Source organism: Lepisma saccharinum, chromosome 16 (assembly GCF_977018435.1).
Source record: "Lepisma saccharinum chromosome 16, izLepSacc3.1, whole genome shotgun sequence".
Classification (NCBI taxonomy): Eukaryota; Metazoa; Arthropoda; class Insecta; order Zygentoma; family Lepismatidae; genus Lepisma; species Lepisma saccharinum.
In genome coordinates, this window is record NC_139244.1 from 75157760 (window position 1) to 75229848 (window position 72089).

The following is a 72089-nucleotide window of genomic DNA, read 5'->3' on the forward strand; positions in this document are numbered from 1 at the left end:
CGAAAGAATTTTACCCACGTGTAATATTCATGCTTAGTTACCATGGAAACTATCATAACAATAAAGTAAACAATCTACTTGCGCATTATTGTAGTCGTTGTCGTGGAGATTTGAAATAACCACTTTCATTGTTGAATCAATGTAATACATCCTTGGTATCACGTTTTACAAAAACATTATATAAAATTTCAAACTCGCATATCTCCGTTGCTATAGAAGATACAGATGTGATTTTACACTCAATGTAATCAGGTCGAAGCTCTCTATTGGCTCATCCGAAAGAATTTTAACCATGTGTAATATTCATGCTTAGTTACCATGGAAACTATCATTACAATAAAGTAAACAATCTATTTGTGCATGATTGTAGTCGTTGTCGTGGAGATTTGAAATAACCACTTTCATTCTTGAAACAATGTAATACATCCTTGGTATCACGTTTTACAAAAACATTATATAAAATTTCAAACTCGCATATCTCCGTTGCTATAGAAGATACAGATGTGATCTTACACTCAATGTAATCAGGTCGAAGCTCTCTATTGGCTCATCCGAAAGAATTTTACACATGTGTAATATTCATGCTTAGTTACCATGGAAACTATCATTACAATAAAGTAAACAATCTATTTGTGCATGATTGTAGTCGTTGTCGTGGAGATTTGAAATAACCACTTTCATTGTTGAAACAATGTAATACATCCTTGGAATCACGTTTGACAAGAACATTATATAAAATTTCAAACTCGCATATCTCCGTTACTATAGAAGATACAGAAGTGATTATACACTCAATGTAATCATGTCGAAGCTCTCTATTGGCTCATCCGAAAGAATTTTAACCATGTGTAATATTCATGCTTAGTTACCATGGAAACTATCATTACAATAAAGTAAACAATCTATTTGTGCATGATTGTAGTCGTTGTCGTGGAGAGATGAAATAACCACTTTCATTGTTGAAACAATGTAATACATCCTTGGTATCACGTTTTACAAAAACATTATATAAAATTTCAAACTCGCATATCTCCGTTGCTCTAGAAGATACAGATGTGATCTTACACTCAATGTAATCAGGTCGAAGCTCTCTATTGGCTCATCCGAAAGAATTTTACACATGTGTAATATTCATGCTTAGTTACCATGGAAACTATCATTACAATAAAGTAAACAATCTATTTGTGCATGACAGTAGTCGTTGTCGTGGAGATTTGAAATAACCACTTTCATTGTTGAAACAATGTAATACATCCTTGGAATCACGTTTGACAAGAACATTATATAAAATTTCAAACTCGCATATCTCCGTTACTATAGAAGATACAGAAGTGATTATACACTCAATGTAATCATGTCGAAGCTCTCTATTGGCTCATCCGGAAAAAAATTATCCATTTGTAATATTCATGCTTAGTTACCATGGAAACTATCATAACAATAAAGTAAACAATCTATTTGTGCATGATTGTAGTCGTTGTCGTGGAGATTTGAAATAACCACTTTCATTCTTGAAGCAATGTAATACATCCTTGGTATCACGTTTTACAAAAACATTATATAAAATTTCAAACTCGCATATCTCCGTTGCTATAGAAGATACAGATGTGATTTTACACTCAATGTAATCAGGTCGAAGCTCTCTATTGGCTCATCCGAAAGAATTTTACCCATGTGTAATATTCATGCTTAGTTACCATGGAAACTATCATAACAATAAAGTAAACAATCTATTTGTGCATGATTGTAGTCGTTGTCGTGGAGATTTGAAATAACCACTTTCATTGTTGAAACAATGTAATACATCCTTGGTATCACGTTTAACAAAAACATTATATAAAATTTCAAACTCGCATATCTCCGTTACTATAGAACATACAGATGTGATTTTACACTCAATGTAATCAGGTCGAAGCTCTCAATTGGCTCATCCGGAAAAATTTTACCCATGTGTAATATTCATGCTTAGTTACCATGGAAACTATCATAACAATAAAGTAAACAATCTATTTGTGCATGATTTTAGTCGTTGTCGTGGAGATTTGAAATAACCACTTTCATTGTTGAAACAATGTAATACATCCATGGTATCACGTTTTACAAAAACATTATATAAAATTTCAAACTCGCATATCTCCGTTGCTATAGAAGATACAGATGTGATTTTACACTCAGTGTAATCAGGTCGAAGTTCTCTATTGGCTCATCCGAAAGATTTTTACCCATGTGTATTATTCATGCATAGTTACAATGGAAACTATCATTACAATAAAGTAAACAATCTATTTGTGCATGATTGTAGTCGTTGTCGTGGAGCTTTGAAATAACCACTTTCATTGTTGAAACAATGTAATACATCCTTGGTATCACGTTTAACAAAAATATTATATAAAAATTCAAACTCGCATATCTCCGTTACTATAGAACATACAGATGTGATTTTACACTCAATGTAATCAGGTCGAAGCTCTCTATTGGCTCATCCGAAAGAATTTTACCCATGTGTAATATTCATGCTTAGTTACCATGGAAACTATCATAACAATAAAGTAAACAATCTATTTGTGCATGATTGTAGTCGTTGTCGTGGAGATTTGAAATAACCACTTTCATTCTTGAAACAATGTAATACATCCTTGGTATCACGTTTTACAAAAACATTATATAAAATTTCAAACTCGCATATCTCCGTTACTATAGAACATACAGATGTGATTTTACACTCAATGTAATCAGGTCGAAGCTCTCTATTGGCTCATCCGAAAGAATTTTACCCATGTGTAATATTCATGCTTAGTTACAATGGAAACTATCATTACAATAAAGTAAACAATCTATTTGTGCATTATTGTAGTCGTTGTCGTGGAGATTTGAAATAACCACTTTCATTGTTGAAACAATGTAATACATCCTTGGTATCACGTTTAACAAAAACATTATATAAAATTTCAAACTCGCATATCTCCGTTACTATAGAACATACAGATGTGATTTTACACTCAATGTAATCAGGTCGAAGCTCTCTATTGGCTCATCCGGAAAAATTTTACCCATGTGTAATATTCATGCTTAGTTACCATGGAAACTATCATAACAATAAAGTAAACAATCTATTTGTGCATGATTGTAGTCGTTGTCGTGGAGATTTGAAATAACCACTTTCATTCTTGAAACAATGTAATACATCCTTGGTATCACGTTTTACAAAAACATTATATAAAATTTCAAACTCGCATATCTCCGTTGCTATAGAAGATACAGATGTGATTTTACACTCAATGTAATCAGGTCGAAGCTCTCTATTGGCTCATCCGAAAGAATTTTACCCACGTGTAATATTCATGCTTAGTTACCATGGAAACTATCATAACAATAAAGTAAACAATCTACTTGCGCATTATTGTAGTCGTTGTCGTGGAGATTTGAAATAACCACTTTCATTGTTGAATCAATGTAATACATCCTTGGTATCACGTTTTACAAAAACATTATATAAAATTTCAAACTCGCATATCTCCGTTGCTATAGAAGATACAGATGTGATTTTACACTCAATGTAATCAGGTCGAAGCTCTCTATTGGCTCATCCGAAAGAATTTTAACCATGTGTAATATTCATGCTTAGTTACCATGGAAACTATCATTACAATAAAGTAAACAATCTATTTGTGCATGATTGTAGTCGTTGTCGTGGAGATTTGAAATAACCACTTTCATTCTTGAAACAATGTAATACATCCTTGGTATCACGTTTTACAAAAACATTATATAAAATTTCAAACTCGCATATCTCCGTTGCTATAGAAGATACAGATGTGATCTTACACTCAATGTAATCAGGTCGAAGCTCTCTATTGGCTCATCCGAAAGAATTTTACACATGTGTAATATTCATGCTTAGTTACCATGGAAACTATCATTACAATAAAGTAAACAATCTATTTGTGCATGATTGTAGTCGTTGTCGTGGAGATTTGAAATAACCACTTTCATTGTTGAAACAATGTAATACATCCTTGGAATCACGTTTGACAAGAACATTATATAAAATTTCAAACTCGCATATCTCCGTTACTATAGAAGATACAGAAGTGATTATACACTCAATGTAATCATGTCGAAGCTCTCTATTGGCTCATCCGAAAGAATTTTAACCATGTGTAATATTCATGCTTAGTTACCATGGAAACTATCATTACAATAAAGTAAACAATCTATTTGTGCATGATTGTAGTCGTTGTCGTGGAGAGATGAAATAACCACTTTCATTGTTGAAACAATGTAATACATCCTTGGTATCACGTTTTACAAAAACATTATATAAAATTTCAAACTCGCATATCTCCGTTGCTCTAGAAGATACAGATGTGATCTTACACTCAATGTAATCAGGTCGAAGCTCTCTATTGGCTCATCCGAAAGAATTTTACACATGTGTAATATTCATGCTTAGTTACCATGGAAACTATCATTACAATAAAGTAAACAATCTATTTGTGCATGACAGTAGTCGTTGTCGTGGAGATTTGAAATAACCACTTTCATTGTTGAAACAATGTAATACATCCTTGGAATCACGTTTGACAAGAACATTATATAAAATTTCAAACTCGCATATCTCCGTTACTATAGAAGATACAGAAGTGATTATACACTCAATGTAATCATGTCGAAGCTCTCTATTGGCTCATCCGGAAAAAAATTATCCATTTGTAATATTCATGCTTAGTTACCATGGAAACTATCATAACAATAAAGTAAACAATCTATTTGTGCATGATTGTAGTCGTTGTCGTGGAGATTTGAAATAACCACTTTCATTCTTGAAGCAATGTAATACATCCTTGGTATCACGTTTTACAAAAACATTATATAAAATTTCAAACTCGCATATCTCCGTTGCTATAGAAGATACAGATGTGATTTTACACTCAATGTAATCAGGTCGAAGCTCTCTATTGGCTCATCCGAAAGAATTTTACCCATGTGTAATATTCATGCTTAGTTACCATGGAAACTATCATAACAATAAAGTAAACAATCTATTTGTGCATGATTGTAGTCGTTGTCGTGGAGATTTGAAATAACCACTTTCATTGTTGAAACAATGTAATACATCCTTGGTATCACGTTTAACAAAAACATTATATAAAATTTCAAACTCGCATATCTCCGTTACTATAGAACATACAGATGTGATTTTACACTCAATGTAATCAGGTCGAAGCTCTCAATTGGCTCATCCGGAAAAATTTTACCCATGTGTAATATTCATGCTTAGTTACCATGGAAACTATCATAACAATAAAGTAAACAATCTATTTGTGCATGATTTTAGTCGTTGTCGTGGAGATTTGAAATAACCACTTTCATTGTTGAAACAATGTAATACATCCATGGTATCACGTTTTACAAAAACATTATATAAAATTTCAAACTCGCATATCTCCGTTGCTATAGAAGATACAGATGTGATTTTACACTCAGTGTAATCAGGTCGAAGTTCTCTATTGGCTCATCCGAAAGATTTTTACCCATGTGTATTATTCATGCATAGTTACAATGGAAACTATCATTACAATAAAGTAAACAATCTATTTGTGCATGATTGTAGTCGTTGTCGTGGAGCTTTGAAATAACCACTTTCATTCTTGAAACAATGTAATACATCCTTGGTATCACGTTTTACAAAAACATTATATAAAATTTCAAACTCGCATATCTCCGTTGCTATATAAGATACAGATGTGATTTTACACTCAATGTAATCAGGTCGAAGCTCTCTATTGGCTCATCCGAAAGAATTTTACCCATGTGTAATATTCATGCTTAGTTACCATGGAAACTATCATTACAATAAAGTAAACAATCTATTTGTGCATGATTGTAGTCGTTGTCGTGGAGATTTGAAATAACCACTTTCATTGTTGATACAATGTAATACATCCTTGGTATCACGTTTTACAAAAACATTATATAAAATTTCAAACTCGCATATCTCCGTTGCTATATAAGATACAGATGTGATTTTACACTCAATGTAATCAGGTCGAAGCTCTCTATTGGCTCATCCGAAAGAATTTTACCCATGTGTAATATTCATGCTTAGTTACCATGGAAACTATCATTACAATAAAGTAAACAATCTATTTGTGCATGATTGTAGTCGTTGTCGTGGAGATTTGAAATAACCACTTTCATTGTTGATACAATGTAATACATCCTTGGTATCACGTTTTACAAAAACATTATATAAAATTTCAAACTCGCATATCTCCGTTGCTATAGAAGATACAGATGTGATTTTACACTCAATGTAATCAGGTCGAAGCTCTCTATTGGCTCATCCGAAAGAATTTTACCCATGTGTAATATTCATGCTTAGTTACCATGGAAACTATCATTACAATAAAGTAAACAATCTATTTGTGCATGATTGTAGTCGTTGTCGTGGAGATTTGAAATAACCACTTTCATTGTTGAAACAATGTAATACATCCTTGGAATCACGTTTGACAAGAACATTATATAAAATTTCAAACTCGCATATCTCCGTTACTATAGAAGATACAGAAGTGATTATACACTCAATGTAATCATGTCGAAGCTCTCTATTGGCTCATCCGAAAGAATTTTAACCATGTGTAATATTCATGCTTAGTTACCATGGAAACTATCATTACAATAAAGTAAACAATCTATTTGTGCATGATTGTAGTCGTTGTCGTGGAGAGATGAAATAACCACTTTCATTGTTGAAACAATGTAATACATCCTTGGTATCACGTTTTACAAAAACATTATATAAAATTTCAAACTCGCATATCTCCGTTGCTCTAGAAGATACAGATGTGATCTTACACTCAATGTAATCAGGTCGAAGCTCTCTATTGGCTCATCCGAAAGAATTTTACACATGTGTAATATTCATGCTTAGTTACCATGGAAACTATCATTACAATAAAGTAAACAATCTATTTGTGCATGACAGTAGTCGTTGTCGTGGAGATTTGAAATAACCACTTTCATTGTTGAAACAATGTAATACATCCTTGGAATCACGTTTGACAAGAACATTATATAAAATTTCAAACTCGCATATCTCCGTTACTATAGAAGATACAGAAGTGATTATACACTCAATGTAATCATGTCGAAGCTCTCTATTGGCTCATCCGGAAAAAAATTATCCATTTGTAATATTCATGCTTAGTTACCATGGAAACTATCATAACAATAAAGTAAACAATCTATTTGTGCATGATTGTAGTCGTTGTCGTGGAGATTTGAAATAACCACTTTCATTCTTGAAGCAATGTAATACATCCTTGGTATCACGTTTTACAAAAACATTATATAAAATTTCAAACTCGCATATCTCCGTTGCTATAGAAGATACAGATGTGATTTTACACTCAATGTAATCAGGTCGAAGCTCTCTATTGGCTCATCCGAAAGAATTTTACCCATGTGTAATATTCATGCTTAGTTACCATGGAAACTATCATAACAATAAAGTAAACAATCTATTTGTGCATGATTGTAGTCGTTGTCGTGGAGATTTGAAATAACCACTTTCATTGTTGAAACAATGTAATACATCCTTGGTATCACGTTTAACAAAAACATTATATAAAATTTCAAACTCGCATATCTCCGTTACTATAGAACATACAGATGTGATTTTACACTCAATGTAATCAGGTCGAAGCTCTCAATTGGCTCATCCGGAAAAATTTTACCCATGTGTAATATTCATGCTTAGTTACCATGGAAACTATCATAACAATAAAGTAAACAATCTATTTGTGCATGATTTTAGTCGTTGTCGTGGAGATTTGAAATAACCACTTTCATTGTTGAAACAATGTAATACATCCATGGTATCACGTTTTACAAAAACATTATATAAAATTTCAAACTCGCATATCTCCGTTGCTATAGAAGATACAGATGTGATTTTACACTCAGTGTAATCAGGTCGAAGTTCTCTATTGGCTCATCCGAAAGATTTTTACCCATGTGTATTATTCATGCATAGTTACAATGGAAACTATCATTACAATAAAGTAAACAATCTATTTGTGCATGATTGTAGTCGTTGTCGTGGAGCTTTGAAATAACCACTTTCATTCTTGAAACAATGTAATACATCCTTGGTATCACGTTTTACAAAAACATTATATAAAATTTCAAACTCGCATATCTCCGTTGCTATATAAGATACAGATGTGATTTTACACTCAATGTAATCAGGTCGAAGCTCTCTATTGGCTCATCCGAAAGAATTTTACCCATGTGTAATATTCATGCTTAGTTACCATGGAAACTATCATTACAATAAAGTAAACAATCTATTTGTGCATGATTGTAGTCGTTGTCGTGGAGATTTGAAATAACCACTTTCATTGTTGATACAATGTAATACATCCTTGGTATCACGTTTTACAAAAACATTATATAAAATTTCAAACTCGCATATCTCCGTTGCTATATAAGATACAGATGTGATTTTACACTCAATGTAATCAGGTCGAAGCTCTCTATTGGCTCATCCGAAAGAATTTTACCCATGTGTAATATTCATGCTTAGTTACCATGGAAACTATCATTACAATAAAGTAAACAATCTATTTGTGCATGATTGTAGTCGTTGTCGTGGAGATTTGAAATAACCACTTTCATTGTTGATACAATGTAATACATCCTTGGTATCACGTTTTACAAAAACATTATATAAAATTTCAAACTCGCATATCTCCGTTGCTATAGAAGATACAGATGTGATTTTACACTCAATGTAATCAGGTCGAAGCTCTCTATTGGCTCATCCGAAAGAATTTTACCCATGTGTAATATTCATGCTTAGTTACAATGGAAACTATCATTACAATAAAGTAAACAATCTATTTGTGCATGATTGTAGTCGTTGTCGTGGAGATTTGAAATAACCACTTTCATTGTTGAAACAATGTAATACATCCTTGGTATCACGTTTAACAAAAACATTATATAAAATTTCAAACTCGCATATCTCCGTTACTATAGAACATACAGATGTGATTTTACACTCAATGTAATCAGGTCGAAGCTCTCTATTGGCTCATCCGGAAAAATTTTACCCATGTGTAATATTCATGCTTAGTTACCATGGAAACTATCATAACAATAAAGTAAACAATCTATTTGTGCATGATTGTAGTCGTTGTCGTGGAGATTTGAAATAACCAATTTCATTGTTGAAACAATGTAATACATCCTTGGTATCACGTTTTACAAAAACATTATATAAAATTTCAAACTCGCATATCTCCGTTGCTATAGAAGATACAGATGTGATTTTACACTCAATGTAATCAGGTCGAAGCTCTCTATTGGCTCATCCGAAAGAATTTTACCCATGTGTAATATTCATGCTTAGTTACCATGGAAACTATCATAACAATAAAGTAAACAATCTATTTGTGCATGATTGTAGTCGTTGTCGTGGAGATTTGAAATAACCACTTTCATTGTTGAAACAATGTAATACATCCTTGGTATCACGTTTAACAAAAACATTATATAAAATTTCAAACTCGCATATCTCCGTTACTATAGAACATACAGATGTGATTTTACACTCAATGTAATCAGGTCGAAGCTCTCTATTGGCTCATCCGAAAGAATTTTACCCATGTGTAATATTCATGCTTAGTTACCATGGAAACTATCATAACAATATAGTAAACAATCTGCTTGTGCATTATTGTAGTCGTTGTCGTGGAGATTTGAAATAACCACTTTCATTGTTGAAACAATGTAATACATCCTTGGTATCACGTTTAACAAAAACATTATATAAAATTTCAAACTCGCATATCTCCATTACTATAGAACATATAGATGTGATTTTACACTCAATGTAATCAGGGCAAAATTCTCTATTGGCTCATCCGGAAAAATTTTACCCATGTGTAATATTCATGCTAAGTTACCATGGAAACTATCATAACAATAAAGTAAACAATCTATTTGTGCATGATTGTAGTCGTTGTCGTGGAGATTTGAAATAACCACTTTCATTGTTGAAACAATGTAATACATCCTTGGAATCACGTTTGACAAAAACATTATATAAAATTTCAAACTCGCATATCTCCGTTACTATAGAAGATACAGATGTGATTTTACACTCAATGTAATCAGGTCGAAGCTCTCTATTGGCTCATCCGAAATAATTTTACCCATGTGTAATATTCATGCTTAGTTACCATGGAAACTATCATTACAATAAAGTAAACAATCTATTTGTGCATGATTTTAGTCGTTATCGTGGAGATTTGAAATAACCACTTTCATTGTTGAAACAATGTAATACATCCTTGGTATCACGTTTTACAAAAACATTATATAAAATTTCAAACTCGCATATCTCCGTTGCTATAGAAGATACAGATGTGATTTTACACTCAATGTAATCAGGTCGAAGTTCTCTATTGGCTCATCCGAAAGATTTTTACCCATGTGTAATATTCATGCTTAGTTACCATGGAAACTATCATAACAATAAAGTAAACAATCTATTTGTGCATGATTGTAGTCGTTGTCGTGGAGATTTGAAATAACCACTTTCATTCTTGAAACAATGTAATACATCCTTGGTATCACGTTTTACAAAAACATTATATAAAATTTCAAACTCGCATATCTCCGTTGCTATATAAGATACAGATGTGATTTTACACTCAATGTAATCAGGTCGAAGCTCTCTATTGGCTCATCCGAAAGAATTTTACCCATGTGTAATATTCATGCTTAGTTACCATGGAAACTATCATTACAATAAAGTAAACAATCTATTTGTGCATGATTGTAGTCGTTGTCGTGGAGATTTGAAATAACCACTTTCATTGTTGATACAATGTAATACATCCTTGGTATCACGTTTTACAAAAACATTATATAAAATTTCAAACTCGCATATCTCCGTTGCTATATAAGATACAGATGTGATTTTACACTCAATGTAATCAGGGCAAAATTCTCTATTGGCTCATCCGAAAGAATTTTACCCATGTGTAATATTCATGCTTAGTTACCATGGAAACTATCATTACAATAAAGTAAACAATCTATTTGTGCATGATTGTAGTCGTTGTCGTGGAGATTTGAAATAACCACTTTCATTGTTGATACAATGTAATACATCCTTGGTATCACGTTTTACAAAAACATTATATAAAATTTCAAACTCGCATATCTCCGTTGCTATAGAAGATACAGATGTGATTTTACACTCAATGTAATCAGGTCGAAGCTCTCTATTGGCTCATCCGAAAGAATTTTACCCATGTGTAATATTCATGCTTAGTTACAATGGAAACTATCATTACAATAAAGTAAACAATCTATTTGTGCATTATTGTAGTCGTTGTCGTGGAGATTTGAAATAACCACTTTCATTGTTGAAACAATGTAATACATCCTTGGTATCACGTTTAACAAAAACATTATATAAAATTTCAAACTCGCATATCTCCGTTACTATAGAACATACAGATGTGATTTTACACTCAATGTAATCAGGTCGAAGCTCTCTATTGGCTCATCCGGAAAAATTTTACCCATGTGTAATATTCATGCTTAGTTACCATGGAAACTATCATAACAATAAAGTAAACAATCTATTTGTGCATGATTGTAGTCGTTGTCGTGGAGATTTGAAATAACCACTTTCATTCTTGAAACAATGTAATACATCCTTGGTATCACGTTTTACAAAAACATTATATAAAATTTCAAACTCGCATATCTCCGTTGCTATAGAAGATACAGATGTGATTTTACACTCAATGTAATCAGGTCGAAGCTCTCTATTGGCTCATCCGAAAGAATTTTACCCACGTGTAATATTCATGCTTAGTTACCATGGAAACTATCATAACAATAAAGTAAACAATCTACTTGCGCATTATTGTAGTCGTTGTCGTGGAGATTTGAAATAACCACTTTCATTGTTGAATCAATGTAATACATCCTTGGTATCACGTTTTACAAAAACATTATATAAAATTTCAAACTCGCATATCTCCGTTGCTATAGAAGATACAGATGTGATTTTACACTCAATGTAATCAGGTCGAAGCTCTCTATTGGCTCATCCGAAAGAATTTTAACCATGTGTAATATTCATGCTTAGTTACCATGGAAACTATCATTACAATAAAGTAAACAATCTATTTGTGCATGATTGTAGTCGTTGTCGTGGAGATTTGAAATAACCACTTTCATTCTTGAAACAATGTAATACATCCTTGGTATCACGTTTTACAAAAACATTATATAAAATTTCAAACTCGCATATCTCCGTTGCTATAGAAGATACAGATGTGATCTTACACTCAATGTAATCAGGTCGAAGCTCTCTATTGGCTCATCCGAAAGAATTTTACCCATGTGTAATATTCATGCTTAGTTACCATGGAAACTATCATTACAATAAAGTAAACAATCTATTTGTGCATGATTGTAGTCGTTGTCGTGGAGATTTGAAATAACCACTTTCATTGTTGAAACAATGTAATACATCCTTGGAATCACGTTTGACAAGAACATTATATAAAATTTCAAACTCGCATATCTCCGTTACTATAGAAGATACAGAAGTGATTATACACTCAATGTAATCATGTCGAAGCTCTCTATTGGCTCATCCGAAAGAATTTTAACCATGTGTAATATTCATGCTTAGTTACCATGGAAACTATCATTACAATAAAGTAAACAATCTATTTGTGCATGATTGTAGTCGTTGTCGTGGAGAGATGAAATAACCACTTTCATTGTTGAAACAATGTAATACATCCTTGGTATCACGTTTTACAAAAACATTATATAAAATTTCAAACTCGCATATCTCCGTTGCTCTAGAAGATACAGATGTGATCTTACACTCAATGTAATCAGGTCGAAGCTCTCTATTGGCTCATCCGAAAGAATTTTACACATGTGTAATATTCATGCTTAGTTACCATGGAAACTATCATTACAATAAAGTAAACAATCTATTTGTGCATGATTGTAGTCGTTGTCGTGGAGATTTGAAATAACCACTTTCATTGTTGAAACAATGTAATACATCCTTGGAATCACGTTTGACAAGAACATTATATAAAATTTCAAACTCGCATATCTCCGTTACTATAGAAGATACAGAAGTGATTATACACTCAATGTAATCATGTAGAAGCTCTCTATTGGCTCATCCGGAAAAAAATTATCCATTTGTAATATTCATTCTTAGTTACCATGGAAACTATCATAACAATAAAGTAAACAATCTATTTGTGCATGATTGTAGTCGTTGTCGTGGAGATTTGAAATAACCAATTTCATTGTTGAAACAATGTAATACATCCTTGGTATCACGTTTTACAAAAACATTATATAAAATTTCAAACTCGCATATCTCCGTTGCTATAGAAGATACAGATGTGATTTTACACTCAATGTAATCAGGTCGAAGCTCTCTATTGGCTCATCCGAAAGAATTTTACCCATGTGTAATATTCATGCTTAGTTACCATGGAAACTATCATAACAATAAAGTAAACAATCTATTTGTGCATGATTTTAGTCGTTGTCGTGGAGATTTGAAATAACCACTTTCATTGTTGAAACAATGTAATACATCCATGGTATCACGTTTTACAAAAACATTATATAAAATTTCAAACTCGCATATCTCCGTTGCTATAGAAGATACAGATGTGATTTTACACTCAATGTAATCAGGTCGATGCTCTCTATTGGCTCATCCGAAAGAATTTTACCCATGTGTAATATTCATGCTTAGTTACCATGGAAACTATCATAACAATAAAGTAAACAATCTATTTGTGCATGATTGTAGTCGTTGTCGTGGAGATTTGAAATAACCACTTTCATTCTTGAAACAATGTAATACATCCTTGGTATCACGTTTTACAAAAACATTATATAAAATTTCAAACTCGCATATCTCCGTTGCTATAGAAGATACAGATGTGATTTTACACTCAATGTAATCAGGTCGAAGCTCTCTATTGGCTCATCCGAAAGAATTTTACCCACGTGTAATATTCATGCTTAGTTACCATGGAAACTATCATAACAATAAAGTAAACAATCTACTTGCGCATTATTGTAGTCGTTGTCGTGGAGATTTGAAATAACCACTTTCATTGTTGAATCAATGTAATACATCCTTGGTATCACGTTTTACAAAAACATTATATAAAATTTCAAACTCGCATATCTCCGTTGCTATAGAAGATACAGATGTGATTTTACACTCAATGTAATCAGGTCGAAGCTCTCTATTGGCTCATCCGAAAGAATTTTAACCATGTGTAATATTCATGCTTAGTTACCATGGAAACTATCATTACAATAAAGTAAACAATCTATTTGTGCATGATTGTAGTCGTTGTCGTGGAGATTTGAAATAACCACTTTCATTCTTGAAACAATGTAATACATCCTTGGTATCACGTTTTACAAAAACATTATATAAAATTTCAAACTCGCATATCTCCGTTGCTATAGAAGATACAGATGTGATCTTACACTCAATGTAATCAGGTCGAAGCTCTCTATTGGCTCATCCGAAAGAATTTTACACATGTGTAATATTCATGCTTAGTTACCATGGAAACTATCATTACAATAAAGTAAACAATCTATTTGTGCATGATTGTAGTCGTTGTCGTGGAGATTTGAAATAACCACTTTCATTGTTGAAACAATGTAATACATCCTTGGAATCACGTTTGACAAGAACATTATATAAAATTTCAAACTCGCATATCTCCGTTACTATAGAAGATACAGAAGTGATTATACACTCAATGTAATCATGTCGAAGCTCTCTATTGGCTCATCCGAAAGAATTTTAACCATGTGTAATATTCATGCTTAGTTACCATGGAAACTATCATTACAATAAAGTAAACAATCTATTTGTGCATGATTGTAGTCGTTGTCGTGGAGAGATGAAATAACCACTTTCATTGTTGAAACAATGTAATACATCCTTGGTATCACGTTTTACAAAAACATTATATAAAATTTCAAACTCGCATATCTCCGTTGCTCTAGAAGATACAGATGTGATCTTACACTCAATGTAATCAGGTCGAAGCTCTCTATTGGCTCATCCGAAAGAATTTTACACATGTGTAATATTCATGCTTAGTTACCATGGAAACTATCATTACAATAAAGTAAACAATCTATTTGTGCATGATTGTAGTCGTTGTCGTGGAGATTTGAAATAACCACTTTCATTGTTGAAACAATGTAATACATCCTTGGAATCACGTTTGACAAGAACATTATATAAAATTTCAAACTCGCATATCTCCGTTACTATAGAAGATACAGAAGTGATTATACACTCAATGTAATCATGTAGAAGCTCTCTATTGGCTCATCCGGAAAAAAATTATCCATTTGTAATATTCATTCTTAGTTACCATGGAAACTATCATAACAATAAAGTAAACAATCTATTTGTGCATGATTGTAGTCGTTGTCGTGGAGATTTGAAATAACCAATTTCATTGTTGAAACAATGTAATACATCCTTGGTATCACGTTTTACAAAAACATTATATAAAATTTCAAACTCGCATATCTCCGTTGCTATAGAAGATACAGATGTGATTTTACACTCAATGTAATCAGGTCGAAGCTCTCTATTGGCTCATCCGAAAGAATTTTACCCATGTGTAATATTCATGCTTAGTTACCATGGAAACTATCATAACAATAAAGTAAACAATCTATTTGTGCATGATTTTAGTCGTTGTCGTGGAGATTTGAAATAACCACTTTCATTGTTGAAACAATGTAATACATCCATGGTATCACGTTTTACAAAAACATTATATAAAATTTCAAACTCGCATATCTCCGTTGCTATAGAAGATACAGATGTGATTTTACACTCAATGTAATCAGGTCGATGCTCTCTATTGGCTCATCCGAAAGAATTTTACCCATGTGTAATATTCATGCTTAGTTACCATGGAAACTATCATAACAATATAGTAAACAATCTGCTTGTGCTTTATTGTAGTCGTTGTCGTGGAGATTTGAAATAACCACTTTCATTGTTGAAACAATGTAATACATCCTTGGTATCACTTTTAACAAAAACATTATATAAAATTTCAAACTCGCATATCTCCATTACTATAGAACATATAGATGTGATTTTACACTCAATGTAATCAGGGCAAAATTCTCTATTGGCTCATCCGGAAAAATTTTACCCATGTGTAATATTCATGCTAAGTTACCATGGAAACTATCATAACAATAAAGTAAACAATCTATTTGTGCATGATTGTAGTCGTTGTCGTGGAGATTTGAAATAACCACTTTCATTGTTGAAACAATGTAATACATCCTTGGAATCACGTTTGACAAAAACATTATATAAAATTTCAAACTCGCATATCTCCGTTACTATAGAAGATACAGATGTGATTTTACACTCAATGTAATCAGGTCGAAGCTCTCTATTGGCTCATCCGAAAGAATTTTACCCATGTGTAATATTCATGCTTAGTTACCATGGAAACTATCATTACAATAAAGTAAACAATCTATTTGTGCATGATTTTAGTCGTTATCGTGGAGATTTGAAATAACCACTTTCATTGTTGAAACAATGTAATACATCCTTGGTATCACGTTTTACAAAAACATTATATAAAATTTCAAACTCGCATATCTCCGTTGCTATAGAAGATACAGATGTGATTTTACACTCAATGTAATCAGGTCGAAGCTCTCTATTGGCTCATCCGAAAGAATTTTACCCATGTGTAATATTCATGCTTAGTTACCATGGAAACTATCATAACAATAAAGTAAACAATCTATTTGTGCATGATTGTAGTCGTTGTCGTGGAGATTTGAAATAACCAATTTCATTGTTGAAACAATGTAATACATCCTTGGTATCACGTTTTACAAAAACATTATATAAAATTTCAAACTCGCATATCTCCGTTGCTATAGAAGATACAGATGTGATTTTACACTCAATGTAATCAGGTCGAAGCTCTCTATTGGCTCATCCGAAAGAATTTTACCCATGTGTAATATTCATGCTTAGTTACCATGGAAACTATCATAACAATAAAGTAAACAATCTATTTGTGCATGATTGTAGTCGTTGTCGTGGAGATTTGAAATAACCACTTTCATTGTTGAAACAATGTAATACATCCTTGGTATCACGTTTAACAAAAACATTATATAAAATTTCAAACTCGCATATCTCCGTTACTATAGAACATACAGATGTGATTTTACACTCAATGTAATCAGGTCGAAGCTCTCTATTGGCTCATCCGGAAAAATTTTACCCATGTGTAATATTCATGCTTAGTTACCATGGAAACTATCATAACAATAAAGTAAACAATCTATTTGTGCATGATTTTAGTCGTTGTCGTGGAGATTTGAAATAACCACTTTCATTGTTGAAACAATGTAATACATCCATGGTATCACGTTTTACAAAAACATTATATAAAATTTCAAACTCGCATATCTCCGTTGCTATAGAAGATACAGATGTGATTTTACACTCAATGTAATCAGGTCGATGCTCTCTATTGGCTCATCCGAAAGAATTTTACCCATGTGTAATATTCATGCTTAGTTACCATGGAAACTATCATAACAATATAGTAAACAATCTGCTTGTGCATTATTGTAGTCGTTGTCGTGGAGATTTGAAATAACCACTTTCATTGTTGAAACAATGTAATACATCCTTGGTATCACGTTTAACAAAAACATTATATAAAATTTCAAACTCGCATATCTCCATTACTATAGAACATATAGATGTGATTTTACACTCAATGTAATCAGGGCAAAATTCTGTATTGGCTCATCCGGAAAAATTTTACCCATGTGTAATATTCATGCTAAGTTACCATGGAAACTATCATAACAATAAAGTAAACAATCTATTTGTGCATGATTGTAGTCGTTGTCGTGGAGATTTGAAATAACCACTTTCATTGTTGAAACAATGTAATACATCCTTGGAATCACGTTTGACAAAAACATTATATAAAATTTCAAACTCGCATATCTCCGTTACTATAGAAGATACAGATGTGATTTTACACTCAATGTAATCAGGTCGAAGCTCTCTATTGGCTCATCCGAAAGAATTTTACCCATGTGTAATATTCATGCTTAGTTACCATGGAAACTATCATTACAATAAAGTAAACAATCTATTTGTGCATGATTTTAGTCGTTATCGTGGAGATTTGAAATAACCACTTTCATTGTTGAAACAATGTAATACATCCTTGGTATCACGTTTTACAAAAACATTATATAAAATTTCAAACTCGCATATCTCCGTTGCTATAGAAGATACAGATGTGATTTTACACTCAATGTAATCAGGTCGAAGCTCTCTATTGGCTCATCCGAAAGATTTTTACCCATGTGTAATATTCATGCTTAGTTACCATGGAAACTATCATTACAATAAAGTAAACAATCTATTTGTGCATGATTGTAGTCGTTGTCGTGGAGATTTGAAATAACCACTTTCATTGTTGAAACAATGTAATACATCCTTGGTATCACGTTTTACAAAAACATTATATAAAATTTCAAACTCGCATATCTCCGTTGCTATAGAAGATACAGATGTGATTTTACACTCAATGTAATCAGGTCGAAGCTCTCTATTGGCTCATCCGAAAGAATTTTACCCATGTGTAATATTCATGCTTAGTTACCATGGAAACTATCATAACAATAAAGTAAACAATCTATTTGTGCATGATTGTAGTCGTTGTCGTGGAGATTTGAAATAACCACTTTCATTGTTGAAACAATGTAATACATCCTTGGTATCACGTTTAACAAAAACATTATATAAAATTTCAAACTCGCATATCTCCGTTACTATAGAACATACAGATGTGATTTTACACTCAATGTAATCAGGTCGAAGCTCTCTATTGGCTCATCCGGAAAAATTTTACCCATGTGTAATATTCATGCTTAGTTACCATGGAAACTATCATAACAATAAAGTAAACAATCTATTTGTGCATGATTTTAGTCGTTGTCGTGGAGATTTGAAATAACCACTTTCATTGTTGAAACAATGTAATACATCCATGGTATCACGTTTTACAAAAACATTATATAAAATTTCAAACTCGCATATCTCCGTTGCTATAGAAGATACAGATGTGATTTTACACTCAATGTAATCAGGTCGATGCTCTCTATTGGCTCATCCGAAAGAATTTTACCCATGTGTAATATTCATGCTTAGTTACCATGGAAACTATCATAACAATATAGTAAACAATCTGCTTGTGCATTATTGTAGTCGTTGTCGTGGAGATTTGAAATAACCACTTTCATTGTTGAAACAATGTAATACATCCTTGGTATCACGTTTAACAAAAACATTATATAAAATTTCAAACTCGCATATCTCCATTACTATAGAACATATAGATGTGATTTTACACTCAATGTAATCAGGGCAAAATTCTGTATTGGCTCATCCGGAAAAATTTTACCCATGTGTAATATTCATGCTAAGTTACCATGGAAACTATCATAACAATAAAGTAAACAATCTATTTGTGCATGATTGTAGTCGTTGTCGTGGAGATTTGAAATAACCACTTTCATTGTTGAAACAATGTAATACATCCTTGGAATCACGTTTGACAAAAACATTATATAAAATTTCAAACTCGCATATCTCCGTTACTATAGAAGATACAGATGTGATTTTACACTCAATGTAATCAGGTCGAAGCTCTCTATTGGCTCATCCGAAAGAATTTTACCCATGTGTAATATTCATGCTTAGTTACCATGGAAACTATCATTACAATAAAGTAAACAATCTATTTGTGCATGATTTTAGTCGTTATCGTGGAGATTTGAAATAACCACTTTCATTGTTGAAACAATGTAATACATCCTTGGTATCACGTTTTACAAAAACATTATATAAAATTTCAAACTCGCATATCTCCGTTGCTATAGAAGATACAGATGTGATTTTACACTCAATGTAATCAGGTCGAAGCTCTCTATTGGCTCATCCGAAAGATTTTTACCCATGTGTAATATTCATGCTTAGTTACCATGGAAACTATCATTACAATAAAGTAAACAATCTATTTGTGCATGATTGTAGTCGTTGTCGTGGAGATTTGAAATAACCACTTTCATTGTTGAAACAATGTAATACATCCTTGGTATCACGTTTTACAAAAACATTATATAAAATTTCAAACTCGCATATCTCCGTTGCTATAGAAGATACAGATGTGATTTTACACTCAATGTAATCAGGTCGAAGCTCTCTATTGGCTCATCCGAAAGAATTTTACCCATGTGTAATATTCATGCTTAGTTACCATGGAAACTATCATAACAATAAAGTAAACAATCTATTTGTGCATGATTGTAGTCGTTGTCGTGGAGATTTGAAATAACCACTTTCATTCTTGAAACAATGTAATACATCCTTGGTATCACGTTTAACAAAAACATTATATAAAATTTCAAACTCGCATATCTCCGTTACTATAGAACATACAGATGTGATTTTACACTCAATGTAATCAGGTCGAAGCTCTCTATTGGCTCATCCGGAAAAATTTTACCCATGTGTAATATTCATGCTTAGTTACCATGGAAACTATCATAACAATAAAGTAAACAATCTATTTGTGCATGATTTTAGTCGTTGTCGTGGAGATTTGAAATAACCACTTTCATTGTTGAAACAATGTAATACATCCATGGTATCACGTTTTACAAAAACATTATATAAAATTTCAAACTCGCATATCTCCGTTGCTATAGAAGATACAGATGTGATTTTACACTCAATGTAATCAGGTCGATGCTCTCTATTGGCTCATCCGAAAGAATTTTACCCATGTGTAATATTCATGCTTAGTTACCATGGAAACTATCATAACAATATAGTAAACAATCTGCTTGTACATTATTGTAGTCGTTGTCGTGGAGATTTGAAATAACCACTTTCATTGTTGAAACAATGTAATACATCCTTGGTATCACGTTTAACAAAAACATTATATAAAATTTCAAACTCGCATATCTCCATTACTATAGAACATATAGATGTGATTTTACACTCAATGTAATCAGGGCAAAATTCTGTATTGGCTCATCCGGAAAAATTTTACCCATGTGTAATATTCATGCTAAGTTACCATGGAAACTATCATAACAATAAAGTAAACAATCTATTTGTGCATGATTGTAGTCGTTGTCGTGGAGATTTGAAATAACCACTTTCATTGTTGAAACAATGTAATACATCCTTGGAATCACGTTTGACAAAAACATTATATAAAATTTCAAACTCGCATATCTCCGTTACTATAGAAGATACAGATGTGATTTTACACTCAATGTAATCAGGTCGAAGCTCTCTATTGGCTCATCCGAAAGAATTTTACCCATGTGTAATATTCATGCTTAGTTACCATGGAAACTATCATTACAATAAAGTAAACAATCTATTTGTGCATGATTTTAGTCGTTATCGTGGAGATTTGAAATAACCACTTTCATTGTTGAAACAATGTAATACATCCTTGGTATCACGTTTTACAAAAACATTATATAAAATTTCAAACTCGCATATCTCCGTTGCTATAGAAGATACAGATGTGATTTTACACTCAATGTAATCAGGTCGAAGCTCTCTATTGGCTCATCCGAAAGATTTTTACCCATGTGTAATATTCATGCTTAGTTACCATGGAAACTATCATTACAATAAAGTAAACAATCTATTTGTGCATGATTGTAGTCGTTGTCGTGGAGATTTGAAATAACCACTTTCATTGTTGAAACAATGTAATACATCCTTGGTATCACGTTTTACAAAAACATTATATAAAATTTCAAACTCGCATATCTCCGTTGCTATAGAAGATACAGATGTGATTTTACACTCAATGTAATCAGGTCGAAGCTCTCTATTGGCTCATCCGAAAGAATTTTACCCATGTGTAATATTCATGCTTAGTTACCATGGAAACTATCATAACAATAAAGTAAACAATCTATTTGTGCATGATTGTAGTCGTTGTCGTGGAGATTTGAAATAACCACTTTCATTCTTGAAACAATGTAATACATCCTTGGTATCACGTTTTACAAAAACATTATATAAAATTTCAAACTCGCATATCTCCGTTGCTATAGAAGATACAGATGTGATTTTACACTCAATGTAATCAGGTCGAAGCTCTCTATTGGCTCATCCGAAAGAATTTTAACCATGTGTAATATTCATGCTTAGTTACCATGGAAACTATCATTACAATAAAGTAAACAATCTATTTGTGCATGATTGTAGTCGTTGTCGTGGAGATTTGAAATAACCACTTTCATTGTTGAAACAATGTAATACATCTTTGGTATCACGTTTTACAAAAACATTATATAAAATTTCAAACTCGCATATCTCCGTTGCTCTAGAAGATACAGATGTGATCTTACACTCAATGTAATCAGGTCGAAGCTCTCTATTGGCTCATCCGAAAGAATTTTACACATGTGTAATATTCATGCTTAGTTACCATGGAAACTATCATTACAATAAAGTAAACAATCTATTTGTGCATGATTGTAGTCGTTGTCGTGGAGATTTGAAATAACCACTTTCATTGTTGAAACAATGTAATACATCCTTGGAATCACGTTTGACAAGAACATTATATAAAATTTCAAACTCGCATATCTCCGTTACTATAGAAGATACAGAAGTGATTATACACTCAATGTAATCATGTCGAAGCTCTCTATTGGCTCATCCGGAAAAAAATTATCCATTTGTAATATTCATTCTTAGTTACCATGGAAACTATCATAACAATAAAGTAAACAATCTATTTGTGCATGATTGTAGTCGTTGTCGTGGAGATTTGAAATAACCAATTTCATTGTTGAAACAATGTAATACATCCTTGGTATCACGTTTTACAAAAACATTATATAAAATTTCAAACTCGCATATCTCCGTTGCTATAGAAGATACAGATGTGATTTTACACTCAATGTAATCAGGTCGATGCTCTCTATTGGCTCATCCGAAAGAATTTTACCCATGTGTAATATTCATGCATAGTTACCATGGAAACTATCATAAAATTAAAGTAAACAATCTATTTGTGCATGATTGTAGTCGTTGTCGTGGAGATTTGAAATAACCACTTTCATTGTTGAAACAATGTAATACATCCTTGGTATCACGTTTAACAAAAACATTATATAAAATTTCAAACTCGCATATCTCCGTTACTATAGAACATACAGATGTGATTTTACACTCAATGTAATCAGGTCGAAGCTCTCTATTGGCTCATCCGGAAAAATTTTACCCATTTGTAATATTCATGCTTAGTTACCATGGAAACTATCATAACAATAAAGTAAACAATCTATTTGTGCATGATTTTAGTCGTTGTCGTGGAGATTTGAAATAACCACTTTCATTGTTGAAACAATGTAATACATCCATGGTATCACGTTTTACAAAAACATTATATAAAATTTCAAACTCGCATATCTCCGTTGCTATAGAAGATACAGATGTGATTTTACACTCAATGTAATCAGGTCGATGCTCTCTATTGGCTCATCCGAAAGAATTTTACCCATGTGTAATATTCATGCTTAGTTACCATGGAAACTATCATAACAATATAGTAAACAATCTGCTTGTGCATTATTGTAGTCGTTGTCGTGGAGATTTGAAATAACCACTTTCATTGTTGAAACAATGTAATACATCCTTGGTATCACGTTTAACAAAAACATTATATAAAATTTCAAACTCGCATATCTCCATTACTATAGAACATATAGATGTGATTTTACACTCAATGTAATCAGGGCAAAATTCTCTATTGGCTCATCCGGAAAAATTTTACCCATGTGTAATATTCATGCTAAGTTACCATGGAAACTATCATAACAATAAAGTAAACAATCTATTTGTGCATGATTGTAGTCGTTGTCGTGGAGATTTGAAATAACCACTTTCATTGTTGAAACAATGTAATACATCCTTGGAATCACGTTTGACAAAAACATTATATAAAATTTCAAACTCGCATATCTCCGTTACTATAGAAGATACAGATGTGATTTTACACTCAATGTAATCAGGTCGAAGCTCTCTATTGGCTCATCCGAAAGAATTTTACCCATGTGTAATATTCATGCTTAGTTACCATGGAAACTATCATTACAATAAAGTAAACAATCTATTTGTGCATGATTTTAGTCGTTATCGTGGAGATTTGAAATAACCACTTTCATTGTTGAAACAATGTAATACATCCTTGGTATCACGTTTTACAAAAACATTATATAAAATTTCAAACTCGCATATCTCCGTTGCTATAGAAGATACAGATGTGATTTTACACTCAATGTAATCAGGTCGAAGCTCTCTATTGGCTCATCCGAAAGATTTTTACCCATGTGTAATATTCATGCTTAGTTACCATGGAAACTATCATTACAATAAAGTAAACAATCTATTTGTGCATGATTGTAGTCGTTGTCGTGGAGATTTGAAATAACCACTTTCATTGTTGAAACAATGTAATACATCCTTGGTATCACGTTTAACAAAAATATTATATAAAAATTCAAACTCGCATATCTCCGTTACTATAGAACATACAGATGTGATTTTACACTCAATGTAATCAGGTCGAAGCTCTCTATTGGCTCATCCGGAAAAATTTTACCCATGTGTAATATTCATGCTTAGTTACCATGGAAACTATCATAACAATAAAGTAAAAAATCTATTTGTGAATGATTGTAGTCGTTGTCGTGGAGATTTGAAATAACCACTTTCATTGTTGAAACAATGTAATACATCCTTGGTATCACGTTTTACAAAAACATTATATAAAATTTCAAACTCGCATATCTCCGTTGCTATAGAAGATACAGATGTGATTTTACACTCAATGTAATCAGGTCGAAGCTCTCTATTGGCTCATCCGAAAGAATTTTACCCATGTGTAATATTCATGCTTAGTTACCATGGAAACTATCATAACAATAAAGTAAACAATCTATTTGTGCATGATTGTAGTCGTTGTCGTGGAGATTTGAAATAACCACTTTCATTCTTGAAACAATGTAATACATCCTTGGTATCACGTTTTACAAAAACATTATATAAAATTTCAAACTCGCATATCTCCGTTGCTATATAAGATACAGATGTGATTTTACACTCAATGTAATCAGGTCGAAGCTCTCTATTGGCTCATCCGAAAGAATTTTACCCATGTGTAATATTCATTCTTAGTTACCATGGAAACTATCATTACAATAAAGTAAACAATCTATTTGTGCATGATTGTAGTCGTTGTCGTGGAGATTTGAAATAACCACTTTCATTGTTGATACAATGTAATACATCCTTGGTATCACGTTTTACAAAAACATTATATAAAATTTCAAACTCGCATATCTCCGTTGCTATATAAGATACAGATGTGATTTTACACTCAATGTAATCAGGTCGAAGCTCTCTATTGGCTCATCCGAAAGAATTTTACCCATGTGTAATATTCATGCTTAGTTACCATGGAAACTATCATAACAATAAAGTAAACAATCTATTTGTGCATGATTGTAGTCGTTGTCGTGGAGATTTGAAATAACCACTTTCATTCTTGAAACAATGTAATACATCCTTGGTATCACGTTTTACAAAAACATTATATAAAATTTCAAACTCGCATATCTCCGTTGCTATAGAAGATACAGAAGTGATTATACACTCAATGTAATCATGTCGAAGCTCTCTATTGGCTCATCCGGAAAAAAATTATCCATTTGTAATATTCATTCTTAGTTACCATGGAAACTATCATAACAATAAAGTAAACAATCTATTTGTGCATGATTGTAGTCGTTGTCGTGGAGATTTGAAATAACCAATTTCATTGTTGAAACAATGTAATACATCCTTGGTATCACGTTTAACAAAAACATTATATAAAATTTCAAACTCGCATATCTCCGTTACTATAGAACATACAGATGTGATTTTACACTCAATGTAATCAGGTCGAAGCTCTCTATTGGCTCATCCGGAAAAATTTTACCCATGTGTAATATTCATGCTTAGTTACCATGGAAACTATCATAACAATAAAGTAAACAATCTATTTGTGCATGATTTTAGTCGTTGTCGTGGAGATTTGAAATAACCACTTTCATTGTTGAAACAATGTAATACATCCATGGTATCACGTTTTACAAAAACATTATATAAAATTTCAAACTCGCATATCTCCGTTGCTATAGAAGATACAGATGTGATTTTACACTCAATGTAATCAGGTCGATGCTCTCTATTGGCTCATCCGAAAGAATTTTACCCATGTGTAATATTCATGCTTAGTTACCATGGAAACTATCATAACAATATAGTAAACAATCTGCTTGTACATTATTGTAGTCGTTGTCGTGGAGATTTGAAATAACCACTTTCATTGTTGAAACAATGTAATACATCCTTGGTATCACGTTTAACAAAAACATTATATAAAATTTCAAACTCGCATATCTCCATTACTATAGAACATATAGATGTGATTTTACACTCAATGTAATCAGGGCAAAATTCTGTATTGGCTCATCCGGAAAAATTTTACCCATGTGTAATATTCATGCTAAGTTACCATGGAAACTATCATAACAATAAAGTAAACAATCTATTTGTGCATGATTGTAGTCGTTGTCGTGGAGATTTGAAATAACCACTTTCATTGTTGAAACAATGTAATACATCCTTGGAATCACGTTTGACAAAAACATTATATAAAATTTCAAACTCGCATATCTCCGTTACTATAGAAGATACAGATGTGATTTTACACTCAATGTAATCAGGTCGAAGCTCTCTATTGGCTCATCCGAAAGAATTTTACCCATGTGTAATATTCATGCTTAGTTACCATGGAAACTATCATTACAATAAAGTAAACAATCTATTTGTGCATGATTTTAGTCGTTATCGTGGAGATTTGAAATAACCACTTTCATTGTTGAAACAATGTAATACATCCTTGGTATCACGTTTTACAAAAACATTATATAAAATTTCAAACTCGCATATCTCCGTTGCTATAGAAGATACAGATGTGATTTTACACTCAATGTAATCAGGTCGAAGCTCTCTATTGGCTCATCCGAAAGATTTTTACCCATGTGTAATATTCATGCTTAGTTACCATGGAAACTATCATTACAATAAAGTAAACAATCTATTTGTGCATGATTGTAGTCGTTGTCGTGGAGATTTGAAATAACCACTTTCATTGTTGAAACAATGTAATACATCCTTGGTATCACGTTTTACAAAAACATTATATAAAATTTCAAACTCGCATATCTCCGTTGCTATAGAAGATACAGATGTGATTTTACACTCAATGTAATCAGGTCGAAGCTCTCTATTGGCTCATCCGAAAGAATTTTACCCATGTGTAATATTCATGCTTAGTTACCATGGAAACTATCATAACAACAAAGTAAACAATCTATTTGTGCATGATTGTAGTCGTTGTCGTGGAGATTTGAAATAACCACTTTCATTCTTGAAACAATGTAATACATCCTTGGTATCACGTTTTACAAAAACATTATATAAAATTTCAAACTCGCATATCTCCGTTGCTATAGAAGATACAGATGTGATTTTACACTCAATGTAATCAGGTCGAAGCTCTCTATTGGCTCATCCGAAAGAATTTTAACCATGTGTAATATTCATGCTTAGTTACCATGGAAACTATCATTACAATAAAGTAAACAATCTATTTGTGCATGATTGTAGTCGTTGTCGTGGAGATTTGAAATAACCACTTTCATTGTTGAAACAATGTAATACATCTTTGGTATCACGTTTTACAAAAACATTATATAAAATTTCAAACTCGCATATCTCCGTTGCTCTAGAAGATACAGATGTGATCTTACACTCAATGTAATCAGGTCGAAGCTCTCTATTGGCTCATCCGAAAGAATTTTACACATGTGTAATATTCATGCTTAGTTACCATGGAAACTATCATTACAATAAAGTAAACAATCTATTTGTGCATGATTGTAGTCGTTGTCGTGGAGATTTGAAATAACCACTTTCATTGTTGAAACAATGTAATACATCCTTGGAATCACGTTTGACAAGAACATTATATAAAATTTCAAACTCGCATATCTCCGTTACTATAGAAGATACAGAAGTGATTATACACTCAATGTAATCATGTCGAAGCTCTCTATTGGCTCATCCGGAAAAAAATTATCCATTTGTAATATTCATTCTTAGTTACCATGGAAACTATCATAACAATAAAGTAAACAATCTATTTGTGCATGATTGTAGTCGTTGTCGTGGAGATTTGAAATAACCAATTTCATTGTTGAAACAATGTAATACATCCTTGGTATCACGTTTTACAAAAACATTATATAAAATTTCAAACTCGCATATCTCCGTTGCTATAGAAGATACAGATGTGATTTTACACTCAATGTAATCAGGTCGATGCTCTCTATTGGCTCATCCGAAAGAATTTTACCCATGTGTAATATTCATGCATAGTTACCATGGAAACTATCATAAAATTAAAGTAAACAATCTATTTGTGCATGATTGTAGTCGTTGTCGTGGAGATTTGAAATAACCACTTTCATTGTTGAAACAATGTAATACATCCTTGGTATCACGTTTAACAAAAACATTATATAAAATTTCAAACTCGCATATCTCCGTTACTATAGAACATACAGATGTGATTTTACACTCAATGTAATCAGGTCGAAGCTCTCTATTGGCTCATCCGGAAAAATTTTACCCATTTGTAATATTCATGCTTAGTTACCATGGAAACTATCATAACAATAAAGTAAACAATCTATTTGTGCATGATTTTAGTCGTTGTCGTGGAGATTTGAAATAACCACTTTCATTGTTGAAACAATGTAATACATCCATGGTATCACGTTTTACAAAAACATTATATAAAATTTCAAACTCGCATATCTCCGTTGCTATAGAAGATACAGATGTGATTTTACACTCAATGTAATCAGGTCGATGCTCTCTATTGGCTCATCCGAAAGAATTTTACCCATGTGTAATATTCATGCTTAGTTACCATGGAAACTATCATAACAATATAGTAAACAATCTGCTTGTGCATTATTGTAGTCGTTGTCGTGGAGATTTGAAATAACCACTTTCATTGTTGAAACAATGTAATACATCCTTGGTATCACGTTTAACAAAAACATTATATAAAATTTCAAACTCGCATATCTCCATTACTATAGAACATATAGATGTGATTTTACACTCAATGTAATCAGGGCAAAATTCTCTATTGGCTCATCCGGAAAAATTTTACCCATGTGTAATATTCATGCTAAGTTACCATGGAAACTATCATAACAATAAAGTAAACAATCTATTTGTGCATGATTGTAGTCGTTGTCGTGGAGATTTGAAATAACCACTTTCATTGTTGAAACAATGTAATACATCCTTGGAATCACGTTTGACAAAAACATTATATAAAATTTCAAACTCGCATATCTCCGTTACTATAGAAGATACAGATGTGATTTTACACTCAATGTAATCAGGTCGAAGCTCTCTATTGGCTCATCCGAAAGAATTTTACCCATGTGTAATATTCATGCTTAGTTACCATGGAAACTATCATTACAATAAAGTAAACAATCTATTTGTGCATGATTTTAGTCGTTATCGTGGAGATTTGAAATAACCACTTTCATTGTTGAAACAATGTAATACATCCTTGGTATCACGTTTTACAAAAACATTATATAAAATTTCAAACTCGCATATCTCCGTTGCTATAGAAGATACAGATGTGATTTTACACTCAATGTAATCAGGTCGAAGCTCTCTATTGGCTCATCCGAAAGATTTTTACCCATGTGTAATATTCATGCTTAGTTACCATGGAAACTATCATTACAATAAAGTAAACAATCTATTTGTGCATGATTGTAGTCGTTGTCGTGGAGATTTGAAATAACCACTTTCATTGTTGAAACAATGTAATACATCCTTGGTATCACGTTTAACAAAAATATTATATAAAAATTCAAACTCGCATATCTCCGTTACTATAGAACATACAGATGTGATTTTACACTCAATGTAATCAGGTCGAAGCTCTCTATTGGCTCATCCGGAAAAATTTTACCCATGTGTAATATTCATGCTTAGTTACCATGGAAACTATCATAACAATAAAGTAAAAAATCTATTTGTGAATGATTGTAGTCGTTGTCGTGGAGATTTGAAATAACCACTTTCATTGTTGAAACAATGTAATACATCCTTGGTATCACGTTTTACAAAAACATTATATAAAATTTCAAACTCGCATATCTCCGTTGCTATAGAAGATACAGATGTGATTTTACACTCAATGTAATCAGGTCGAAGCTCTCTATTGGCTCATCCGAAAGAATTTTACCCATGTGTAATATTCATGCTTAGTTACCATGGAAACTATCATAACAATAAAGTAAACAATCTATTTGTGCATGATTGTAGTCGTTGTCGTGGAGATTTGAAATAACCACTTTCATTCTTGAAACAATGTAATACATCCTTGGTATCACGTTTTACAAAAACATTATATAAAATTTCAAACTCGCATATCTCCGTTGCTATATAAGATACAGATGTGATTTTACACTCAATGTAATCAGGTCGAAGCTCTCTATTGGCTCATCCGAAAGAATTTTACCCATGTGTAATATTCATTCTTAGTTACCATGGAAACTATCATTACAATAAAGTAAACAATCTATTTGTGCATGATTGTAGTCGTTGTCGTGGAGATTTGAAATAACCACTTTCATTGTTGATACAATGTAATACATCCTTGGTATCACGTTTTACAAAAACATTATATAAAATTTCAAACTCGCATATCTCCGTTGCTATATAAGATACAGATGTGATTTTACACTCAATGTAATCAGGTCGAAGCTCTCTATTGGCTCATCCGAAAGAATTTTACCCATGTGTAATATTCATGCTTAGTTACCATGGAAACTATCATAACAATAAAGTAAACAATCTATTTGTGCATGATTGTAGTCGTTGTCGTGGAGATTTGAAATAACCACTTTCATTCTTGAAACAATGTAATACATCCTTGGTATCACGTTTTACAAAAACATTATATAAAATTTCAAACTCGCATATCTCCGTTGCTATAGAAGATACAGATGTGATTTTACACTCAATGTAATCAGGTCGAAGCTCTCTATTGGCTCATCCGAAAGAATTTTAACCATGTGTAATATTCAGGCTTAGTTACCAAGGAAACTATCATTACAATAAAGTAAACAATCTATTTGTGCATGATTGTAGTCGTTGTCGTGGAGATTTGAAATAACCACTTTCATTGTTGAAACAATGTAATACATCCTTGGTATCACGTTTTACAAAAACATTATATAAAATTTCAAACTCGCATATCTCCGTTGCTCTAGAAGATACAGATGTGATCTTACACTCAATGTAATCAGGTCGAAGCTCTCTATTGGCTCATCCGAAAGAATTTTACACATGTGTAATATTCATGCTTAGTTACCATGGAAACTATCATTACAATAAAGTAAACAATCTATTTGTGCATGATTGTAGTCGTTGTCGTGGAGATTTGAAATAACCACTTTCATTGTTGAAACAATGTAATACATCCTTGGAATCACGTTTGACAAGAACATTATATAAAATTTCAAACTCGCATATCTCCGTTACTATAGAAGATACAGAAGTGATTATACACTCAATGTAATCATGTCGAAGCTCTCTATTGGCTCATCCGGAAAAAAATTATCCATTTGTAATATTCATTCTTAGTTACCATGGAAACTATCATAACAATAAAGTAAACAATCTATTTGTGCATGATTGTAGTCGTTGTCGTGGAGATTTGAAATAACCAATTTCATTGTTGAAACAATGTAATACATCCTTGGTATCACGTTTTACAAAACATTATATAAAATTTCAAACTCGCATATCTCCGTTGCTATAGAAGATACAGATGTGATTTTACACTCAATGTAATCAGGTCGAAGCTCTCTATTGGCTCATCCGAAAGAATTTTACCCATGTGTAATATTCATGCTTAGTTACCATGGAAACTATCATAACAATAAAGTAAACAATCTATTTGTGCATGATTGTAGTCGTTGTCGTGGAGATTTGAAATAACCACTTTCATTGTTGAAACAATGTAATACATCCTTGGTATCACGTTTGACAAAAACATTATATAAAATTTCAAACTCGCATATCTCCGTTACTATAGAAGATACAGATGTGATTTTACACTCAATGTAATCAGGTCGAAGCTCTCTATTGGCTCATCCGAAAGAATTTTACCCATGTGTAATATTCATGCTTAGTTACCATGGAAACTATCATTACAATAAAGTAAACAATCTATTTGTGCATGATTTTAGTCGTTATCGTGGAGATTTGAAATAACCACTTTCATTGTTGAAACAATGTAATACATCCTTGGTATCACGTTTTACAAAAACATTATATAAAATTTCAAACTCGCATATCTCCGTTGCTATAGAAGATACAGATGTGATTTTACACTCAATGTAATCAGGTCGAAGCTCTCTATTGGCTCCTCCGAAAGATTTTTACCCATGTGTAATATTCATGCTTAGTTACCATGGAAACTATCATTACAATAAAGTAAACAATCTATTTGTGCATGATTGTAGTCGTTGTCGTGGAGCTTTGAAATAACCACTTTCATTGTTGAAACAATGTAATACATCCTTGGTATCACGTTTAACAAAAATATTATATAAAAATTCAAACTCGCATATCTCCGTTACTATAGAACATACAGATGTGATTTTACACTCAATGTAATCAGGTCGAAGCTCTCTATTGGCTCATCCGAAAGAATTTTACCCATGTGTAATATTCATGCTTAGTTACCATGGAAACTATCATAACAATAAAGTAAACAATCTATTTGTGCATGATTGTAGTCGTTGTCGTGGAGATTTGAAATAACCACTTTCATTCTTGAAACAATGTAATACATCCTTGGTATCACGTTTTACAAAAACATTATATAAAATTTCAAACTCGCATATCTCCGTTGCTATAGAAGATACAGATGTGATTTTACACTCAATGTAATCAGGTCGAAGCTCTCTATTGGCTCATCCGAAAGAATTTTACCCATGTGTAATATTCATGCTTAGTTACCATGGAAACTATCATTACAATAAAGTAAACAATCTATTTGTGCATGATTGTAGTCGTTGTCGTGGAGATTTGAAATAACCACTTTCATTGTTGATACAATGTAATACATCCTTGGTATCACGTTTTACAAAAACATTATATAAAATTTCAAACTCGCATATCTCCGTTGCTATATAAGATACAGATGTGATTTTACACTCAATGTAATCAGGTCGAAGCTCTCTATTGGCTCATCCGAAAGAATTTTACCCATGTGTAATATTCACGCTTAGTTACCATGGAAACTATCATTACAATAAAGTAAACAATCTATTTGTGCATGATTGTAGTCGTTGTCGTGGAGATTTGAAATAACCACTTTCATTGTTGAAACAATGTAATACATCCTTGGTATCACGTTTTACAAAAACATTATATAAAATTTCAAACTCGCATATCTCCGTTGCTATAGAAGATACAGATGTGATTTTACACTCAATGTAATCAGGTCGAAGCTCTCTATTGGCTCATCCGAAAGAATTTTACCCATGTGTAATATTCATGCTTAGTTACCATGGAAACTATCATTACAATAAAGTAAACAATCTATTTGTGCATGATTGTAGTCGTTGTCGTGGAGATTTGAAATAACCACTTTCATTGTTGATACAATGTAATACATCCTTGGTATCACGTTTTACAAAAACATTATATAAAATTTCAAACTCGCATATCTCCGTTGCTATATAAGATACAGATGTGATTTTACACTCAATGTAATCAGGTCGAAGCTCTCTATTGGCTCATCCGAAAGAATTTTACCCATGTGTAATATTCATGCTTAGTTACCATGGAAACTATCATTACAATAAAGTAAACAATCTATTTGTGCATGATTTTAGTCGTTATCGTGGAGATTTGAAATAACCACTTTCATTGTTGAAACAATGTAATACATCCTTGGTATCACGTTTTACAAAAACATTATATAAAATTTCAAACTCGCATATCTCCGTTGCTATAGAAGATACAGATGTGATTTTACACTCAATGTAATCAGGTCGAAGCTCTCTATTGGCTCCTCCGAAAGATTTTTACCCATGTGTAATATTCATGCTTAGTTACCATGGAAACTATCATTACAATAAAGTAAACAATCTATTTGTGCATGATTGTAGTCGTTGTCGTGGAGCTTTGAAATAACCACTTTCATTGTTGAAACAATGTAATACATCCTTGGTATCACGTTTAACAAAAATATTATATAAAAATTCAAACTCGCATATCTCCGTTACTATAGAACATACAGATGTGATTTTACACTCAATGTAATCAGGTCGAAGCTCTCTATTGGCTCATCCGAAAGAATTTTACCCATGTGTAATATTCATGCTTAGTTACCATGGAAACTATCATAACAATAAAGTAAACAATCTATTTGTGCATGATTGTAGTCGTTGTCGTGGAGATTTGAAATAACCACTTTCATTCTTGAAACAATGTAATACATCCTTGGTATCACGTTTTACAAAAACATTATATAAAATTTCAAACTCGCATATCTCCGTTGCTATAGAAGATACAGATGTGATTTTACACTCAATGTAATCAGGTCGAAGCTCTCTATTGGCTCATCCGAAAGAATTTTACCCATGTGTAATATTCATGCTTAGTTACCATGGAAACTATCATTACAATAAAGTAAACAATCTATTTGTGCATGATTGTAGTCGTTGTCGTGGAGATTTGAAATAACCACTTTCATTGTTGATACAATGTAATACATCCTTGGTATCACGTTTTACAAAAACATTATATAAAATTTCAAACTCGCATATCTCCGTTGCTATATAAGATACAGATGTGATTTTACACTCAATGTAATCAGGTCGAAGCTCTCTATTGGCTCATCCGAAAGAATTTTACCCATGTGTAATATTCACGCTTAGTTACCATGGAAACTATCATTACAATAAAGTAAACAATCTATTTGTGCATGATTGTAGTCGTTGTCGTGGAGATTTGAAATAACCACTTTCATTGTTGATACAATGTAATACATCCTTGGTATCACGTTTTACAAAAACATTATATAAAATTTCAAACTCGCATATCTCCGTTGCTATAGAAGATACAGATGTGATTTTACACTCAATGTAATCAGGTCGAAGCTCTCTATTGGCTCATCCGAAAGAATTTTACCCATGTGTAATATTCACGCTTAGTTACAATGGAAACTATCATTACAATAAAGTAAACAATCTATTTGTGCATGATTGTAGTCGTTGTCGTGGAGATTTGAAATAACCACTTTCATTGTTGAAACAATGTAATACATCCTTGGTATCACGTTTTACAAAAACATTATATAAAATTTCAAACTCGCATATCTCCGTTACTATAGAACATACAGATGTGATTTTACACTCAATGTAATCAGGTCGAAGCTCTCTATTGGCTCATCCGAAAGAATTTTAACCATGTGTAATATTCATGCTTAGTTACCATGGAAACTATCATCACAATAAAGTAAACAATCTATTTGTGCATGATTGTAGTCGTTGTCGTGGAGATTTGAAATAACCACTTTCATTGTTGAAACAATGTAATACATCCTTGGTATCACGTTTTACAAAAACATTATATAAAATTTCAAACTCGCATATCTCCGTTGCTATAGAAGATACAGATGTGATTTTACACTCAATGTAATCAGGTCGAAGCTCTCTATTGGCTCATCCGAAAGAATTTTACCCATGTGTAATATTCATGCTTAGTTACCATGGAAACTATCATTACAATAAAGTAAACAATCTATTTGTGCATGATTGTAGTCGTTGTCGTGGAGATTTGAAATAACCACTTTCATTGTTGATACAATGTAATACATCCTTGGTATCACGTTTTACAAAAACATTATATAAAATTTCAAACTCGCATATCTCCGTTGCTATATAAGATACAGATGTGATTTTACACTCAATGTAATCAGGTCGAAGCTCTCTATTGGCTCATCCGAAAGAATTTTACCCATGTGTAATATTCACGCTTAGTTACCATGGAAACTATCATTACAATAAAGTAAACAATCTATTTGTGCATGATTGTAGTCGTTGTCGTGGAGATTTGAAATAACCACTTTCATTGTTGATACAATGTAATACATCCTTGGTATCACGTTTTACAAAAACATTATATAAAATTTCAAACTCGCATATCTCCGTTGCTATATAAGATACAGATGTGATTTTACACTCAATGTAATCAGGTCGAAGCTCTCTATTGGCTCATCCGAAAGAATTTTACCCATGTGTAATATTCACGCTTAGTTACCATGGAAACTATCATTACAATAAAGTAAACAATCTATTTGTGCATGATTGTAGTCGTTGTCGTGGAGATTTGAAATAACCACTTTCATTGTTGATACAATGTAATACATCCTTGGTATCACGTTTTACAAAAACATTATATAAAATTTCAAACTCGCATATCTCCGTTGCTATATAAGATACAGATGTGATTTTACACTCAATGTAATCAGGTCGAAGCTCTCTATTGGCTCATCCGAAAGAATTTTACCCATGTGTAATATTCATGCTTAGTTACCATGGAAACTATCATAACAATAAAGTAAACAATCTATTTGTGCATGATTGTAGTCGTTGTCGTGGAGATTTGAAATAACCACTTTCATTCTTGAAACAATGTAATACATCCTTGGTATCACGTTTTACAAAAACATTATATAAAATTTCAAACTCGCATATCTCCGTTGCTATAGAAGATACAGATGTGATTTTACACTCAATGTAATCAGGTGGAAGCTCTCTATTGGCTCATCCGAAAGAATTTTAACCATGTGTAATATTCAGGCTTAGTTACCATGGAAACTATCATTACAATAAAGTAAACAATCTATTTGTGCATGATTGTAGTCGTTGTCGTGGAGATTTGAAATAACCACTTTCATTGTTGAAACAATGTAATACATCCTTGGTATCACGTTTTACAAAAACATTATATAAAATTTCAAACTCGCATATCTCCGTTGCTCTAGAAGATACAGATGTGATCTTACACTCAATGTAATCAGGTCGAAGCTCTCTATTGGCTCATCCGAAAGAATTTTACACATGTGTAATATTCATGCTTAGTTACCATGGAAACTATCATTACAATAAAGTAAACAATCTATTTGTGCATGATTGTAGTCGTTGTCGTGGAGATTTGAAATAACCACTTTCATTGTTGAAACAATGTAATACATCCTTGGAATCACGTTTGACAAGAACATTATATAAAATTTCAAACTCGCATATCTCCGTTACTATAGAAGATACAGAAGTGATTATACACTCAATGTAATCATGTCGAAGCTCTCTATTGGCTCATCCGGAAAAAAATTATCCATTTGTAATATTCATTCTTAGTTACCATGGAAACTATCATAACAATAAAGTAAACAATCTATTTGTGCATGATTGTAGTCGTTGTCGTGGAGATTTGAAATAACCAATTTCATTGTTGAAACAATGTAATACATCCTTGGTATCACGTTTTACAAAACATTATATAAAATTTCAAACTCGCATATCTCCGTTGCTATAGAAGATACAGATGTGATTTTACACTCAATGTAATCAGGTCGAAGCTCTCTATTGGCTCATCCGAAAGAATTTTACCCATGTGTAATATTCATGCTTAGTTACCATGGAAACTATCATAACAATAAAGTAAACAATCTATTTGTGCATGATTGTAGTCGTTGTCGTGGAGATTTGAAATAACCACTTTCATTGTTGAAACAATGTAATACATCCTTGGTATCACGTTTGACAAAAACATTATATAAAATTTCAAACTCGCATATCTCCGTTACTATAGAAGATACAGATGTGATTTTACACTCAATGTAATCAGGTCGAAGCTCTCTATTGGCTCATCCGAAAGAATTTTACCCATGTGTAATATTCATGCTTAGTTACCATGGAAACTATCATTACAATAAAGTAAACAATCTATTTGTGCATGATTTTAGTCGTTATCGTGGAGATTTGAAATAACCACTTTCATTGTTGAAACAATGTAATACATCCTTGGTATCACGTTTTACAAAAACATTATATAAAATTTCAAACTCGCATATCTCCGTTGCTATAGAAGATACAGATGTGATTTTACACTCAATGTAATCAGGTCGAAGCTCTCTATTGGCTCCTCCGAAAGATTTTTACCCATGTGTAATATTCATGCTTAGTTACCATGGAAACTATCATTACAATAAAGTAAACAATCTATTTGTGCATGATTGTAGTCGTTGTCGTGGAGCTTTGAAATAACCACTTTCATTGTTGAAACAATGTAATACATCCTTGGTATCACGTTTAACAAAAATATTATATAAAAATTCAAACTCGCATATCTCCGTTACTATAGAACATACAGATGTGATTTTACACTCAATGTAATCAGGTCGAAGCTCTCTATTGGCTCATCCGAAAGAATTTTACCCATGTGTAATATTCATGCTTAGTTACCATGGAAACTATCATAACAATAAAGTAAACAATCTATTTGTGCATGATTGTAGTCGTTGTCGTGGAGATTTGAAATAACCACTTTCATTCTTGAAACAATGTAATACATCCTTGGTATCACGTTTTACAAAAACATTATATAAAATTTCAAACTCGCATATCTCCGTTGCTATAGAAGATACAGATGTGATTTTACACTCAATGTAATCAGGTCGAAGCTCTCTATTGGCTCATCCGAAAGAATTTTACCCATGTGTAATATTCATGCTTAGTTACCATGGAAACTATCATTACAATAAAGTAAACAATCTATTTGTGCATGATTGTAGTCGTTGTCGTGGAGATTTGAAATAACCACTTTCATTGTTGATACAATGTAATACATCCTTGGTATCACGTTTTACAAAAACATTATATAAAATTTCAAACTCGCATATCTCCGTTGCTATATAAGATACAGATGTGATTTTACACTCAATGTAATCAGGTCGAAGCTCTCTATTGGCTCATCCGAAAGAATTTTACCCATGTGTAATATTCACGCTTAGTTACCATGGAAACTATCATTACAATAAAGTAAACAATCTATTTGTGCATGATTGTAGTCGTTGTCGTGGAGATTTGAAATAACCACTTTCATTGTTGATACAATGTAATACATCCTTGGTATCACGTTTTACAAAAACATTATATAAAATTTCAAACTCGCATATCTCCGTTGCTATAGAAGATACAGATGTGATTTTACACTCAATGTAATCAGGTCGAAGCTCTCTATTGGCTCATCCGAAAGAATTTTACCCATGTGTAATATTCACGCTTAGTTACAATGGAAACTATCATTACAATAAAGTAAACAATCTATTTGTGCATGATTGTAGTCGTTGTCGTGGAGATTTGAAATAACCACTTTCATTGTTGAAACAATGTAATACATCCTTGGTATCACGTTTTACAAAAACATTATATAAAATTTCAAACTCGCATATCTCCGTTACTATAGAACATACAGATGTGATTTTACACTCAATGTAATCAGGTCGAAGCTCTCTATTGGCTCATCCGAAAGAATTTTAACCATGTGTAATATTCATGCTTAGTTACCATGGAAACTATCATCACAATAAAGTAAACAATCTATTTGTGCATGATTGTAGTCGTTGTCGTGGAGATTTGAAATAACCACTTTCATTGTTGAAACAATGTAATACATCCTTGGTATCACGTTTTACAAAAACATTATATAAAATTTCAAACTCGCATATCTCCGTTGCTATAGAAGATACAGATGTGATTTTACACTCAATGTAATCAGGTCGAAGCTCTCTATTGGCTCATCCGAAAGAATTTTACCCATGTGTAATATTCATGCTTAGTTACCATGGAAACTATCATTACAATAAAGTAAACAATCTATTTGTGCATGATTGTAGTCGTTGTCGTGGAGATTTGAAATAACCACTTTCATTGTTGATACAATGTAATACATCCTTGGTATCACGTTTTACAAAAACATTATATAAAATTTCAAACTCGCATATCTCCGTTGCTATATAAGATACAGATGTGATTTTACACTCAATGTAATCAGGTCGAAGCTCTCTATTGGCTCATCCGAAAGAATTTTACCCATGTGTAATATTCACGCTTAGTTACCATGGAAACTATCATTACAATAAAGTAAACAATCTATTTGTGCATGATTGTAGTCGTTGTCGTGGAGATTTGAAATAACCACTTTCATTGTTGATACAATGTAATACATCCTTGGTATCACGTTTTACAAAAACATTATATAAAATTTCAAACTCGCATATCTCCGTTGCTATATAAGATACAGATGTGATTTTACACTCAATGTAATCAGGTCGAAGCTCTCTATTGGCTCATCCGAAAGAATTTTACCCATGTGTAATATTCATGCTTAGTTACCATGGAAACTATCATAACAATAAAGTAAACAATCTATTTGTGCATGATTGTAGTCGTTGTCGTGGAGATTTGAAATAACCACTTTCATTCTTGAAACAATGTAATACATCCTTGGTATCACGTTTTACAAAAACATTATATAAAATTTCAAACTCGCATATCTCCGTTGCTATAGAAGATACAGATGTGATTTTACACTCAATGTAATCAGGTGGAAGCTCTCTATTGGCTCATCCGAAAGAATTTTAACCATGTGTAATATTCAGGCTTAGTTACCATGGAAACTATCATTACAATAAAGTAAACAATCTATTTGTGCATGATTGTAGTCGTTGTCGTGGAGATTTGAAATAACCACTTTCATTGTTGAAACAATGTAATACATCCTTGGTATCACGTTTTACAAAAACATTATATAAAATTTCAAACTCGCATATCTCCGTTGCTCTAGAAGATACAGATGTGATCTTACACTCAATGTAATCAGGTCGAAGCTCTCTATTGGCTCATCCGAAAGAATTTTACACATGTGTAATATTCATGCTTAGTTACCATGGAAACTATCATTACAATAAAGTAAACAATCTATTTGTGCATGATTGTAGTCGTTGTCGTGGAGATTTGAAATAACCACTTTCATTGTTGAAACAATGTAATACATCCTTGGAATCACGTTTGACAAGAACATTATATAAAATTTCAAACTCGCATATCTCCGTTACTATAGAAGATACAGAAGTGATTATACACTCAATGTAATCATGTCGAAGCTCTCTATTGGCTCATCCGGAAAAAAATTATCCATTTGTAATATTCATTCTTAGTTACCATGGAAACTATCATAACAAAAAAGTAAACAATCTATTTGTGCATGATTGTAGTCGTTGTCGTGGAGATTTGAAATAACCAATTTCATTGTTGAAACAATGTAATACATCCTTGGTATCACGTTTTACAAAACATTATATAAAATTTCAAACTCGCATATCTCCGTTACTATAGAAGATACAGATGTGATTTTACACTCAATGTAATCAGGTCGAAGCTCTCTATTGGCTCATCCGAAAGAATTTTACCCATGTGTAATATTCATGCTTAGTTACCATGGAAACTATCATTACAATAAAGTAAACAATCTATTTGTGCATGATTTTAGTCGATATCGTGGAGATTTGAAATAACCACTTTCATTGTTGAAACAATGTAATACATCCTTGGTATCACGTTTTACAAAAAATTATATAAAATTTCAAACTCGCATATCTCCGTTGCTATAGAAGATACAGATGTGATTTTACACTCAATGTAATCAGGTCGAAGCTCTCTATTGGCTCCTCCGAAAGATTTTTACCCATGTGTAATATTCATGCTTAGTTACCATGGAAACTATCATTACAATAAAGTAAACAATCTATTTGTGCATGATTGTAGTCGTTGTCGTGGAGCTTTGAAATAACCACTTTCATTGTTGAAACAATGTAATACATCCTTGGTATCACGTTTAACAAAAATATTATATAAAAATTCAAACTCGCATATCTCCGTTACTATAGAACATACAGATGTGATTTTACACTCAATGTAATCAGGTCGAAGCTCTCTATTGGCTCATCCGAAAGAATTTTACCCATGTGTAATATTCATGCTTAGTTACCATGGAAACTATCATAACAATAAAGTAAACAATCTATTTGTGCATGATTGTAGTCGTTGTCGTGGAGATTTGAAATAACCACTTTCATTCTTGAAACAATGTAATACATCCTTGGTATCACGTTTTACAAAAACATTATATAAAATTTCAAACTCGCATATCTCCGTTGCTATAGAAGATACAGATGTGATTTTACACTCAATGTAATCAGGTCGAAGCTCTCTATTGGCTCATCCGAAAGAATTTTACCCATGTGTAATATTCATGCTTAGTTACCATGGAAACTATCATTACAATAAAGTAAACAATCTATTTGTGCATGATTGTAGTCGTTGTCGTGGAGATTTGAAATAACCACTTTCATTGTTGATACAATGTAATACATCCTTGGTATCACGTTTTACAAAAACATTATATAAAATTTCAAACTCGCATATCTCCGTTGCTATATAAGATACAGATGTGATTTTACACTCAATGTAATCAGGTCGAAGCTCTCTATTGGCTCATCCGAAAGAATTTTACCCATGTGTAATATTCACGCTTAGTTACCATGGAAACTATCATTACAATAAAGTAAACAATCTATTTGTGCATGATTGTAGTCGTTGTCGTGGAGATTTGAAATAACCACTTTCATTGTTGATACAATGTAATACATCCTTGGTATCACGTTTTACAAAAACATTATATAAAATTTCAAACTCGCATATCTCCGTTGCTATAGAAGATACAGATGTGATTTTACACTCAATGTAATCAGGTCGAAGCTCTCTATTGGCTCATCCGAAAGAATTTTACCCATGTGTAATATTCATGCTTAGTTACAATGGAAACTATCATTACAATAAAGTAAACAATCTATTTGTGCATGATTGTAGTCGTTGTCGTGGAGATTTGAAATAACCACTTTCATTGTTGAAACAATGTAATACATCCTTGGTATCACGTTTTACAAAAACATTATATAAAATTTCAAACTCGCATATCTCCGTTACTATAGAACATACAGATGTGATTTTACACTCAATGTAATCAGGTCGAAGCTCTCTATTGGCTCATCCGAAAGAATTTTAACCATGTGTAATATTCATGCTTAGTTACCATGGAAACTATCATTACAATAAAGTAAACAATCTATTTGTGCATGATTGTAGTCGTTGTCGTGGAGATTTGAAATAACCACTTTCATTGTTGAAACAATGTAATACATCCTTGGTATCACGTTTTACAAAAACATTATATAAAATTTCAAACTCGCATATCTCCGTTACTATAGAAGATACAGATGTGATCTTACACTCAATGTAATCAGGTCGAAGCTCTCTATTGGCTCATCCGAAAGAATTTTACCCATGTGTAATATTCATGCTTAGTTACCATGGAAACTATCATTACAATAAAGTAAACAATCTATTTGTGCATGATTGTAGTCGTTGTCGTGGAGATTTGAAATAACCACTTTCATTGTTGAAACAATGTAATACATCCTTGGAATCACGTTTGACAAGAACATTATATAAAATTTCAAACTCGCATATCTCCGTTACTATAGAAGATACAGAAGTGATTATACACTCAATGTAATCATGTCGAAGCTCTCTATTGGCTCATCCGGAAAAAAATTATCCATTTGTAATATTCATGCTTAGTTACCATGGAAACTATCATAACAATAAAGTAAACAATCTATTTGTGCATGATTGTAGTCGTTGTCGTGGAGATTTGAAATAACTACTTTCATTGTTGAAACAATGTAATACATCCTTGGTATCACGTTTAACAAAAACATTATATAAAATTTCAAACTCGCATATCTCCATTACTATAGAACATATAGATGTGATTTTACACTCAATGTAATCAGGGCAAAATTCTCTATTGGCTCATCCGGAAAAATTTTACCCATGTGTAATATTCATGCTAAGTTACCATGGAAACTATCATAACAATAAAGTAAACAATCTATTTGTGCATGATTGTAGTCGTTGTCGTGGAGATTTGAAATAACCACTTTCATTGTTGAAACAATGTAATACATCCTTGGAATCACGTTTGACAAAAACATTATATAAAATTTCAAACTCGCATATCTCCGTTACTATAGAAGATACAGATGTGATTTTACACTCAATGTAATCAGGTCGAAGCTCTCTATTGGCTCATCCGAAAGAATTTTACCCATGTGTAATATTCATGCTTAGTTACCATGGAAACTATCATTACAATAAAGTAAACAATCTATTTGTGCATGATTTTAGTCGTTATCGTGGAGATTTGAAATAACCACTTTCATTGTTGAAACAATGTAATACATCCTTGGTATCACGTTTTACAAAAACATTATATAAAATTTCAAACTCGCATATCTCCGTTGCTATAGAAGATACAGATGTGATTTTACACTCAATGTAATCAGGTCGAAGCTCTCTATTGGCTCCTCCGAAAGATTTTTACCCATGTGTAATATTCATGCTTAGTTACCATGGAAACTATCATTACAATAAAGTAAACAATCTATTTGTGCATGATTGTAGTCGTTGTCGTGGAGCTTTGAAATAACCACTTTCATTGTTGAAACAATGTAATACATCCTTGGTATCACGTTTAACAAAAATATTATATAAAAATTCAAACTCGCATATCTCCGTTACTATAGAACATACAGATGTGATTTTACACTCAATGTAATCAGGTCGAAGCTCTCTATTGGCTCATCCGAAAGAATTTTACCCATGTGTAATATTCATGCTTAGTTACCATGGAAACTATCATAACAATAAAGTAAACAATCTATTTGTGCATGATTGTAGTCGTTGTCGTGGAGATTTGAAATAACCACTTTCATTGTTGAAACAATGTAATACATCCTTGGTATCACGTTTTACAAAAACATTATATAAAATTTCAAACTCGCATATCTCCGTTGCTATAGAAGATACAGATGTGATTTTACACTCAATGTAATCAGGTCGAAGCTCTCTATTGGCTCATCCGAAAGAATTTTACCCATGTGTAATATTCATGCTTAGTTACCATGGAAACTATCATTACAATAAAGTAAACAATCTATTTGTGCATGATTGTAGTCGTTGTCGTGGAGATTTGAAATAACCACTTTCATTGTTGATACAATGTAATACATCCTTGGTATCACGTTTTACAAAAACATTATATAAAATTTCAAACTCGCATATCTCCGTTGCTATATAAGATACAGATGTGATTTTACACTCAATGTAATCAGGTCGAAGCTCTCTATTGGCTCATCCGAAAGAATTTTACCCATGTGTAATATTCACGCTTAGTTACCATGGAAACTATCATTACAATAAAGTAAACAATCTATTTGTGCATGATTGTAGTCGTTGTCGTGGAGATTTGAAATAACCACTTTCATTGTTGATACAATGTAATACATCCTTGGTATCACGTTTTACAAAAACATTATATAAAATTTCAAACTCGCATATCTCCGTTGCTATAGAAGATACAGATGTGATTTTACACTCAATGTAATCAGGTCGAAGCTCTCTATTGGCTCATCCGAAAGAATTTTACCCATGTGTAATATTCATGCTTAGTTACAATGGAAACTATCATTACAATAAAGTAAACAATCTATTTGTGCATGATTGTAGTCGTTGTCGTGGAGCTTTGAAATAACCACTTTCATTGTTGAAACAATGTAATACATCCTTGGTATCACGTTTTACAAAAACATTATATAAAATTTCAAACTCGCATATCTCCGTTACTATAGAACATACAGATGTGATTTTACACTCAATGTAATCAGGTCGAAGCTCTCTATTGGCTCATCCGAAAGAATTTTAACCATGTGTAATATTCATGCTTAGTTACCATGGAAACTATCATTACAATAAAGTAAACAATCTATTTGTGCATGATTGTAGTCGTTGTCGTGGAGATTTGAAATAACCACTTTCATTGTTGAAACAATGTAATACATCCTTGGTATCACGTTTTACAAAAACATTATATAAAATTTCAAACTCGCATATCTCCGTTGCTCTAGAAGATACAGATGTGATCTTACACTCAATGTAATCAGGTCGAAGCTCTCTATTGGCTCATCCGAAAGAATTTTACACATGTGTAATATTCATGCTTAGTTACCATGGAAACTATCATTACAATAAAGTAAACAATCTATTTGTGCATGATTGTAGTCGTTGTCGTGGAGATTTGAAATAACCACTTTCATTGTTGAAACAATGTAATACATCCTTGGAATCACGTTTGACAAGAACATTATATAAAATTTCAAACTCGCATATCTCCGTTACTATAGAAGATACAGAAGTGATTATACACTCAATGTAATCATGTCGAAGCTCTCTATTGGCTCATCCGGAAAAAAATTATCCGTTTGTAATATTCATGCTTAGTTACCATGGAAACTATCATAACAATAAAGTAAACAATCTATTTGTGCATGATTGTAGTCGTTGTCGTGGAGATTTGAAATAACTACTTTCATTGTTGAAACAATGTAATACATCCTTGGTATCACGTTTAACAAAAACATTATATAAAATTTCAAACTCGCATATCTCCATTACTATAGAACATATAGATGTGATTTTACACTCAATGTAATCAGGGCAAAATTCTCTATTGGCTCATCCGGAAAAATTTTACCCATGTGTAATATTCATGCTAAGTTACCATGGAAACTATCATAACAATAAAGTAAACAATCTATTTGTGCATGATTGTAGTCGTTGTCGTGGAGATTTGAAATAACCACTTTCATTGTTGAAACAATGTAATACATCCTTGGAATCACGTTTGACAAAAACATTATATAAAATTTCAAACTCGCATATCTCCGTTACTATAGAAGATACAGATGTGATTTTACACTCAATGTAATCAGGTCGAAGCTCTCTATTGTTTCATCCGAAAGAATTTTACCCATGTGTAATATTCATGCTTAGTTACCATGGAAACTATCATTACAATAAAGTAAACAATTTATTTGTGCATGATTTTAGTCGTTATCGTGGAGATTTGAAATAACCACTTTCATTGTTGAAACAATGTAATACATCCTTGGTATCACGTTTTACAAAAACATTATATAAAATTTCAAACTCGCATATCTAAGTTGCTATAGAAGATACAGATGTGATTTTACACTCAATGTAATCAGGTCGAAGCTCTCTATTGGCTCATCCGAAAGAATTTTACCCATGTGTAATATTCATGCTTAGTTACCATGGAAACTATCATTACAATAAAGTAAACAATCTATTTGTGCATGATTGTAGTCGTTGTCGTGGAGCTTTGAAATAACCACTTTCATTGTTGAAACAATGTAATACATCCTTGGTATCACGTTTTACAAAAACATTATATAAAATTTCAAACTCGCATATCTCCGTTGCTATAGAAGATACAGATGTGATTTTACACTCAATGTAATCAGGTCGAAGCTCTCTATTGGCTCATCCGAAAGAATTTTACCCATGTGTAATATTCATGCTTAGTTACCATGGAAACTATCATTACAATAAAGTAAACAATCTATTTGTGCATGATTGTAGTCGTTGTCGTGGAGATTTGAAATAACCACTTTCATTGTTGATACAATGTAATACATCCTTGGTATCACGTTTTACAAAAACATTATATAAAATTTCAAACTCGCATATCTCCGTTGCTATATAAGATACAGATGTGATTTTACACTCAATGTAATCAGGTCGAAGCTCTCTATTGGCTCATCCGAAAGAATTTTAACCATGTGTAATATTCATGCTTAGTTACCATGGAAACTATCATTACAATAAAGTAAACAATCTATTTGTGCATGATTGTAGTCGTTGTCGTGGAGATTTGAAATAACCACTTTCATTCTTGAAACAATGTAATACATCCTTGGTATCACGTTTTACAAAAACATTATATAAAATTTCAAACTCGCATATCTCCGTTGCTATATAAGATACAGATGTGATTTTACACTCAATGTAATCAGGTCGAAGCTCTCTATTGGCTCATCCGAAAGAATTTTACCCATGTGTAATATTCATGCTTAGTTACCATGGAAACTATCATTACAATAAAGTAAACAATCTATTTGTGCATGATTGTAGTCGTTGTCGTGGAGATTTGAAATAACCACTTTCATTGTTGATACAATGTAATACATCCTTGGTATCACGTTTTACAAAAACATTATATAAAATTTCAAACTCGCATATCTCCGTTGCTATAGAAGATACAGATGTGATTTTACACTCAATGTAATCAGGTCGAAGCTCTCTATTGGCTCATCCGAAAGAATTTTACCCATGTGTAATATTCATGCTTAGTTACAATGGAAACTATCATTACAATAAAGTAAACAATCTATTTGTGCATGATTGTAGTCGTTGTCGTGGAGATTTGAAATAACCACTTTCATTGTTGAAACAATGTAATACATCCTTGGTATCACGTTTAACAAAAACATTATATAAAATTTCAAACTCGCATATCTCCGTTACTATAGAACATACAGATGTGATTTTACACTCAATGTAATCAGGTCGAAGCTCTCTATTGGCTCATCCGGAAAAATTTTACCCATGTGTAATATTCATGCTTAGTTACCATGGAAACTATCATAACAATAAAGTAAACAATCTATTTGTGCATGATTGTAGTCGTTGTCGTGGAGATTTGAAATAACCACTTTCATTCTTGAAACAATGTAATACATCCTTGGTATCACGTTTTACAAAAACATTATATAAAATTTCAAACTCGCATATCTCCGTTGCTATAGAAGATACAGATGTGATTTTACACTCAATGTAATCAGGTCGAAGCTCTCTATTGGCTCATCCGAAAGAATTTTACCAACGTGTAATATTCATGCTTAGTTACCATGGAAACTATCATAACAATAAAGTAAACAATCTACTTGCGCATTATTGTAGTCGTTGTCGTGGAGATTTGAAATAACCACTTTCATTGTTGAAACAATGTAATACATCCTTGGTATCACGTTTTACAAAAACATTATATAAAATTTCAAACTCGCATATCTCCGTTGCTATAGAAGATACAGATGTGATTTTACACTCAATGTAATCAGGTCGAAGCTCTCTATTGGCTCATCCGAAAGAATTTTAACCATGTGTAATATTCATGCTTAGTTACCATGGAAACTATCATTACAATAAAGTAAACAATCTATTTGTGCATGATTGTAGTCGTTGTCGTGGAGATTTGAAATAACCACTTTCATTGTTGAAACAATGTAATACATCCTTGGTATCACGTTTTACAAAAACATTATATAAAATTTCAAACTCGCATATCTCCGTTGCTATAGAAGATACAGATGTGATTTTACACTCAATGTAATCAGGTCGAAGCTCTCTATTGGCTCATCCGAAAGAATTTTACCCATGTGTAATATTCATGCTTAGTTACCATGGAAACTATCATAACAATAAAGTAAACAATCTATTTGTGCATGATTGTAGTCGTTGTCGTGGAGATTTGAAATAACCACTTTCATTGTTGAAACAATGTAATACATCCTTGGTATCACGTTTAACAAAAACATTATATAAAATTTCAAACTCGCATATCTCCGTTACTATAGAACATACAGATGTGATTTTACACTCAATGTAATCAGGTCGAAGCTCTCTATTGGCTCATCCGAAAGAATTTTACCCATGTGTAATATTCATGCTTAGTTACCATGGAAACTATCATTACAATAAAGTAAACAATCTATTTGTGCATGATTTTAGTCGTTGTCGTGGAGATTTGAAATAACCACTTTCATTGTTGAAACAATGAAATACATCCATGGTATCACGTTTTACAAAAACATTATATAAAATTTCAAACTCGCATATCTCCGTTGCTATAGAAGATACAGATGTGATTTTACACTCAATGTAATCAGGTCGATGCTCTCTATTGGCTCATCCGAAAGAATTTTACCCATGTGTAATATTCATGCTTAGTTACCATGGAAACTATCATAACAATATAGTAAACAATCTGCTTGTGCATTATTGTAGTCGTTGTCGTGGAGATTTGAAATAACCACTTTCATTGTTGAAACAATGTAATACATCCTTGGTATCACGTTTAACAAAAACATTATATAAAATTTCAAACTCGCATATCTCCATTACTATAGAACATATAGATGTGATTTAACACTCAATGTAATCAGGGCAAAATTCTCTATTGGCTCATCCGGAAAAATTTTACCCATGTGTAATATTCATGCTAAGTTACCATGGAAACTATCATAACAATAAAGTAAACAATCTATTTGTGCATGATTGTAGTCGTTGTCGTGGAGATTTGAAATAACCACTTTCATTGTTGAAACAATGTAATACATCCTTGGAATCACGTTTGACAAAAACATTATATAAAATTTCAAACTCGCATATCTCCGTTACTATAGAAGATACAGATGTGATTTTACACTCAATGTAATCAGGTCGAAGCTCTCTATTGGCTCATCCGAAAGAATTTTACCCATGTGTAATATTCATGCTTAGTTACCATGGAAACTATCATTACAATAAAGTAAACAATCTATTTGTGCATGATTTTAGTCGTTATCGTGGAGATTTGAAATAACCACTTTCATTGTTGAAACAATGTAATACATCCTTGGTATCACGTTTTACAAAAACATTATATAAAATTTCGAACTCGCATATCTCCGTTGCTATAGAAGATACAGATGTGATTTTACACTCAATGTAATCAGGTCGAAGCTCTCTATTGGCTCATCCGAAAGATTTTTACCCATGTGTAATATTCATGCTTAGTTACCATGGAAACTATCATTACAATAAAGTAAACAATCTATTTGTGCATGATTGTAGTCGTTGTCGTGGAGCTTTGAAATAACCACTTTCATTGTTGAAACAATGTAATACATCCTTGGTATCACGTTTAACAAAAATATTATATAAAAATTCAAACTCGCATATCTCCGTTACTATAGAACATACAGATGTGATTTTACACTCAATGTAATCAGGTCGAAGCTCTCTATTGGCTCATCCGGAAAAATTTTACCCATGTGTAATATTCATGCTTAGTTACCATGGAAACTATCATAACAATAAAGTAAAAAATCTATTTGTGCATGATTGTAGTCGTTGTCGTGGAGATTTGAAATAACCACTTTCATTGTTGAAACAATGTAATACATCCTTGGTATCACGTTTTACAAAAACATTATATAAAATTTCAAACTCGCATATCTACGTTGCTATAGAAGATACAGATGTGATTTTACACTAAATGTAATCAGGTCGAAGCTCTCTATTGGCTCATCCGAAAGAATTTTACCCATGTGTAATATTCATGCTTAGTTACCATGGAAACTATCATAACAATAAAGTAAACAATCTATTTGTGCATGATTGTAGTCGTTGTCGTGGAGATTTGAAATAACCACTTTCATTGTTGAAACAATGTAATACATCCTTGGTATCACGTTTTACAAAAACATTATATAAAATTTCAAACTCGCATATCTCCGTTGCTATATAAGATACAGATGTGATTTTACACTCAATGTAATCAGGTCGAAGCTCTCTATTGGCTCATCCGAAAGAATTTTACCCATGTGTAATATTCATGCTTAGTTACCATGGAAACTATCATTACAATAAAGTAAACAATCTATTTGTGCATGATTGTAGTCGTTTTCGTGGAGATTTGAAATAACCACTTTCATTGTTGATACAATGTAATACATCCTTGGTATCACGTTTTACAAAAACATTATATAAATTTCAAACTCGCATATCTCCGTTGCTATAGAAGATACAGATGTGATTTTACACTCAATGTAATCAGGTCGAAGCTCTCTATTGGCTCATCCGAAAGAATTTTACCCATGTGTAATATTCATGCTTAGTTACAATGGAAACTATCATTACAATAAAGTAAACAATCTATTTGTGCATGATTGTAGTCGTTGTCGTGGAGATTTGAAATAACCACTTTCATTGTTGAAACAATGTAATACATCCTTGGTATCACGTTTAACAAAAACATTATATAAAATTTCAAACTCGCATATCTCCGTTACTATAGAAGATACAGATGTGATTTTACACTCAATGTAATCAGGTCGAAGCTCTCTATTGGCTCATCCGAAAGATTTTTACCCATGTGTAATATTCATGCTTAGTTACCATGGAAACTATCATAACAATAAAGTAAACAATCTATTTGTGCATGATTGTAGTCGTTGTCGTGGAGATTTGAAATAACCACTTTCATTCTTGAAACAATGTAATACATCCTTGGTATCACGTTTTACAAAAACATTATATAAAATTTCAAACTCGCATATCTCCGTTGCTATAGAAGATACAGATGTGATTTTACACTCAATGTAATCAGGTCGATGCTCTCTATTGGCTCATCCGAAAGAATTTTACCCATGTGTAATATTCATGCTTAGTTACCATGGAAACTATCATAACAATATAGTAAACAATCTGCTTGTGCATTATTGTAGTCGTTGTCGTGGAGATTTGAAATAACCACTTTCATTGTTGAAACAATGTAATACATCCTTGGTATCACGTTTAACAAAAACATTATATAAAATTTCAAACTCGCATATCTCCATTACTATAGAACATATAGATGTGATTTAACACTCAATGTAATCAGGGCAAAATTCTCTATTGGCTCATCCGGAAAAATTTTACCCATGTGTAATATTCATGCTAAGTTACCATGGAAACTATCATAACAATAAAGTAAACCATCTATTTGTGCATGATTGTAGTCGTTGTCGTGGAGATTTGAAATAACCACTTTCATTGTTGAAACAATGTAATACATCCTTGGAATCACGTTTGACAAAAACATTATATAAAATTTCAAACTCGCATATCTCCGTTACTATAGAAGATACAGATGTGATTTTACACTCAATGTAATCAGGTCGAAGCTCTCTATTGGCTCATCCGAAAGAATTTTACCCATGTGTAATATTCATGCTTAGTTACCATGGAAACTATCATTACAATAAAGTAAACAATCTATTTGTGCATGATTTTAGTCGTTATCGTGGAGATTTGAAATAACCACTTTCATTGTTGAAACAATGTAATACATCCTTGGTATCACGTTTTACAAAAACATTATATAAAATTTCAAACTCGCATATCTCCGTTGCTATAGAAGATACAGATGTGATTTTACACTCAATGTAATCAGGTCGAAGCTCTCTATTGGCTCATCCGAAAGATTTTTACCCATGTGTAATATTCATGCTTAGTTACCATGGAAACTATCATTACAATAAAGTAAACAATCTATTTGTGCATGATTGTAGTCGTTGTCGTGGAGCTTTGAAATAACCACTTTCATTGTTGAAACAATGTAATACATCCTTGGTATCACGTTTAACAAAAATATTATATAAAAATTCAAACTCGCATATCTCCGTTACTATAGAACATACAGATGTGATTTTACACTCAATGTAATCAGGTCGAAGCTCTCTATTGGCTCATCCGGAAAAATTTTACCCATGTGTAATATTCATGCTTAGTTACCATGGAAACTATCATAACAATAAAGTAAAAAATCTATTTGTGCATGATTGTAGTCGTTGTCGTGGAGATTTGAAATAACCACTTTCATTGTTGAAACAATGTAATACATCCTTGGTATCACGTTTTACAAAAACATTATATAAAATTTCAAACTCGCATATCTACGTTGCTATAGAAGATACAGATGTGATTTTACACTAAATGTAATCAGGTCGAAGCTCTCTATTGGCTCATCCGAAAGAATTTTACCCATGTGTAATATTCATGCTTAGTTACCATGGAAACTATCATAACAATAAAGTAAACAATCTATTTGTGCATGATTGTAGTCGTTGTCGTGGAGATTTGAAATAACCACTTTCATTGTTGAAACAATGTAATACATCCTTGGTATCACGTTTTACAAAAACATTATATAAAATTTCAAACTCGCATATCTCCGTTGCTATATAAGATACAGATGTGATTTTACACTCAATGTAATCAGGTCGAAGCTCTCTATTGGCTCATCCGAAAGAATTTTACCCATGTGTAATATTCATGCTTAGTTACCATGGAAACTATCATTACAATAAAGTAAACAATCTATTTGTGCATGATTGTAGTCGTTGTCGTGGAGATTTGAAATAACCACTTTCATTGTTGATACAATGTAATACATCCTTGGTATCACGTTTTACAAAAACATTATATAAAATTTCAAACTCGCATATCTCCGTTGCTATAGAAGATACAGATGTGATTTTACACTCAATGTAATCAGGTCGAAGCTCTCTATTGGCTCATCCGAAAGAATTTTACCCATGTGTAATATTCATGCTTAGTTACAATGGAAACTATCATTACAATAAAGTAAACAATCTATTTGTGCATGATTGTAGTCGTTGTCGTGGAGATTTGAAATAACCACTTTCATTGTTGAAACAATGTAATACATCCTTGGTATCACGTTTAACAAAAACATTATATAAAATTTCAAACTCGCATATCTCCGTTACTATAGAACATACAGATGTGATTTTACACTCAATGTAATCAGGTCGAAGCTCTCTATTGGCTCATCCGGAAAAATTTTACCCATGTGTAATATTCATGCTTAGTTACCATGGAAACTATCATAACAATAAAGTAAACAATCTATTTGTGCATGATTGTAGTCGTTGTCGTGGAGATTTGAAATAACCACTTTCATTGTTGAAACAATGTAATACATCCTTGGTATCACGTTTTACAAAAACATTATATAAAATTTCAAACTCGCATATCTCCGTTGCTATAGAAGATACAGATGTGATTTTACACTCAATGTAATCAGGTCGAAGCTCTCTATTGGCTCATCCGAAAGAATTTTAACCATGTGTAATATTCATGCTTAGTTACCATGGAAACTATCATTAGAATAAAGTAAACAATCTATTTGTGCATGATTGTAGTCGTTGTCGTGGAGATTTGAAATAACCACTTTCATTGTTGAAACAATGTAATACATCCTTGGTATCACGTTTTACAAAAACATTATATAAAATTTCAAACTCGCATATCTCCGTTGCTATAGAAGATACAGATGTGATCTTACACTCAATGTAATCAGGTCGAAGCTCTCTATTGGCTCATCCGAAAGAATTTTACACATGTGTAATATTCATGCTTAGTTACCATGGAAACTATCATTACAATAAAGTAAACAATCTATTTGTGCATGATTGTAGTCGTTGTCGTGGAGATTTGAAATAACCACTTTCATTGTTGAAACAATGTAATACATCCTTGGAATCACGTTTGACAAGAACATTATATAAAATTTCAAACTCGCATATCTCCGTTACTATAGAAGATACAGAAGTGATTATACACTCAATGTAATCATGTCGAAGCTCTCTATTGGCTCATCCGGAAAAAAATTATCCATTTGTAATATTCATGCTTAGTTACCATGGAAACTATCATAACAATAAAGTAAACAATCTATTTGTGCATGATTGTAGTCGTTGTCGTGGAGATTTGAAATAACCAATTTCATTGTTGAAACAATGTAATACATCCTTGGTATCACGTTTTACAAAAACATTATATAAAATTTCAAACTCGCATATCTCCGTTGCTATAGAAGATACAGATGTGATTTTACACTCAATGTAATCAGGTCGAAGCTCTCTATTGGCTCATCCGAAAGAATTTTACCCATGTGTAATATTCATGCTTAGTTACCATGGAAACTATCATAACAATAAAGTAAACAATCTATTTGTGCATGATTGTAGTCGTTGTCGTGGAGATTTGAAATAACCACTTTCATTGTTGAAACAATGTAATACATCCTTGGTATCACGTTTAACAAAAACATTATATAAAATTTCAAACTCGCATATCTCCGTTACTATAGAACATACAGATGTGATTTTACACTCAATGTAATCAGGTCGAAGCTCTCTATTGGCTCATCCGGAAAAATTTTACCCATGTGTAATATTCATGCTTAGTTACCATGGAAACTATCATAACAATAAAGTAAACAATCTATTTGTGCATGATTGTAGTCGTTGTCGTGGAGATTTGAAATAACTACTTTCATTGTTGAAACAATGTAATACATCCTTGGTATCACGTTTAACAAAAACATTATATAAAATTTCAAACTCGCATATCTCCATTACTATAGAACATATAGATGTGATTTTACACTCAATGTAATCAGGGCAAAATTCTCTATTGGCTCATCCGGAAAAATTTTACCCATGTGTAATATTCATGCTAAGTTACCATGGAAACTATCATAACAATAAAGTAAACAATCTATTTGTGCATGATTGTAGTCGTTGTCGTGGAGATTTGAAATAACCACTTTCATTGTTGAAACAATGTAATACATCCTTGGAATCACGTTTGACAAAAACATTATATAAAATTTCAAACTCGCATATCTCCGTTACTATAGAAGATACAGATGTGATTTTACACTCAATGTAATCAGGTCGAAGCTCTCTATTGTTTCATCCGAAAGAATTTTACCCATGTGTAATATTCATGCTTAGTTACCATGGAAACTATCATTACAATAAAGTAAACAATTTATTTGTGCATGATTTTAGTCGTTATCGTGGAGATTTGAAATAACCACTTTCATTGTTGAAACAATGTAATACATCCTTGGTATCACGTTTTACAAAAACATTATATAAAATTTCAAACTCGCATATCTAAGTTGCTATAGAAGATACAGATGTGATTTTACACTCAATGTAATCAGGTCGAAGCTCTCTATTGGCTCATCCGAAAGAATTTTACCCATGTGTAATATTCATGCTTAGTTACCATGGAAACTATCATTACAATAAAGTAAACAATCTATTTGTGCATGATTGTAGTCGTTGTCGTGGAGCTTTGAAATAACCACTTTCATTGTTGAAACAATGTAATACATCCTTGGTATCACGTTTTACAAAAACATTATATAAAATTTCAAACTCGCATATCTCCGTTGCTATAGAAGATACAGATGTGATTTTACACTCAATGTAATCAGGTCGAAGCTCTCTATTGGCTCATCCGAAAGAATTTTACCCATGTGTAATATTCATGCTTAGTTACCATGGAAACTATCATAACAATAAAGTAAACAATCTATTTGTGCATGATTGTAGTCGTTGTCGTGGAGATTTGAAATAACCACTTTCATTCTTGAAACAATGTAATACATCCTTGGTATCACGTTTTACAAAAACATTATATAAAATTTCAAACTCGCATATCTCCGTTGCTATATAAGATACAGATGTGATTTTACACTCAATGTAGTCAGGTCGAAGCTCTCTATTGGCTCATCCGAAAGAATTTTACCCATGTGTAATATTCATGCTTAGTTACCATGGAAACTATCATAACAATAAAGTAAACAATCTATTTGTGCATGATTGTAGTCGTTGTCGTGGAGATTTGAAATAACCACTTTCATTGTTGATACAATGTAATACATCCTTGGTATCACGTTTTACAAAAACATTATATAAAATTTCAAACTCGCATATCTCCGTTGCTATAGAAGATACAGATGTGATTTTACACTCAATGTAATCAGGTCGAAGCTCTCTATTGGCTCATCCGAAAGAATTTTAACCATGTGTAATATTCATGCTTAGTTACCATGGAAACTATCATTACAATAAAGTAAACAATCTATTTGTGCATGATTGTAGTCGTTGTCGTGGAGATTTGAAATAACCACTTTCATTGTTGAAACAATGTAATACATCCTTGGAATCACGTTTGACAAAAACATTATATAAAATTTCAAACTCGCATATCTCCGTTACTATAGAAGATACAGATGTGATTTTACACTCAATGTAATCAGGTCGAAGCTCTCTATTGGCTCATCCGAAAGAATTTTACCCATGTGTAATATTCATGCTTAGTTACCATGGAAACTATCATTACAATAAAGTAAACAATCTATTTGTGCATGATTTTAGTCGTTATCGTGGAGATTTGAAATAACCACTTTCATTGTTGAAACAATGTAATACATCCTTGGTATCACGTTTTACAAAAACATTATATAAAATTTCAAACTCGCATATCTCCGTTGCTATAGAAGATACAGATGTGATTTTACACTCAATGTAATCAGGTCGAAGCTCTCTATTGGCTCATCCGAAAGATTTTTACCCATGTGTAATATTCATGCTTAGTTACCATGGAAACTATCATTACAATAAAGTAAACAATCTATTTGTGCATGATTGTAGTCGTTGTCGTGGAGCTTTGAAATAACCACTTTCATTGTTGAAACAATGTAATACATCCTTGGTATCACGTTTAACAAAAATATTATATAAAAATTCAAACTCGCATATCTCCGTTACTATAGAACATACAGATGTGATTTTACACTCAATGTAATCAGGTCGAAGCTCTCTATTGGCTCATCCGGAAAAATTTTACCCATGTGTAATATTCATGCTTAGTTACCATGGAAACTATCATAACAATAAAGTAAAAAATCTATTTGTGCATGATTGTAGTCGTTGTCGTGGAGATTTGAAATAACCACTTTCATTGTTGAAACAATGTAATACATCCTTGGTATCACGTTTTACAAAAACATTATATAAAATTTCAAACTCGCATATCTACGTTGCTATAGAAGATACAGATGTGATTTTACACTAAATGTAATCAGGTCGAAGCTCTCTATTGGCTCATCCGAAAGAATTTTACCCATGTGTAATATTCATGCTTAGTTACCATGGAAACTATCATAACAATAAAGTAAACAATCTATTTGTGCATGATTGTAGTCGTTGTCGTGGAGATTTGAAATAACCACTTTCATTGTTGAAACAATGTAATACATCCTTGGTATCACGTTTTACAAAAACATTATATAAAATTTCAAACTCGCATATCTCCGTTGCTATATAAGATACAGATGTGATTTTACACTCAATGTAATCAGGTCGAAGCTCTCTATTGGCTCATCCGAAAGAATTTTACCCATGTGTAATATTCATGCTTAGTTACCATGGAAACTATCATTACAATAAAGTAAACAATCTATTTGTGCATGATTGTAGTCGTTGTCGTGGAGATTTGAAATAACCACTTTCATTGTTGATACAATGTAATACATCCTTGGTATCACGTTTTACAAAAACATTATATAAAATTTCAAACTCGCATATCTCCGTTGCTATAGAAGATACAGATGTGATTTTACACTCAATGTAATCAGGTCGAAGCTCTCTATTGGCTCATCCGAAAGAATTTTACCCATGTGTAATATTCATGCTTAGTTACAATGGAAACTATCATTACAATAAAGTAAACAATCTATTTGTGCATGATTGTAGTCGTTGTCGTGGAGATTTGAAATAACCACTTTCATTGTTGAAACAATGTAATACATCCTTGGTATCACGTTTAACAAAAACATTATATAAAATTTCAAACTCGCATATCTCCGTTACTATAGAACATACAGATGTGATTTTACACTCAATGTAATCAGGTCGAAGCTCTCTATTGGCTCATCCGGAAAAATTTTACCCATGTGTAATATTCATGCTTAGTTACCATGGAAACTATCATAACAATAAAGTAAACAATCTATTTGTGCATGATTGTAGTCGTTGTCGTGGAGATTTGAAATAACCACTTTCATTGTTGAAACAATGTAATACATCCTTGGTATCACGTTTTACAAAAACATTATATAAAATTTCAAACTCGCATATCTCCGTTGCTATAGAAGATACAGATGTGATTTTACACTCAATGTAATCAGGTCGAAGCTCTCTATTGGCTCATCCGAAAGAATTTTAACCATGTGTAATATTCATGCTTAGTTACCATGGAAACTATCATTAGAATAAAGTAAACAATCTATTTGTGCATGATTGTAGTCGTTGTCGTGGAGATTTGAAATAACCACTTTCATTGTTGAAACAATGTAATACATCCTTGGTATCACGTTTTACAAAAACATTATATAAAATTTCAAACTCGCATATCTCCGTTGCTATAGAAGATACAGATGTGATCTTACACTCAATGTAATCAGGTCGAAGCTCTCTATTGGCTCATCCGAAAGAATTTTACACATGTGTAATATTCATGCTTAGTTACCATGGAAACTATCATTACAATAAAGTAAACAATCTATTTGTGCATGATTGTAGTCGTTGTCGTGGAGATTTGAAATAACCACTTTCATTGTTGAAACAATGTAATACATCCTTGGAATCACGTTTGACAAGAACATTATATAAAATTTCAAACTCGCATATCTCCGTTACTATAGAAGATACAGAAGTGATTATACACTCAATGTAATCATGTCGAAGCTCTCTATTGGCTCATCCGGAAAAAAATTATCCATTTGTAATATTCATGCTTAGTTACCATGGAAACTATCATAACAATAAAGTAAACAATCTATTTGTGCATGATTGTAGTCGTTGTCGTGGAGATTTGAAATAACCAATTTCATTGTTGAAACAATGTAATACATCCTTGGTATCACGTTTTACAAAAACATTATATAAAATTTCAAACTCGCATATCTCCGTTGCTATAGAAGATACAGATGTGATTTTACACTCAATGTAATCAGGTCGAAGCTCTCTATTGGCTCATCCGAAAGAATTTTACCCATGTGTAATATTCATGCTTAGTTACCATGGAAACTATCATAACAATAAAGTAAACAATCTATTTGTGCATGATTGTAGTCGTTGTCGTGGAGATTTGAAATAACCACTTTCATTGTTGAAACAATGTAATACATCCTTGGTATCACGTTTAACAAAAACATTATATAAAATTTCAAACTCGCATATCTCCGTTACTATAGAACATACAGATGTGATTTTACACTCAATGTAATCAGGTCGAAGCTCTCTATTGGCTCATCCGGAAAAATTTTACCCATGTGTAATATTCATGCTTAGTTACCATGGAAACTATCATAACAATAAAGTAAACAATCTATTTGTGCATGATTGTAGTCGTTGTCGTGGAGATTTGAAATAACTACTTTCATTGTTGAAACAATGTAATACATCCTTGGTATCACGTTTAACAAAAACATTATATAAAATTTCAAACTCGCATATCTCCATTACTATAGAACATATAGATGTGATTTTACACTCAATGTAATCAGGGCAAAATTCTCTATTGGCTCATCCGGAAAAATTTTACCCATGTGTAATATTCATGCTAAGTTACCATGGAAACTATCATAACAATAAAGTAAACAATCTATTTGTGCATGATTGTAGTCGTTGTCGTGGAGATTTGAAATAACCACTTTCATTGTTGAAACAATGTAATACATCCTTGGAATCACGTTTGACAAAAACATTATATAAAATTTCAAACTCGCATATCTCCGTTACTATAGAAGATACAGATGTGATTTTACACTCAATGTAATCAGGTCGAAGCTCTCTATTGTTTCATCCGAAAGAATTTTACCCATGTGTAATATTCATGCTTAGTTACCATGGAAACTATCATTACAATAAAGTAAACAATTTATTTGTGCATGATTTTAGTCGTTATCGTGGAGATTTGAAATAACCACTTTCATTGTTGAAACAATGTAATACATCCTTGGTATCACGTTTTACAAAAACATTATATAAAATTTCAAACTCGCATATCTAAGTTGCTATAGAAGATACAGATGTGATTTTACACTCAATGTAATCAGGTCGAAGCTCTCTATTGGCTCATCCGAAAGAATTTTACCCATGTGTAATATTCATGCTTAGTTACCATGGAAACTATCATTACAATAAAGTAAACAATCTATTTGTGCATGATTGTAGTCGTTGTCGTGGAGCTTTGAAATAACCACTTTCATTGTTGAAACAATGTAATACATCCTTGGTATCACGTTTTACAAAAACATTATATAAAATTTCAAACTCGCATATCTCCGTTGCTATAGAAGATACAGATGTGATTTTACACTCAATGTAATCAGGTCGAAGCTCTCTATTGGCTCATCCGAAAGAATTTTACCCATGTGTAATATTCATGCTTAGTTACCATGGAAACTATCATAACAATAAAGTAAACAATCTATTTGTGCATGATTGTAGTCGTTGTCGTGGAGATTTGAAATAACCACTTTCATTCTTGAAACAATGTAATACATCCTTGGTATCACGTTTTACAAAAACATTATATAAAATTTCAAACTCGCATATCTCCGTTGCTATATAAGATACAGATGTGATTTTACACTCAATGTAGTCAGGTCGAAGCTCTCTATTGGCTCATCCGAAAGAATTTTACCCATGTGTAATATTCATGCTTAGTTACCATGGAAACTATCATAACAATAAAGTAAACAATCTATTTGTGCATGATTGTAGTCGTTGTCGTGGAGATTTGAAATAACCACTTTCATTGTTGATACAATGTAATACATCCTTGGTATCACGTTTTACAAAAACATTATATAAAATTTCAAACTCGCATATCTCCGTTGCTATAGAAGATACAGATGTGATTTTACACTCAATGTAATCAGGTCGAAGCTCTCTATTGGCTCATCCGAAAGAATTTTAACCATGTGTAATATTCATGCTTAGTTACCATGGAAACTATCATTACAATAAAGTAAACAATCTATTTGTGCATGATTGTAGTCGTTGTCGTGGAGATTTGAAATAACCACTTTCATTCTTGAAACAATGTAATACATCCTTGGTATCACGTTTTACAAAAACATTATATAAAATTTCAAACTCGCATATCTCCGTTGCTATATAAGATACAGATGTGATTTTACACTCAATGTAATCAGGTCGAAGCTCTCTATTGGCTCATCCGAAAGAATTTTACCCATGTGTAATATTCATGCTTAGTTACCATGGAAACTATCATTACAATAAAGTAAACAATCTATTTGTGCATGATTGTAGTCGTTGTCGTGGAGATTTGAAATAACCACTTTCATTGTTGATACAATGTAATACATCCTTGGTATCACGTTTTACAAAAACATTATATAAAATTTCAAACTCGCATATCTCCGTTGCTATAGAAGATACAGATGTGATTTTACACTCAATGTAATCAGGTCGAAGCTCTCTATTGGCTCATCCGAAAGAATTTTACCCATGTGTAATATTCATGCTTAGTTACAATGGAAACTATCATTACAATAAAGTAAACAATCTATTTGTGCATGATTGTAGTCGTTGTCGTGGAGATTTGAAATAACCACTTTCATTGTTGAAACAATGTAATACATCCTTGGTATCACGTTTAACAAAAACATTATATAAAATTTCAAACTCGCATATCTCCGTTACTATAGAACATACAGATGTGATTTTACACTCAATGTAATCAGGTCGAAGCTCTCTATTGGCTCATCCGGAAAAATTTTACCCATGTGTAATATTCATGCTTAGTTACCATGGAAACTATCATAACAATAAAGTAAACAATCTATTTGTGCATGATTGTAGTCGTTGTCGTGGAGATTTGAAATAACCACTTTCATTCTTGAAACAATGTAATACATCCTTGGTATCACGTTTTACAAAAACATTATATAAAATTTCAAACTCGCATATCTCCGTTGCTATAGAAGATACAGATGTGATTTTACACTCAATGTAATCAGGTCGAAGCTCTCTATTGGCTCATCCGAAAGAATTTTACCAACGTGTAATATTCATGCTTAGTTACCATGGAAACTATCATAACAATAAAGTAAACAATCTACTTGCGCATTATTGTAGTCGTTGTCGTGGAGATTTGAAATAACCACTTTCATTGTTGAAACAATGTAATACATCCTTGGTATCACGTTTTACAAAAACATAATATAAAATTTCAAACTCGCATATCTCCGTTGCTATAGAAGATACAGATGTGATTTTACACTCAATGTAATCAGGTCGAAGCTCTCTATTGGCTCATCCGGAAAAATTTTACCCATGTGTAATATTCATGCTTAGTTACCATGGAAACTATCATAACAATAAAGTAAAAAATCTATTTGTGCATGATTGTAGTCGTTGTCGTGGAGATTTGAAATAACCACTTTCATTGTTGAAACAATGTAATACATCCTTGGTATCACGTTTTACAAAAACATTATATAAAATTTCAAACTCGCATATCTACGTTGCTATAGAAGATACAGATGTGATTTTACACTAAATGTAATCAGGTCGAAGCTCTCTATTGGCTCATCCGAAAGAATTTTACCCATGTGTAATATTCATGCTTAGTTACCATGGAAACTATCATAACAATAAAGTAAACAATCTATTTGTGCATGATTGTAGTCGTTGTCGTGGAGATTTGAAATAACCACTTTCATTGTTGAAACAATGTAATACATCCTTGGTATCACGTTTTACAAAAACATTATATAAAATTTCAAACTCGCATATCTCCGTTGCTATATAAGATACAGATGTGATTTTACACTCAATGTAATCAGGTCGAAGCTCTCTATTGGCTCATCCGAAAGAATTTTACCCATGTGTAATATTCATGCTTAGTTACCATGGAAACTATCATTACAATAAAGTAAACAATCTATTTGTGCATGATTGTAGTCGTTGTCGTGGAGATTTGAAATAACCACTTTCATTGTTGATACAATGTAATACATCCTTGGTATCACGTTTTACAAAAACATTATATAAAATTTCAAACTCGCATATCTCCGTTGCTATAGAAGATACAGATGTGATTTTACACTCAATGTAATCAGGTCGAAGCTCTCTATTGGCTCATCCGAAAGAATTTTACCCATGTGTAATATTCATGCTTAGTTACAATGGAAACTATCATTACAATAAAGTAAACAATCTATTTGTGCATGATTGTAGTCGTTGTCGTGGAGATTTGAAATAACCACTTTCATTGTTGAAACAATGTAATACATCCTTGGTATCACGTTTAACAAAAACATTATATAAAATTTCAAACTCGCATATCTCCGTTACTATAGAACATACAGATGTGATTTTACACTCAATGTAATCAGGTCGAAGCTCTCTATTGGCTCATCCGGAAAAATTTTACCCATGTGTAATATTCATGCTTAGTTACCATGGAAACTATCATAACAATAAAGTAAACAATCTATTTGTGCATGATTGTAGTCGTTGTCGTGGAGATTTGAAATAACCACTTTCATTGTTGAAACAATGTAATACATCCTTGGTATCACGTTTTACAAAAACATTATATAAAATTTCAAACTCGCATATCTCCGTTGCTATAGAAGATACAGATGTGATTTTACACTCAATGTAATCAGGTCGAAGCTCTCTATTGGCTCATCCGAAAGAATTTTAACCATGTGTAATATTCATGCTTAGTTACCATGGAAACTATCATTAGAATAAAGTAAACAATCTATTTGTGCATGATTGTAGTCGTTGTCGTGGAGATTTGAAATAACCACTTTCATTGTTGAAACAATGTAATACATCCTTGGTATCACGTTTTACAAAAACATTATATAAAATTTCAAACTCGCATATCTCCGTTGCTATAGAAGATACAGATGTGATCTTACACTCAATGTAATCAGGTCGAAGCTCTCTATTGGCTCATCCGAAAGAATTTTACACATGTGTAATATTCATGCTTAGTTACCATGGAAACTATCATTACAATAAAGTAAACAATCTATTTGTGCATGATTGTAGTCGTTGTCGTGGAGATTTGAAATAACCACTTTCATTGTTGAAACAATGTAATACATCCTTGGAATCACGTTTGACAAGAACATTATATAAAATTTCAAACTCGCATATCTCCGTTACTATAGAAGATACAGAAGTGATTATACACTCAATGTAATCATGTCGAAGCTCTCTATTGGCTCATCCGGAAAAAAATTATCCATTTGTAATATTCATGCTTAGTTACCATGGAAACTATCATAACAATAAAGTAAACAATCTATTTGTGCATGATTGTAGTCGTTGTCGTGGAGATTTGAAATAACCAATTTCATTGTTGAAACAATGTAATACATCCTTGGTATCACGTTTTACAAAAACATTATATAAAATTTCAAACTCGCATATCTCCGTTGCTATAGAAGATACAGATGTGATTTTACACTCAATGTAATCAGGTCGAAGCTCTCTATTGGCTCATCCGAAAGAATTTTACCCATGTGTAATATTCATGCTTAGTTACCATGGAAACTATCATAACAATAAAGTAAACAATCTATTTGTGCATGATTGTAGTCGTTGTCGTGGAGATTTGAAATAACCACTTTCATTGTTGAAACAATGTAATACATCCTTGGTATCACGTTTAACAAAAACATTATATAAAATTTCAAACTCGCATATCTCCGTTACTATAGAACATACAGATGTGATTTTACACTCAATGTAATGAGGTCGAAGCTCTCTATTGGCTCATCCGGAAAAATTTTACCCATGTGTAATATTCATGCTTAGTTACCATGGAAACTATCATAACAATAAAGTAAACAATCTATTTGTGCATGATTGTAGTCGTTGTCGTGGAGATTTGAAATAACTACTTTCATTGTTGAAACAATGTAATACATCCTTGGTATCACGTTTAACAAAAACATTATATAAAATTTCAAACTCGCATATCTCCATTACTATAGAACATATAGATGTGATTTTACACTCAATGTAATCAGGGCAAAATTCTCTATTGGCTCATCCGGAAAAATTTTACCCATGTGTAATATTCATGCTAAGTTACCATGGAAACTATCATAACAATAAAGTAAACAATCTATTTGTGCATGATTGTAGTCGTTGTCGTGGAGATTTGAAATAACCACTTTCATTGTTGAAACAATGTAATACATCCTTGGAATCACGTTTGACAAAAACATTATATAAAATTTCAAACTCGCATATCTCCGTTACTATAGAAGATACAGATGTGATTTTACACTCAATGTAATCAGGTCGAAGCTCTCTATTGTTTCATCCGAAAGAATTTTACCCATGTGTAATATTCATGCTTAGTTACCATGGAAACTATCATTACAATAAAGTAAACAATTTATTTGTGCATGATTTTAGTCGTTATCGTGGAGATTTGAAATAACCACTTTCATTGTTGAAACAATGTAATACATCCTTGGTATCACGTTTTACAAAAACATTATATAAAATTTCAAACTCGCATATCTAAGTTGCTATAGAAGATACAGATGTGATTTTACACTCAATGTAATCAGGTCGAAGCTCTCTATTGGCTCATCCGAAAGAATTTTACCCATGTGTAATATTCATGCTTAGTTACCATGGAAACTATCATTACAATAAAGTAAACAATCTATTTGTGCATGATTGTAGTCGTTGTCGTGGAGCTTTGAAATAACCACTTTCATTGTTGAAACAATGTAATACATCCTTGGTATCACGTTTTACAAAAACATTATATAAAATTTCAAACTCGCATATCTCCGTTGCTATAGAAGATACAGATGTGATTTTACACTCAATGTAATCAGGTCGAAGCTCTCTATTGGCTCATCCGAAAGAATTTTACCCATGTGTAATATTCATGCTTAGTTACCATGGAAACTATCATAACAATAAAGTAAACAATCTATTTGTGCATGATTGTAGTCGTTGTCGTGGAGATTTGAAATAACCACTTTCATTCTTGAAACAATGTAATACATCCTTGGTATCACGTTTTACAAAAACATTATATAAAATTTCAAACTCGCATATCTCCGTTGCTATATAAGATACAGATGTGATTTTACACTCAATGTAATCAGGTCGAAGCTCTCTATTGGCTCATCCGAAAGAATTTTACCCATGTGTAATATTCATGCTTAGTTACCATGGAAACTATCATAACAATAAAGTAAACAATCTATTTGTGCATGATTGTAGTCGTTGTCGTGGAGATTTGAAATAACCACTTTCATTGTTGATACAATGTAATACATCCTTGGTATCACGTTTTACAAAAACATTATATAAAATTTCAAACTCGCATATCTCCGTTGCTATAGAAGATACAGATGTGATTTTACACTCAATGTAATCAGGTCGAAGCTCTCTATTGGCTCATCCGAAAGAATTTTAACCATGTGTAATATTCATGCTTAGTTACCATGGAAACTATCATTACAATAAAGTAAACAATCTATTTGTGCATGATTGTAGTCGTTGTCGTGGAGATTTGAAATAACCACTTTCATTCTTGAAACAATGTAATACATCCTTGGTATCACGTTTTACAAAAACATTATATAAAATTTCAAACTCGCATATCTCCGTTGCTATATAAGATACAGATGTGATTTTACACTCAATGTAATCAGGTCGAAGCTCTCTATTGGCTCATCCGAAAGAATTTTACCCATGTGTAATATTCATGCTTAGTTACCATGGAAACTATCATTACAATAAAGTAAACAATCTATTTGTGCATGATTGTAGTCGTTGTCGTGGAGATTTGAAATAACCACTTTCATTGTTGATACAATGTAATACATCCTTGGTATCACGTTTTACAAAAACATTATATAAAATTTCAAACTCGCATATCTCCGTTGCTATAGAAGATACAGATGTGATTTTACACTCAATGTAATCAGGTCGAAGCTCTCTATTGGCTCATCCGAAAGAATTTTACCCATGTGTAATATTCATGCTTAGTTACAATGGAAACTATCATTACAATAAAGTAAACAATCTATTTGTGCATGATTGTAGTCGTTGTCGTGGAGATTTGAAATAACCACTTTCATTGTTGAAACAATGTAATACATCCTTGGTATCACGTTTAACAAAAACATTATATAAAATTTCAAACTCGCATATCTCCGTTACTATAGAACATACAGATGTGATTTTACACTCAATGTAATCAGGTCGAAGCTCTCTATTGGCTCATCCGGAAAAATTTTACCCATGTGTAATATTCATGCTTAGTTACCATGGAAACTATCATAACAATAAAGTAAACAATCTATTTGTGCATGATTGTAGTCGTTGTCGTGGAGATTTGAAATAACCACTTTCATTCTTGAAACAATGTAATACATCCTTGGTATCACGTTTTACAAAAACATTATATAAAATTTCAAACTCGCATATCTCCGTTGCTATAGAAGATACAGATGTGATTTTACACTCAATGTAATCAGGTCGAAGCTCTCTATTGGCTCATCCGAAAGAATTTTACCAACGTGTAATATTCATGCTTAGTTACCATGGAAACTATCATAACAATAAAGTAAACAATCTACTTGCGCATTATTGTAGTCGTTGTCGTGGAGATTTGAAATAACCACTTTCATTGTTGAAACAATGTAATACATCCTTGGTATCACGTTTTACAAAAACATAATATAAAATTTCAAACTCGCATATCTCCGTTGCTATAGAAGATACAGATGTGATTTTACACTCAATGTAATCAGGTCGAAGCTCTCTATTGGCTCATCCGAAAGAATTTTAACCATGTGTAATATTCATGCTTAGTTACCATGGAAACTATCATTACAATAAAGTAAACAATCTATTTGTGCATGATTGTAGTCGTTGTCGTGGAGATTTGAAATAACCACTTTCATTGTTGAAACAATGTAATACATCCTTGGTATCACGTTTTACAAAAACATTATATAAAATTTCAAACTCGCATATCTCCGTTGCTATAGAAGATACAGATGTGATTTTACACTCAATGTAATCAGGTCGAAGCTCTCTATTGGCTCATCCGAAAGAATTTTACCCATGTGTAATATTCATGCTTAGTTACCATGGAAACTATCATAACAATAAAGTAAACAATCTATTTGTGCATGATTGTAGTCGTTGTCGTGGAGATTTGAAATAACCACTTTCATTGTTGAAACAATGTAATACATCCTTGGTATCACGTTTAACAAAAACATTATATAAAATTTCAAACTCGCATATCTCCGTTACTATAGAACATACAGATGTGATTTTACACTCAATGTAATCAGGTCGAAGCTCTCTATTGGCTCATCCGGAAAAATTTTACCCATGTGTAATATTCATGCTTAGTTACCATGGAAACTATCATAACAATAAAGTAAACAATCTATTTGTGCATGATTTTAGTCGTTGTCGTGGAGATTTGAAATAACCACTTTCATTGTTGAAACAATGAAATACATCCATGGTATCACGTTTTACAAAAACATTATATAAAATTTCAAACTCGCATATCTCCGTTGCTATAGAAGATACAGATGTGATTTTACACTCAATGTAATCAGGTCGATGCTCTCTATTGGCTCATCCGAAAGAATTTTACCCATGTGTAATATTCATGCTTAGTTACCATGGAAACTATCATAACAATATAGTAAACAATCTGCTTGTGCATTATTGTAGTCGTTGTCGTGGAGATTTGAAATAACCACTTTCATTGTTGAAACAATGTAATACATCCTTGGTATCACGTTTAACAAAAACATTATATAAAATTTCAAACTCGCATATCTCCATTACTATAGAACATATAGATGTGATTTAACACTCAATGTAATCAGGGCAAAATTCTCTATTGGCTCATCCGGAAAAATTTTACCCATGTGTAATATTCATGCTAAGTTACCATGGAAACTATCATAACAATAAAGTAAACAATCTATTTGTGCATGATTGTAGTCGTTGTCGTGGAGATTTGAAATAACCACTTTCATTGTTGAAACAATGTAATACATCCTTGGAATCACGTTTGACAAAAACATTATATAAAATTTCAAACTCGCATATCTCCGTTACTATAGAAGATTCAGATGTGATTTTACACTCAATGTAATCAGGTCGAAGCTCTCTATTGGCTCATCCGAAAGAATTTTACCCATGTGTAATATTCATGCTTAGTTACCATGGAAACTATCATTACAATAAAGTAAACAATCTATTTGTGCATGATTGTAGTCGTTGTCGTGGAGCTTTGAAATAACCACTTTCATTGTTGAAACAATGTAATACATCCTTGGTATCACGTTTAACAAAAATATTATATAAAAATTCAAACTCGCATATCTCCGTTACTATAGAACATACAGATGTGATTTTACACTCAATGTAATCAGGTCGAAGCTCTCTATTGGCTCATCCGGAAAAATTTTACCCATGTGTAATATTCATGCTTAGTTACCATGGAAACTATCATAACAATAAAGTAAAAAATCTATTTGTGCATGATTGTAGTCGTTGTCGTGGAGATTTGAAATAACCACTTTCATTGTTGAAACAATGTAATACATCCTTGGTATCACGTTTTACAAAAACATTATATAAAATTTCAAACTCGCATATCTACGTTGCTATAGAAGATACAGATGTGATTTTACACTAAATGTAATCAGGTCGAAGCTCTCTATTGGCTCATCCGAAAGAATTTTACCCATGTGTAATATTCATGCTTAGTTACCATGGAAACTATCATAA